The sequence below is a fragment of the Microchirus variegatus genome (genome assembly GCF_963457635.1).
Source record: "Microchirus variegatus genome assembly, chromosome: 9".
NCBI lineage: Eukaryota > Metazoa > Chordata > Actinopteri > Pleuronectiformes > Soleidae > Microchirus > Microchirus variegatus.
Genome location: NC_139810.1, coordinates 19,233,158 through 19,294,105, shown reverse-complemented (window position 1 = coordinate 19,294,105; position 60,948 = coordinate 19,233,158). Strand labels below are relative to the sequence as shown.

At 41.5% G+C, this 60,948-nt stretch overlaps 1 protein-coding gene across 1 annotated transcript; it reads left to right on the top strand.

Moving 5' to 3' along the window:
• Positions 1 to 400: 400 nt before the first annotated feature.
• On the top strand, positions 401 to 42,026 carry chl1a (cell adhesion molecule L1-like a; the record flags this gene model as incomplete). The annotated part of the gene is made up of 29 exons (XM_083895647.1): positions 401 to 482; positions 1,297 to 1,405; positions 1,543 to 1,730; positions 1,834 to 1,956; positions 3,344 to 3,514; positions 3,763 to 3,801; positions 3,948 to 4,059; positions 4,148 to 4,329; positions 4,469 to 4,603; positions 5,410 to 5,550; positions 6,651 to 6,762; positions 7,387 to 7,553; positions 7,743 to 7,908; positions 8,984 to 9,108; positions 9,207 to 9,311; positions 11,951 to 12,148; positions 16,667 to 16,737; positions 16,810 to 17,032; positions 18,255 to 18,370; positions 20,909 to 21,113; positions 21,492 to 21,614; positions 29,064 to 29,246; positions 33,393 to 33,431; positions 33,779 to 33,841; positions 34,309 to 34,422; positions 35,355 to 35,516; positions 35,890 to 36,069; positions 37,890 to 37,962; positions 41,641 to 42,026. The coding sequence occupies 29 exons, from the start codon at positions 401 to 403 to the stop codon at positions 41,852 to 41,854; spliced, it is 3,921 nt and encodes a 1,306-aa protein (XP_083751773.1). The 3' UTR covers positions 41,855 to 42,026.
• Between the last annotated feature and the right edge of the window lie 18,922 nt (positions 42,027 to 60,948).

Sequence of the window (60,948 nt, the reverse complement as noted above, 5' to 3'; positions counted from 1 at the left end):
ACACAGCATATTTGAGTGGAACAGAAAGACATGTGAAGATTTGTCTATATTTGGTTTAGTAGAGAAAAACACTGCTATACATTTTAAGAGGGGGTTTTGTGCTGTCAGATCTTTGCCTCCTGGTTGTCCTAAGTTTTCCCTCGCAAGTGTTTGAAACATTTACAACACTTAATGTGACAAACTGCAGCCCATTTAGAGTCAAGCAACTGCCATCCTGAGAATTCTATGAGGTCCTACATCAAACAACTGGATTGTAAGTGAATTTATTGAAACTATAAATAACCCATTTCAAACTCTGTCTGACTCCTCCAGGTCCTCTGTGCCGTAGCAGTTCAAAGTGACGCCAGCTGATCATCTCGTTTTGCTGATCTCGTCTGTCTCCAGTAACCAGTGGAGGGGAATGAGTTTGGTCGGGAGACTGCAGCTTGCTCTGCTTATGGCCTTGACCTCCAGAGCGGCAGGCCTCAGTATCCCCCTAGAAGGTCGGGAGTTCTTGTTATGTATTAAGGCTTAATAACTACGAAAAATCCAATGTATGATTTACATGGAAGTTATAGTTTGATGTTGCTAGAGTACAAGGACACACAGTGTGAGAACCTGTACTCATCGCACTTTCAAGGACCTAAACTTGCACAAATGAATGAAAGAGGTTTTTTCAAAAGGAATTGCTTGGTCATATATATAGTATATATTTTCTTTTTACTTTGTGCTTCATAAAATGACCTTTTTTGATATTCTTAAGTGTCCATCCTATCGTTAAACGGTTTTAAAATAATGGAAATAGTTTAAGTCAGAGGTTTTTTTGTTTAATAAGAATGCTTTGCCTTTCAGTACAGGTCTACTTTTTAACTTCACTGTTGATCTAAGGCACCTTTTTGCTGACTTTGTGTCTTCATACACGCTTAGAAATAAGGGTTCCAAAAGTGTTCTTCTACAAGGGCTGAGGTTCTACCTGGAACCATTTGTTTTTCAAGGGTTCTTGGTAACACAAATGGTTCCAGTAAGAACCGTTTTGATCCAGAGAACCCTTTAAAAGCCCTTTCCTGAATAAAGGGTTTTAAAAGGGTTCTTGGTAACAATAAGGGTGGAACCTTTATAAAAGGTTCTACCTGGAACCAAAAAGGGTTCTCCTATGCGGACAAGCCAAAGAGCCTTATATCATTCTACTTAGCACTTTTATTTATAAGTGTACATGGCGGCAAGAATCAAAGGAAAAAAGTAAAATTTTCCAAGTGTTTGTTCAACATGATTTTGTAAGAAATTGTAATTTTGTGTGTTTGTTTTTTCATATTACAGTGGAGCAGCCTCCGACAATAATAACTTACACATCAGGTCCCATCATTGTCCTTCCTTTTGACAACTTGGTCACCATCAGATGTGAAGCTAAGGGCAACCCACCACCAGAGTAAGTGGCATAACAACCCCAGCATTTAAAGGAGAAGAAGGGGAAGTGAAAAGTGACAACAAAATCATCGTTAAGCAGGTGCCCAACATTTGATCACTTAACTGAATAGAAACTGATGACACGTTTTGCTTCAACAGATACAGATGGACAAAAGATGGCAAAGACTTTACCCCACTACACATCACAACCAGCAAGTCAGACAACACAGGTGGAAATTTGGTGCTTCAAAATAAGAACCTGAACCTGTTTCAGGGTAAATACAGATGCTACGCCTCTAATAAGCTGGGCACTGCTATAACGGAAGAAATTGAATTAATGGTTCCCAGTAAGTAACATTTAATACATGCAAAAAATGATCACTTATGTGATGTTTTTCTGACTAATTATTCAGATCTTTAAATTTACTCTGATGCCTGTATTTTCATTAGGTCTCCCTAAATTTCCAAAGGAGGAAATCGAGCCTCTTGTTGTTAAAGAGGGAGATCCAATTGTCCTCAAGTGTAACCCTCCAAAGGGTGTGGCACCACGGCAGATCTACTGGATGTCTATAGGTAAGACAAGAAGCAACTGTTTGTATAGGATTGATATGACTGGTTGGTTCAGTCTCTGTTCAAACACATACACACAGGGTTTTATACGGACCATTAGATAACAGTTTGAAATCACAGCTTCCTTCCTTCTCTGCAAACATCACAGCACAAAGTGGGTTTGATTGGCAGTTTCGGAAAAATCCCTAAAGCTGCGTCAGACCTGGTATCAACATCCGTCCTCCGTGATCCAATCACACGCAGAGAGCATTTTTGTAGGACTGTTCACACCTTGCATTTAAAAACCTCCTGGATGCATCTCCTGTGACCACATATTGTGATTAGATCTCGTGTCCCTGCGATGTATTCAGATGAATACACTTAATACTAGGTCTGAACAGAGTGGTACAAACTCGTAAGATTAACTCAAGGAGGCTTTCCCCCCCCCCCACCACTGCCAAAACCAGAGATTTAGGGTCAGTGACCTTCCCTCTGTCTGAAGAGAGGCTTCAGTTTTCTGTTGAGCTCTGCTTCAAACAAACCTGGGTTAAGACAAAAAAATATGATGGAATTCAGTTCATCCTCATTCTCAGCAGAACACTTGTGCTCTTTGTAGCCAGTCCATGTGCGTGACTTGACAAAATATTATCTTTGCGTTAATGGTTAATCTTTCCCTTAACCCATTTAATCCCACCAGTACCATGTGGCATAGTGACAGCTGTGTTAGATCAAAATATTACCTTGGCCTAAAAGGTGTGCGCTCACGGAACATTTTTTTTTTGTTTTTGTTTTGCCTGAGTAACTTGTGACCTACAGAACACCTAAAAAATCTTTATAGATGAAGTGGTGAGAGTTTGGTGGTCAACTTTACTTTATGCTCATATTGACATCACACCCTTCAAGTTAAACGTGAGCTGCACTGTGATGTGGTTGATGGAGGCCTACAACCTTAAAGTGGAAAATCTAGTTTATGAGTTTGCTTTGAACATTGACGTAATTACTATGTGTCTTGTCTTTAGGCAACGTCTTAAATTTCACTGCTAAATACTGTCAGACAGAGGAGTGAAAGAGAGCGTCACTGACCCATAACTTCAAATAAAAGCTCCGTGTAAACCATAATATGCTGCTGTCACACAGTGAAGTGCACTCCACCGTGCCGCACATGAATACGCTGGCTCGATACAAGGACACAAGGAAACTCTTTAGGGCATTTCCATTATTGTCTTGTCTGTACAGTGTGCAGCTAGGCTGTAGTAGTTTATGATCACATGACCTTTAGTGTGAGGTCAGTTATTTTGTTTCTCTAGAGCAGCCAATAAAAGGATTCGCGTGTCAGACTTGTGCGTTATTCTTACCAGATTATTACCAGACTGAGAGCATTATTATTGATGTGAAAATGTTATATCTGCAGGTCTCCAGCACATTGAGAAAGACGACAGGGTTTCCATGGACATTGACGGCAACCTGTACTTCTCATATGCCTTAAGGAACGACAGTCGTCAGGATTACTGTTGCTTTGTTGCCTTCTCCAGAATACGCACCATTGTCCAGAAAACCCCTATGGCTGTTGTGGTCAAGAGCTGTAAGTTGTTTAAAATTATAGACTAACTGCTCAATTACACCTCACTAGTTATCAGCATGACATAAAAAAAAAAAACTCCAGGTAATTGTATAGATATATTTAAGATATTCATGTACTGCATACCAAGAAGCAGGGCTTGCCCTGTCATGTTTATTCCAGGAATCTATGGCTTGAGAACTGTCAATGAGGACCTGCCCTGCCGTTATCACTCTCACGACATTTTTGTTTTGTGTCGGTTTTTTTTCTAGTGAAACCCAACAATGAATCTGCTGACAGCAGCGATGTCGGTGAGTGATAATCCCACATCAAAGCGGCATTTGAACGACAACACTTTCATACAACGCTGTTGTTTTGCTTGATGCAAATAGCTGCAAATGAGTTGTGATGAAAATGATGCATGTGAGTGACGAAGACTGCTCTCTCTGTGGTGCAGTTGAAGCCCCCCCAGTGAGAAAACCTGGCCTGCTGCTGCCCTCTGGTGTTCAGACAGAGAAGGTGCTGTTGAAGGGAGAGGACCTGCACCTTGAATGTATACCAGAGGGCTTGTATGTACATATAATTACAAACTATCATCATTTTTTTTTTAACATTTATCTATCATTGTGGCTCATAATATCTCGCTTCATGTTTTAGTCCCAACCCAACGGTAAATTGGATGAAATTAGGAGCCAAGCTGCCTCCACGGAAGATATTGAACACATTTGGAAAGCAGTTGACCATCCCCGCTGTGGAGGAAAGTGATGAGGGGAAATATATGTGTACGGTCAAAAACCCAGCCGGAGAGGCTGTACACTACTTTGATGTAATAGTGGAAGGTAAATCCACACCAGGGCCTAATTACACACTGAATGCGTTTGTGAGTACAAATGTTTGTGCTTCAAAGGGAAAGCTGCTGACACGAGGATGGCAGTTGTTTTGACTCAGATCAACACAGCTCTCTTTAATGTCTCCCAGAGCCTCCGAAGTGGCTGACAGAGCCTCCTCAGAGCCAGCTGACTGTGATTGGGACTGATGTTCACATCAAGTGCTCAGTCAGTGGAAAACCACCGCCAGACATAACGTGGAGACGGAATGGAGACATTTTCCAAGGTGACGAGGAGTAATTCTAGCTGCGGTTTTAAACATATTTTAGCCTCTGGGCAGGAGGACAGTGCAATCATCCTCAAGTTGACAAGAAGCTGTTTTTCTTAATTGTTCTGAAAAACCCAAGAGACAAGCTTGACAAGGAAGGACTGCGCGGACTGATTTGTGTTCCAACACAATTAAAAAGTCTTTACTCACTATGTTACAATTATAACACTTCTCATATTCATCACTTGAGGATTGAGGAAACATATATGCAATAGCAATATAGTACAATAGCAACCTTTAGCATTTAACATGGTTACTGTAACCACAATTCAAATTATTCCATGCCAAACTTTACTAAATTTCCCAGTGTTGCATCCCTATCTGGCAGAAAAGTAGATCCACTCTGGTTTATCTGGCTTATCTGCAGCAGTCTGTCGTCAGCTTCCTCTCCTCTTTCAGCGTTGTATACTTTCATTTTGCTTCTCCTTTGGTTGAGATATTTTTTTGGGATGTGTTGTGAGGCTTTATATGTCCAGTATTGCTCAGAATTTCCAATGCATTGCATCTACTCTCGCTGCTCTCTGCTCGCTCCCCTTGCATCCCTCTGTGTATCAGACTAATACAGGTGGTGGTGTTGTTGGGTGGAATATGGTGGGTGGCACAACGGACCAAAGCACCCCAAAAAAATAAAACATAAAGCTTCTATTTCAATTCAACAAATTCACAATTATTTTAAGCTGAAGTCAATATTTCCAAATGTCTTCTTATCTCTTCAAAGCATTCTTCTCATATCCTAATTATTATTTTATTTTTTTTACTGTTAGATGACCCAGTGAGCAACACACGAGTGCTCGATGACACTGTGGTGATTCACGACGCCAGACCAGAGGACAGTGGCGTCTACCAGTGTGAAGCCTCCAACACTCATGGCGGTGTTCTCGCCAACGTCAACATCATGATCATGAGTGAGTTTTCCAGCACAGACTTAAAGGCCTGCACAGCCAGCGAGGATACAGTTGTGTACATTATGGCTCGATGGTTCATCCGCTCATTAATTATTGTTAAATCTGACCTTAAACCTACGGAGCCCCCGAAGTGACATGAGAAAAAAAAAAAATATTGAAATCTCGAGTTTCAAAGTCGAGATCTCGAGTTTCCCCAAAAAATCAGATATTGTATTTATTTATTTTTTTTTTTTCACGAAAAATTCAATTTTTTTTTTTGGAAACTCGAGATGTTTGATTTCGAGTTTCAAAGTCTCGAGTTTCCCAAAAAAATGAAAAAAAAAAAAAAAAAAATCAGATTTTTTTGGGAAACTCAAGATCTCGACTTTGAAACTCGAGATCTCGACTTTCAAACTCGAGATGTCAAATATTTTTTTTTTTTTCAATGTCACTTCGGGGGCTCCGTATAAGCCCCATTATTCTCCTGGAAGCATTCACCTCATGGTTGATTGTAACCACAACACATCGAGTCTGGTCAGCTACAGTCTTACAGTAATAGAATGTATATAGGCTGCATTTATAAATATAGGTGAACCATTTACTTTCTCTTTCTAATTGTGCCATGCCATGCAAACATGCCATACAATACCATATCATGCCATGCCATGCCATGCCATGCCATATCATACCAAACCATACCATACCATGCCATGCCATGCCATGCCATGCCATACCATACCATACCATACCATACCATACCATACCATACCATGCGATGCCATGCCATGCCATGCCATGCCATACCCTACCATACCATGCCATGCCATGCCACCAGGCAAAGCAATGAACAAAGAATCATCATTTAAATTAATTTTCAAGGTTGCTTAAATCACATATTTCCAGTCTAACGCTCATTAGACTGATTAAGGGTGAACAAACATCCTGTCATACTGTACTGTGCCTGTACTGTTGTACACTCCCTCCAATATCTGCTAAATCAAAATATGTTTTCATTGATTTTGTAGTGATTCTTGTGCCTGGAAGTGAATTGTGTCTGTTTTTATTTGATTTTCTGCCTTTAGTTCTTCAACATCTCCCCTCTGACTGCCTCTCTCCTTTAGATACAGCTCCTGTGATACTGACAAGGGACTTCCAAACGTACGCTGTGATACTGGGTGATGACATCATCCTGAACTGCAGTGTTTTTAGCTCCCCACCACCGACTATCTCTTGGTAAGTGAACTATAGTCTTGTTGGCATTGTCAGAATTTGTTTGTTGATTTCCATTTATGTTGTTGTTGCTTTCAGATTGATTTCATTGGTCAAATATCACAGCTGAGAATCATGCGTACTCTTCCACACCGTTTCAGGTGTTAGCCTTAAATACTCTGATGATGGCACTCGTGTGTGTGTGTGTAATGATATAATCCTCCTCCGCTCCCTGAAATTAATCTAATTCCAACTACCGGGTTGTCTCTGCTACAGTTACACGGAGAGTTAATCACATTTCTGAAGAGCCATGAAAAGAAAACAAGTTAAAAAACCTAAAATATTGGTATAGTACGTGTGCTTCTGTTAGGCAATGCTCCATTTCAATCTGATCAACAAGCCCTCGTCCTCTTTATAGGTTAAGCTTTACTCTACTAGTTCAAGATCTTTTTAAAAAAGTGAAAAAAAAGTGAATTAAACACAGGAGAATTTAATGTAATCATGTTTTACTGCGTGGAAGACAATAAGAACTATAATTGAATGGACATGGTCAGTTTGGTTTGGGAACACTTAATACTTAAAACACACACGACCCTGTATGATTTGTACTGTTCAGTAAGATATACATGCACTTTTTTTCCCCCTTAGGGCCAAAGATGATATTGCAAAATCTATAAAGGAAGAACGATTTTTCCCTCTCCAGAATGGATCTTTGCAAATCATCGGTGCAGATAAAGACGACAGCGGGGAATACGTGTGTGCCGCGTTCAATACAGAGGGGGAGTCAACCATCACTGCTGTGCTGGAGGTGAAAGGTATGTCGGTCAAAAATGATACAAAATAATGGCGCTTTCTTTGAGCAAGAGCAGCGCAAGTCATTGCATTGAATCCATCTTATGTTAGAATGTATTCAGCCACATTGAAAGAGGAAGCAAATTCATATTTGAATATTTAAGTCACTGTCACTATCTTACCCACTCATAATAAATCTACCTTTCCTATAGACCCTACGAAAATAATCATTCCACCTGAGGACATGGAGTTCATCAGTGGGACCACTGCACAGTTGGTGTGCCAGGCCGAGTATGATAAAAGTCTGCGGAGCGACTTTGAGGTGATATGGAGAAAGAACGGCGAGGAGATCCTGCTCTCCCTCGAGGAAAATTCCAGGTGTGTTGATTCTTGCGAATGAATTCCGAGCCAGAAATAGAGATAATTAAACGACTTAAGATGACTTCCTTATTCCGATGAGTAGACATAGACCCAAAAGGTCAAGTGCAAAGAAGTTAGTGTATGGATTTCGCTTTTGGTAACCTTTACACTCTTAGAAATAAAAGTGCTAAGTAGAACCATATAAAGTTCTTCGGCTTGTCCTTTTTTTTTTCATGCGGAACCTTTTATAAAGCTTCCACCTGGATCCAGAGAACCCTTTTAAAACCCTTTATTCAGGAAAGGGTTTTTCAGAAGCAAATGGTTCCAGGTAGAACCTCAGCCCTTGTGGAAGAACAATTTGGGAACCCTTAATTCTTAGAGTGTTCCAAATAATGTTTGTCTGGTTATTAGGTGGATAATTAGCCTTGCAATAAAAATGAAATAGCTTCAATGACTTGTACTGGACACTGAACTGACAGTAGATCATGATGTGTTTATTTTTATTTAATACGAGTATCAATGCCACACTGAAGAATATAAAAATGTAATCTTTCGAGATTAAACTAATATTATGAGAACAAAGTCGTAGTCTTAAAAAAGTTGTAATATTATTATTTTTTTCTCAACTTGACGCAGGTCGCAGCTTATCGGCTGAGATTTTGCTTGAATGATAATTACGACTTTATTCTCGTGATATTATGACTTAATTCTGAAAGGATTTAAAAAAAAAAATATATATATAGTTCTTAAATTTTTTGGCCCCAATACCATATTGTAATCTAAGCATCTTCTCTTGTGAAAAATAATAAATGATCTGTATTTAAATTGTCTGTATTTATGATAAACAGTGGACTATATCAATATTTTCATTCAGCATTCATACATTCATGCTGTATCACAGCTGATAAAATTTTGCATCATCATTAATATCGACGTGCCACTAATGATTATCACTAATACGTTGTGCAAGTGAGAAGCAAAAGCTGAAAAAAAAAAAAAAAAAAAATCTACAAAGATTATTAGGCCGTTTCATTTCAAACTGTGATTCACTCAGCGGGGAGTAAAAACTCTTCTGCATATATCATGTTTTCAGATACTTTGTGGACGACAGCATGCTGCAGATCGTGAACGTCAACCTTGGAGATCAAGGAACGTACATGTGCACTGCAAGAACCAGTTTGGATGAAGACAGTGCCAGTGCACGAGTCACAGTGCTGGGTGAGATCATAATTCATATTGATTACACATGTTTAGAATTCATCTATTACTATTCTCACTTGTTACTGAATGTTTGTTGTTTGACTTTTATATCACAGATGTTCCTGATGCTCCAGAGAACTTAAATATATCCAAAATCGAGAGTCCGCGGAACGTTTGTCTGACTTGGGAACCTGGGAGCGATCACAACAGCTCAGTGACAGGTAGACGTCGTCAATGTAGAGGAAGCATCAAATCTGAATTTTTTAATCATCGACAGCTGCTTCGGGAATCAATTGTGACACAGTTTACAGCCACATAATGATATCATTATCGAGACATTCTAATTACAAACTAATTAAAGTGTAACTCAGTGTAATTGGTCTATGAAAAGTGTGCCAACAATAACCATCCTTAAGAAACACTTCACCGCTGAGAGGATAGAATAGTATGATTGTCTATAGTCTCACAGCAAGAGACAATAGATTATAATAATAATAGTTCATGCACAAATACATAAACATGACATTTTTCACTGTGAGGAATTTAAAAAGAAACATTTAAAAACACGAGAATATGGTGCTCACTTCCCAGTTTGAGCTGGTTCCAGGAGCATGAAGGGACCACGGTTTGAATTTGTCTTATTGTGCCACCAAATAGTGGGGGAAAAATGCTTTAAAAAAAACAAACAAACAAAAGTAGACAAATAAAAAAATAAGAATAGCTCTAAATTGAAGAACAAATATTGACTGTTTTTAGGTCAGCGTGGTAATTTTTGGATATTAACTCCTTGATATCAAAAATCGGATTTTCCTGCATTGAATCGTTACCGCTCTTTTTTCACCTGTTGTCAGTTTAAAAAAAAAAGTGATTCAAAACGAGCTTTGACATTGTTAATTTAGCAATAGTACAGAGTGACTATATGGCACATTTCCACTGTTGTTGGGGTGAAATGGAGTTGTTACCAAACTGTGCTGCTCTGACCACTATATCAACTCTGTCTCCTCTCTGAAGATTGTCTCCTGTTACTGCTGCAAAAAGTGGACATATTTAAATGTGGGACTGAGTAACAATTAGCTGCAGCTTAATGTACTGATTTATCATTATATCACAAAATACAAGCAGACAAGCAGTGTCCTGTTTATTCATCTGTGTTCTGTCTACACTTATATTCTAAATGAGAATGAGAGAATTATGTGTGACTGGAGTTGAAGTTGCCGTTTCCAAATTCAAAAATCTGTTACTTACAGTTTGCCTCTGTCAGAGTGAGTGACAGCGTTAGTTTTCCTTGGACGAGCTGTCCATCATCGGGCTTTTTGAGGACTTTTCAGAGGAGTTTTTCTGTTTTTTTAGCGAGCATCAGAGCTAATGTCTGTTTCAGTCACAGGCTCAAATAAGAGTCTGCATGACTGGCAGCTTAAAATAAATAGGGACTTATTTTTAAACTGTGTGAGTCATGTAAAGCAGATTTAGTGGAGTCCTGAAGTAAAAATGTGGAACTGGAAAAGAGCAAAAAACCTCTCATTAACAAATAGATGGCGGATGTGTGCGTAAATGCTGCTTTAATTTAAAGGTCCCATATCATACAAAATTAATGTTTTAATCATTTTAATGCTTATATTTGGCACTCTCTTATCAGCCGCCAAAGTGTGAAAAAAGATGACTCACTCATGTTCACTTCCACGCTCCTTAGGACGTCACAATGCTCCGCTTTGTCCATACACGTGAGAGTACTGGTGAGGGCAACAGTATCCGAAAATCAAAAGTCAGCGAAAAAGTTCTATTCTTGGCTCCTCAGTGCAGCACAGAGTTCTACACAAACTTCCAGCCTCAGAGGATTTATCTGTCCAGTGGATACATGTTATATATGACAGCAATGTGCCTGCTAGAGCCTGCAAATGATCACTTTTCCAAATGCTAACTGCTGTTAGCTCTCAGTAGCCTCTGTGGCTGATGTCATTTCCTGTCCCTTAAGTTTCGTTTTACTTTTTTTTTAAGGTGGACCTAAAGAGATACAACTAAACCGAGCGTTCTGAACAGGGCTGTTTTGGCAGGGTGATTGAACTGATGTGGTGCTTCATCCTTATGGTATTTTGACCAAAGCATGTCACAGACATGTTTATTAGGACACCAGGGAACTAGGTTAACTTGGAGAAATAGGGTATAATATGGGACCTTTAATGAATTTGCTGCAGAAATTATGTAAAAGCTACAAGCACATCACTCCTTTGTTTTGCTCACTTATTTTTCCCTATGAGACGTGGACATTTATGAATCCTCATCCTAATTTTTTAACACACTTATAGCTGTTAATATAATAACACTTTATAATTTACTGGGTAATTACCCATGATTTTTGGCCATTGTTCTTACCTTCTAATTACAGGCTAATATCAAGTAACACATTTCTGTTACCATATATTTACTGGGTAAATAGCTAGTAATTGGGGGCTGTAGGTACCTGCTTATTACCAGCTTATTACCCAATAATACACTAAAATTCACCATATAGAAACCAGGTGTATACCCAGAATTTTTGTTTACACTTATTGGTCTGTACCCTTTAATGTCCAATAAACATTTAACAAACTTAATAGCTTGTGGATTAAAACTATCAACTGTAATTCATTGCGGGCTGCCAGAAATGTTTCTGTGGGCCGCCATTGGCCCCCGGGCCGCACTTTGAGAACCAATGCTCTAAGATGATCGCCTCATATGTTACCCACAGATGTGAGAGATGACGTTGATGTTTATTGATCTTATTCATTGACCGTGTTTATTTTCTCTTCCGTTCATGTCGAGGAGGCAAATGCATCATGTAAATCACTGCTCATGTGCTGTTCTGTCTCTTTTATGAGCTCAGAATTCATAGTGGAGTACGAGGAGAGCCAATGGGAGCCCGGCAGGTGGAAAGAGCTACAGAAAGTCTCTGGTAACCAGGCAACAGCCGAGTTGGCTCTGCACGGACACCTCGAATACCAGTTCAGAGTGTATGCTGTTAATTCTGTTGGACCTGGACCTCCTAGTGAGCCCACTGAGAAATACAAAACACCCCCTGCTGGTAAGACCCACACCTTCAATTAACATTTAATTAAAGATTCTGACTGTTGCAATGAAGACGTGGCTTGAGATAAATAAGCAAATGCTTAGGTGTGTGTGGGGTGTAAATGTCTTCCTGCTTTGCTGTCAGCATAGACAAGGCAACTTTATTTGTATAGAACATTTCATAGACAAGATTAACTACTTTACAAAAACAACAACAACAAATGAAAACCCAATTATAACAAATAAATGTACAGCGTAATAAAAAGAAAGAAAGGAAACAAAAAGTTTGACAAAAATGGAGCATAAAATTTGATCATATATCATGTCATATATGACCATATACAATAAAAGTTGAAGTATCAAACGAATTTGAAGTGCAGAAATGTACATATTCACAGTAAGTAGACTATGCAGACACAACAACAAAAGCATTACTTTTATTCCAACAGCGTGGTTTAATTAACCCTTTAACACACCTAGACACCTTTTTGTGTTTTTGACTTTTTCTTTTTAGCATATCTTTTTCATTTTTTCATGCATATTGTTCAAAATTTGCTAGGTTGTGTATTTTTGGGTGCTTTAAAAAATTTTCATGTGAATTTTTTTTTTAGTCTATTCTAAACAACTGTGACAAATTTACTCACGTTAACACACCTTTGCACCAAAGTGTGCTCATTGAAACCCATTCAAATCACTATTTTTCATCCTGCTCAAATGTAAAGTAAAAAACATGAATCATCTAATTTTTTCACATCATTTGAAGCAAAAGGCTTTAAATGTGTGCTCTGACACATTTCCATCAAGATTACGTCATTTTTCTTTTTTTGGCACATGGAGAAAAAAACTGCTTTTTCTGATCGAGGGCACTCCCACTAAACCCCGCCCCCCTCTCTCCACATAAGGTCTGAGGCAGAAATTTTGTATGGGTGTGTGAGTACATGTGTGTGGGCATGTGTGCATGTGAGTGTGCGCGTGTGCACATGCACGTGCGCGCGTGCACGTGCCTTTAACGTGCACAGTGCATTTACAGTGTGACACAATGCGTAAAAGCGCAGGTGGCTTTCAAGTGGCACCTTTTCCATGCCCTCCTTTCATGTAAACATTTTTTTTAAAACTTTCAAAGCACCAAAACTTCAAAGTACAGTCTCCAAAGCACCCCGACATCTAAATTGTGGGGTCCCCACAGCTTTTGAAATATCCATAATGCAGGCGATTTCCCAGCACATGAAATGTACAGCAAAAATTAGAGCCAAAACAAACCCCGATCTGTGCACCTGTGCACTGCGCTGCAATGATCACAGGTATACAGGTGATGAGGTGTCTGTGCAGAGCTAAGGAGCATAGCTGGACTTTGCATGTCAAACCACACACAATGAAGCATCACAGCGGCACCACGGAGGCGCTAAACATGGTCATTGAAGACGAGCGCACGGAGCGCAATGCGTTCCATCAGCTTTGGACACCGACACAGCCGATGAAGAGTACTTCCCGGGGGCTTTCCAGTGTCCCACCCACTCCACTGACTCTTCTGACTTTGGGGAAGATGTGACACTAGCGGACCTTTTATGGAAATCCAAAAACGGAGCGATCTGGGCACCCACAAACACCCTGATGCTCCAGTTCAAGCCTCCAGACTCAGGACTAACTCCAGAACCTCCCCGCTATGCCGTGGCCATTGTTAGTGAGCTTATTGACACTTTTTATTTATTTTTCACCACGGAGATCACAAAACTTATCATGGAATGAACCAAACTGCATGGGAGAAGGACAGTGCCCGAGTGGAAGGACCTCGATAACCACCACCGTGCGGGCTTAGTTTGGACTCCTTCTGTTGGCGTCTATTGGGCAGCTGTTGCGCTGCAGAAACAAAACCAAGGACAGAGAGGGTCGTGTTGGACATGACGGAGGGGCTGGGAGGGTGACTGTGACTATTGATCATTTATTTTCCTCATTTGGGCTGGCAGAGGAGCTGCTGCGACGAAAGATCACCATTTTTGGCACAATGCGTAAAAACTGACCAGAGCTTCCCCCTCAGCTCCCGAGGCTCCTCCATCTCTTCATTTACTCACACCCTGCTGTCCTACACTCCGAAGCAGGACAAAAATGTCCTCCTGCTCAGCAACAAACACCGGGAGCCGGAGATCAGCAACGGGAAAAAAAAAGAGGCCCAGAAGCCCCAGATCATTCTGATTATAACCTCTGCAAAGGAGAGGATACCAATAGTGGAAGTTCTTCATTACAGCACAAAACATTTTTTTTTTAATTTTATTTGGTATCTATAATGAGGTCTAATGTTGGTCTAAGAAATAAGAAAATAAAAAAACAAAAATACATATGTACACAATTTGTATAGCTTGTATTTGTATGAGCACACGTTGGTGCTATAGGTGTGTTAACTGAATATTTTATGAAATCTAACATTATAAAATAATAATAATGCAATTTTTTTTCTGCTAATCTTTCACATATACTAGGCTGCAATAATCCCAAAGAAAAAAAATCCAGTTTGCATGAATTATATTGAAAATATTGAATTTTTTGTCTTTTTTTTTTCATAAAATTAGGTGCATCATGACTAAACATGGCAATTTAAGGGTAAAAAATATAAAATATATATTAATATTTGATATGTATAGAAAGAACAGATGTTGGTCTAAAATCTAAAAGAAAAAATAAAAAAAAATACAAATGTATGCATTTGATATAGCTGTGTACTTTATGAGCCCCATTTGGTGCTCTGGGTGTGTTAACATGATTTTATGAGACAATCTGACATTACAAAGAAAATAATAATGCAAAAAAAAAATTGTTTCTGCTAATCTTTCACATATCCCAGGCTGCAATAATCCAAACAAAAAAAATCCAGTTTGCATGAATTATATTGAAAATATTTCATTTTTTGTCTTTTTTAGATCATAAAATGAGGTGCATCATGACTAAACCTGGCAATTTAAGGGTTAAAAATATAAAAAATATATTAATATTTGATATGTATGGAAAGAAGAGATGTTGGTCTAAAATCTAAAAAAAAAAAAAAAGGCAAAAATACAGATGTATACTATTTTTATAGATGTGTACTTTATGAGCACCATTTGGTGTGCTGGGTGTGTTAACGTGAGTGTTTTAGGCCATCTGACAATCCAAAAAAAATAATAATGCAAAAAAAAAATGTTTCTGCTAATCTTTCACATATACCAGGCTGCAATAATCCAAACAAAAAAATTCCAGTTTCCATGAAGTATATTGAAAATAATTAATTTTTTGTGTTTTTTAGATCTTAAAATAAGGTGCATCATGACTAAACCTAGCAATTTGAGGGTTAAAAATAAAAAATATATATTAATATTTGATATGGATGGAAAGATGAGATGTTGGTCTAAAACCTAAAAAAAAAAAAAAAGGCAAAAATACAGATGTATACTATTTTTATAGCTGTGTACTTTATGAGCACCATTTGGTGTGCTGGGTGTGTTAACGTGAGTGTTTTAGGCCATCTGACATTACAAAAAAAATAATAATGCAAAAAAAAAAATGATTCTGCTAATCTTTCACATATACCAGGCTGCAATAATCCAAACAAAAAAATTCCAGTTTCCAAGAAGTATATTGAAAATAATTCATTTTTTGTGTTTTTTAGATCATAAAATCAAGGTGCATCATGAATAAACCTGGAAATTTAAGGGTTAAAAATAAAAAATATATATTAATATTTGATATGGATGGAAAGATGAGATGTTGGTCTAAAACCTAAAAAAAAAAAAAGGCAAAAATACAGATGTATACTATTTTTATAGCTGTGTACTTTCATGCGCACCATTTGGTGTGCTGGGTGTGTTAACGTGATTTTTTTGAAGGCGCGTTTAAGGGTTAAAATCAAGTTCATTACTGCCTTGCGAAAACATGTCCTGCTACTTATAAAACAAAACAAAACATTGTTTATTACCTGGATTTATTGTTGATTAATTAATTAATGAAACAGATAGGTAAATACAAGATGAAAACATTTGAAATTTGAAGTAACTGTATAAATAATAATTGAATCCGATGTCTCTCAGTGCCCGACTTTCTTACTGATTCTCTTTTAATGTCACTGTCTGTGTCGTTTGGGATCCAAGGGTGTTATAGTACAAGGGGAAATGTGAGTAAAGTGTGCAAAGGATGCATTATAGGAAAATTTGTAGCAAAAAAAACCACATTAATTTATGACAAGTTCTTGGCTAAACAAAACCAGTGTGAAGACAAAATGTGTGCAGTTTCAAGCTGTCTTTGCAATGTATGTATCTTTAGCTGTATGTATTTTTGCATGTTATTATCACAGTGACAATAGATTCTTTTTTAATAAATGCTGTGCAGCCCCAGTGAGAAGAAGCCCAGAACATCCCCGAGTATTAACTCCAGGACAAGCTGCCGCTTTGAATGTCATGTACATAGTCTTTGCGTGTGATTAGAAATGTGCCGTGTGAATTCATTTAACGAAACGAAACGACACTTTATTTAATTGTAAAATTAAACAAATGCTTAACGAATCCCAAAGCTCCTTCTAGAAACCCAGACAACGTCAAGATTCAAGGCCATCTTCCTCATCAAATGGACATCAGCTGGGAGGTAAGGAACAATTTTATGATGACAAAATTCTTAATCATTGATAATTCATTAGTACATTGTCCCCCGTTACAGCCGCTGTTGCCTATCGAACACAACGGCCCAGGCCTTGAGTACAAGGTGAGCTACAGGAGAGTGGGCGTGGGGGATCTGTGGAAGGATCACCTGGTTAAGAGACACTCCTTTGTTGTGAGAAACACAACCACATTTGTGCCCTACGAGGTCAAAGTTCAGAGCAGGAACAGCCATGGCTGGGGACCTAAACCGAAACTTGTTACGGGTTACTCAGGAGAAGATGGTGAGTTAAAAAATATAATGATTCTTCTGTGTCGTCATCATAATTTCAGTTCTGTTTGTCTCAAATCTGCTTTTCTTTCGATCTTCCTGTGAACTTCCTTCGTTACTGTATTTCCTTCCTCTTGCCCTCAGTTTTTTTTTGGCATTGTCTTCAGGAAAGTGTGTCAGGTTAGGTTTTTTTCTTTTCTTTTCTCCCTGTCTTCATGTTAGTTAGATTTCACCATGTGCAGATTGTGCTGTAGTAACGTTCTTCCCTTTGTTAAAAAAAAAAACAAAAAAAACACCTCTTTTCAAATCGAACAGATGGTAGTTGACCTTTGTAGAGCAAAGGTATGTCAAATTTTCACTTCTTGTCTCAGGGGCCACACATTCACACATTTGACAGATCATGACACACTTTGCACCTTTAGCCTCCTGAGGCGCAATGGGTGCTTCCCTCTCGAGTGTCCGCTGTGCTTCTATCCTTTCGTGTTACAAGCCCAATCACATGTAGAGAAGAAAAAGACACTACGATACCATATTTTCATGCTAATCCACAAAAAGTTTAATGTTCATGCAAAAAAAAGCAATATAATATCACCACATAACAAATAAATATTGTGGACATGCAAAAGTAAAAGTCTTAGGCTACCATTACATGTCTTGTTTAAGCAATGTTATAATGTCCATACAGAATAATTATTTCACTCGTCCACAAAGTGCAGTAAACATGCAGTTTTAAAATAATCCATTGTTCAGGTGGGAAAAAAAAACCCAGCTTCTACTGGTAAAGTGTTAAGTATTTAGCGTGACCTGCTTTCACACTTGAACAATAACACAATCCTGGAGTGGAACGATAATTAATGTCATTAGTAAAACCTGTGTTTGTTCTACTAATTCATGTTGAGAGAAATGTATTCAAGGTTTATTCAAGGCACACTTGAGCATTACATTACACACAGCGTGTGAGCTAAACTCATTGACCTGCTAATATGTAAGACCAACTTTCAGTCATGTTTTTCCAAGAGCGTTTCTGAACCAAATTCAAGCAGCAGCAAATCCTAAAACAAAAGAAAAACTGCTCAGGTCATCTTTGATCTACAGTCCACATTTTTTTTTTTCTGTGAGCATTGACAAACACTTTATTTATGCCAGCGTTAAAAGTATCTCCGCTAAGACGTCGTCTAGTTGTTGGCAGGCTGTCTGAGTTCTTGACCTTTTTTTTTTCTTCATGTTTGCTTCAGTCCCGACTGCAGCACCTCAGGATGTAGCAGTGGAGGTGATCAACAGCACTGTTCTAAGAGTTAGCTGGACCGCAGTTCCACCCGCCACAGTGAGAGGTCATCTAGGGGGCTACAGCGTAAGTCTCCCATCATCATGAAGCATGCTTTTGGGTGGAAATAGCAGTGATTTTTCTTCTTTTTGATGGAGCAGCACAGTTAATTGCATCCATCCATCCATTAACTACCGATTTATCCTCCACCGGAGGGTCGTGGGGGGTGCTGTGCCTATCTCAGGTGACATAGGGCGATAGGCGGGGTACAACCTGGATAGTTCGCCAGTCCATCGCAGGGCCACATATAGAGACAAACAACCATTCACTCACACTCTCACACCTACAGTCAATTAAGAGTGACCAATTTACCCAATCCCCAAATCTGCATGTTTTTGGACTGTGGGAGGAAGCCATAGAACCCGGAAAAAAACCCACACACACACACACACACAGGGAGAACATGCAAACCAGTTAATTGCAAAACTAATCAGAGGATACTGCACTAATGAATGCAGTATCCAAAAAAAAAATCTTTGGAGCAAGGTCAAGATTATGATAAAACAGTGTTATGTTTCATCAAGGGTAGTTGTTATGCATATGCATTTGCATTTTAATGAGCTATGTCATTTCAGCATGTAGTTCTGTGTTTTAGTGGAGTTTTAACGTGTTCGATCATGTATGCTCGTTGCAAACTAGCAATAGTTTAAACTCTACATAAAGTACATCGGTTGCATTATTGTTTTGCAACAACTGTATTGTCCCTATCCATCCATCCATTATCCACCGCTTTATCCTCCACTGGAGGGTCGCGGGGGGTGCTGTGCCTATCTCAGCTGACATAGGGCGATAGGCGGGGTACACCCCTGGATAGCTCGCTAGTCCATCGCAGGGCCTGTATTGTCCCTATTTAAATACAATTCTATTCTATTCTATCTTTTGAAATAACCACTGACCATATCATGCACTTCCTATTTTACAGTCAGCAACTGCTTGGTGTTTTCATAAGATCATTATGTGTAATATCGTCCACATACAGTAGCTGCCATTAGTCATGCGATACAACTAATCAGGCTGCAGACAGCTGCTTACTTTGATTTGGAAAGTTTGTTCACAATCCTTTGCCTGATTTACATAGTGCTATTATTATAATAGCATATTCTCCCAGCTTCCATAATGTAGAGATTCTGTCAACATGCCGCAGATTCCCGAGGAAAGAGACACCACTCATTTGCACTGCTGTTGTTTTCCATAGGTTCCCTTTTTCAACCAGTACTGCAAGTGCAAATGAAGATTTTAATGAAGCAGAATAGAGCCTAGACAGGGAGACAAAGATGTAAATCTTATTTTTTTTTCTGATGCTATATACTGTGGGAGAAATATTGTTACAGCACTGCTTGCATTGTAATGTGGCCATGCAGTATAATGCTGATAGGCTGTGTCGGTTGAACAGGACATTGTGAGCGGCATGTTGAGTGGCACGCTGTAAAGCACGAAGCTCGTGTTTTCTGAGAATAAAAAGGGAAAACTACAGTTTATAGTATAGTCATTTAACACTTGAACAAACTTGCACGTTTTTTACTGTAAGTGCCACACAAATACAGATTTGTTTTGTGTTCCATGTTGGGATGAGTTTGTCAATAGTTAACTAAGAAACTTCTTGAATCTGATTATGTAATTTCTGCACGTCCACCCACAGACGCAGCTCGGTTTTCAGATCAGTGTTCATTTTCCTCTCCTAACCTTTCCTTTGATGTATAATTCAATCTACATTGAATATAATCACTTAAAGGGAACATTTTAGGCAAAATCTACTTTTTAATCATTTAAATCCTCATATTTGGGACTCTGGAGGCCCTATCAGTCAGCAAAGTGTGAAAAAAGATGACTCACTCATGTTTTTGTGGTCCTCCTCAGTCTAAGTACAGGAGACAAAACACGCGATGTTGACTTCCGCACTAATTGGGACGTCACAATGCGCTAAATGCCTGGAATTGTTGTCTCGCGGAGCTCCGCTTTGTCTGTAAAACACGCGAGAGTGCTGACGGGGGCAGAAGTCCGTGAAAAGTTCTATTCTTGGCTCCACAGTGCAGCAGTGAGTTCTACACAAACTTCCAGCCTCAGAGGATTTATCAGTCCAATGGATACATGTTATATATGACGGCAATGTGCCTGCTAGAGTCTGCCAATGATAATTTTTCCAAATGCTAACTGCTGTTAACTTCCAGTAGCCTCTGTGGCTAATGTCATTTCCTGTCCATTAAGTATTGTTTTACTTTTTTTTTTAAGGTGGACCTTTAAGTTGGACCTAAAGAGATACTAGTAAACAGAGCATTCTGAACAGAGCTGTTTTGGCAGGGTGATTGAACTGCTGTGGTGCTTCATCACTTATGGTATTCTGACCATGTCACAGACATGTTCATTAGGACACCAGGGAACTAGTTTAACTTTGAGACATAGGGTATATTATCCCCAACCCCCCCCCAACGTAAAGTATATGTCATGAAAAAGCATTTTACCTGTAACTTGCATATTCATTAGCAGAGGTAAAATAAAAAGCTACATTACAGATATAATATTCATAGTTAATAAGGGAAGATTTCTGTTGTCCATTCCCTCAAACAGGTTCAGTGGTCAAGGAGGCGAAGTCTGCTGGACCCCAGCAAGATTGTAGAAAACAGCCAGTCCCTGTCCTTCCCAGGGGAAAGGAGTCATGCCTTCGTGCCGGGACTGACTCCTTTCTCTGAGTACAGACTCACTGTCAACGTCTTCAACAAGAAGGGCAACGGGCCCAGGAGTGACCCGGTCTCCTTCAACACTTCAGAGGGAGGTGAGGTGTCGAGAACAACACTGACTTCACAGCAATAATGCTTTAATGATTAGGTTGACATTCAATTATAGCTTCTGTACTGTTTCATTCACAGATTTATTCATCAAAGTTTGTTTTTTCTTTCATTGATATACGAGTTAACGTTTACTTAGTTCTGCACAGTGACAAATCAAAGAAAAGCATGACTAAATCTGTCAATTAGTGGCGTTATTCTGCACACGGGAAAAAAAAACAGGAAATGACATTTGAGAAATTTTTTGTTTGTATAACGCTGATGTAACAATTATTTCCCTCCAATAAAACAGCAACAACAACCTGTAAGATAATCTTGTCTGCAGTGCAGATTAATTAAAAGAACTGTCTCTTTTTTTTTCATAGTTCCTGAACAAGTGCCTGTTCTCACGGCCTCCAATGCCCAGAAAGACTCAATCCTGCTGGTGTGGGGACCGCCTCCCCAGGCAAACGGCATCCTCAGTGGTTATCTCCTGCAGTACTTTCTCAGTATGTACACGCAATGTTGTTTGACTAATTATTCAGTGAAGATTGAGTCATAGATGTATTTGTTTTGTGCTGGAGATTTCACAGTTTACCTTTAATTATATAGACGTTTTTAATTCCCAAGTGAGACCCTGAAAACATGCAGCTCTTTTCACACCCGACACTAGGTGGCAGTGTTTAACACTGAACGCTCCACAATGAGCCTGTTGTGAGTTGTGCAGATTCCTTTGACACTTTCTAGAGAGTGTTTCTTATCACATGTCCTCATGGGACTACAGGTTCTCTAACACAAAAATGATTATTTAAGTTAGTGCCTCTTCTGCAAAATCCTTTACCATTTATTATTCGTGAGGATATCCTCGAGGAAAAAAAAAACAACCTGGGAAGGGAAGAACCCCTCACATGACAGTTAGAGTGAATAAGTGAGTGCGAGCTTTTCATTACAGTTTCTCTGTTTTCAAAGCCTGCACTCGCTGAATCGCTGACATTTCTGAAATCTTTTGTGAGAGACGGCCCTTTGGTGTCTCCATCAACACCCACTGTGTCTGGTCAGCTCATTAATACACTCTCTATCCCTCTCACATCTTCTCAGATAGATTTGTTTTTGTTTTTTTGTTTTTTTTAAACGATGATTCATTATGTGGCACATAAACATATTTCAATAGTTTTGTCCTCTGTTAACTGTAATGAGCGTGCATCTGTCCCAGTCATTAAAACTGTGGTGTGTGAGTAGTCAATGAAAAAAAAAAAAATATCTGACAGTGTTCAAAAAAAAAACACATGAAATGTGCTGGGAAAAGAACATCCATTAGATTTCTGAAGCGGTACAACAGAGTCGGCACACTTTCAGCTCTCACCTGCTTTTCAACATGGGCCCTGACACCGATGAAGGGGATTTCAGGAGAAGTGTGTCTGCACACATACTGTACTTTGATCTATTATACATGTTCGGTGATACGTTATGCTGCTTGTGATTGCTACTCACCTCATTTCCTTTTCCTGCCTCCTTCTTATATTTTCTGTTTGCCTTTGCCATTTACCTCTTCTCATAAATTCCCTCTTAAATGCTATAGGTTTCTTTTTTTTTTTAAAGTCCTTTTTCAGTATACAACCATTCTGGGCGCCCCTCTTTTTATTCCCTCTTTAGGTGTTTACGATTAAAACAACGTGTCTGCAATATGTAACATGAGTGAGACTTGTGTTGTGTTAATATCTCTGTAGTAATCCATACTGCGTCAAACACAGGTAATAACAATCTTGTTACGATTCCACCTGCACCTTCTCCTCAATTTTATTATTAGTGTTGTTTTTGTGGCTGCTGCTCTTTCCCCTCTCCTCTGACTCTGCAGGGGGCGTGGCTGACCCAGTTCCCAGACACCGGTGATCGTTTGCACCTGCGCGGCTCCTCCTCACCTGCACCAGATGTGTAATCAGCGGGGCTTAAAGGCGGAGCCATTTCTCCTCACCGGTGTCAGATCGTTTTCGAACGTACATGGGTAAAGTCATGCTGCCAGCTCTCTCGCTGTACTTACCTCACAAGAATACTTACCCGTTCGTCTCCGCTCCAGGTCGTCACGTCTCCTGCTGGTCTTCAACTCCCTGGCTGTTCCGGTCTCCCTATTCTCCTGGGATCTCCTGTGCCACGTTCGTGAGTTGTCTCCACTCTGGATTTCCGCCGACCTGCCGAGTCACCCCCGCAGTAGCTGCAAGGACAATTTTCCTCCTTTCTCTCCACCTATCCCCTATCGCTTCCCACTTTTGGGAAGTCGTTTTTTGTTATACATTTTCGTAATAAATTTATATTGTTTTGAAATAGCCACCTCCGTCTCCGTCTGCTTTCGGGTCCACGCCACTAATCATTACATAACGATCTGACCAACATGGACCCGGCGGACTTTGACGCGTGTAAGCAGGCTATTTCCGCCCAGGGCGTACTCATCGGGCGCCATAGTCAGATACTTTCTAAGATCTCTCTTTCACTCCGCGAACTCATGGCTAATGCTGCTAGGTCGGCTAACCCTCCCGTAGCCCCCGCCACTTCCGTTTCCGCTAGCGCGGAGCGGGTAGTTGCGGCTAATAGCGCTAACTTAGCCACTTCCGCTAGTTCGCCGCGGGAACCTTTTGTCCCCATCCCCGAACGATTCTCCGGGGAGATTGGTAAATGCACAAGCTTCCTTTTTCAATGCTCGCTTGTCTTTAGCCTTCAACCACGCACCTACCCCGATGACAATGCCAAAATTGCTTTCGTTGTAAACTTGTTGTCGGGGCGAGCCGCTCAGTGGGCAACGGCCACGCTATCCCACGCAGCCCCCGCTTCAGTTAGCTACTCGTCGTTCACCATCCAGTTGTGCAAAGCTTTCGATCACTCTCCTCAGGAGTCCGACATTTCCTCCAGATTAATCAACACCGAACAGGGTAATTCGTCGGTGGCCGATTTTTCAATTCAGTTCCGCATTCACGCTGCGGAGAGTACATGGAACGACGCGGCGCTGCGCGCTATGTTCATTAGGAATCTGAAAAGAGAAATACGCGATGAACTAGCGACACGGAACGACGCCCACGATTTAGATTCACTCATTGCCTTATGTATCATGCTTGATAATCGCATCCAGGAGAGAGATCGAGAAAGAACGGCGAGTAGCCGGCGCGTCTCTAGCTACTCACGTCCTCACAATCCGGCTCCCATTTCTCTGCCTCCTTTTCCTACCTTTCCTGGTTCACCTGAACCGATGCAGCTGGGGCGTACTCGACTCACCTCCGCGGAGCGGACGGTGAGGGTGAGAGGCGGGGCCTGTCTCTACTGCGGCGAACTGGACCATCAACGGGCGAACTGTCCAGTACGCCCAAAAGGACTAAGCTCTCCAACACACGCCGGAGTGTTGGCAGGCGGTGCCGCTTCCTGTGCCACAAAGAAACGTGTGATCCTCCCAGGTCAACTCCGGTGGGACCAGAAGTCGGTCACGCTCCCCTGTCTGGTCGATTCTGGCGCAGACGACTGTTTCCTGGACTTGGACACTGCCCTCCAGGCCGGGATCCCCACGATCCCGCTCGAGACACCGAAGGAGATCCACGACCTCGACGGCAAGATCTTGGCCACAGTCACTCATCGCACCAGACCCATCGCCCTGGTCCTGTCCGGCAACCACCACGAGCTGCTTCAATTATTCCTGATTCCGTCGTCTTCCTCCCCGATCGTGCTGGGCCTGCCCTGGCTGGCGCTCCACAATCCCCGGTTCGACTGGTCGTCTGGGCAACTCTCCAGCTGGAGCGTTCCCTGCCACTCCCGCTGCCTCCGCTCAGCACTGCCCGCTCCTTCGACCACTCCGGTTCCGGTTCCCAAGCCTCCAGATCTTTCCACGATTCCGGCGGCGTACCACGACCTCGGGGAGGTGTTCTCAAAGGACTTGGCTCTCTCCCTTCCTCCCCATCGACCATACGACTGCGGCATTGACCTGCTTCCGGGGTCCACATTACCTTCCCGACGGCTGTATAATCTATGCCAGACCGAACGCTCATGCATGGAAGAATACGTCAACCAGTCTCTGGCCGCTGGTCTCATTCGTCCCTCTTCATCCCCTGTCGGAGCCGGTTTCTTCTTTGTCCAGAAGAAGGATGGTACCCTGCGCCCTTGTATCGACTATCGTGGTCTCAATGAGATCACGGTCCACAACAAATATGCTCTGCCGCTTATGGACGCTGCCTTCAGCCCTCTGTGCAAGGCTAAGGTTTTCTCCAAACTCGACCTTCGCAACGCGTACCATCTGGTTCGTATCAGGGAGGGAGACGAGTGGAAGACCGCCTTCAACACGCCAATGGGACATTTTGAATACCTGGTCATGCCGTTTGGATTAACGAACGCTCCAGCAGTCTTTCAGCACCTAGTCAACGACATTCTGCGTGACATGCTGGACAAATTCCTGTTCGTGTATTTGGATGACATCCTCATCTTCTCGGAGTCCGAGCAGGAACACGTCCAGCATGTCCGCATGGTGCTGCAAAGACTGCTGGAGAACAAACTATATGCCAAGGCAGAGAAGTGCGTCTTCCACGCATCATCAGTTCCTTTCCTTGGTTTTATTATCGACCAGGGTAAGCTGTCTCCAGACCCGGCCAAGATCAGCGCGGTGAGGGACTGGCCGACCCCCTCCAACCGGAAGCAGCTGCAGCGGTTCCTAGGTTTCGCGAACTTCTACCGGCGATTCATCCGGGACTACAGCAAGGTGGCTGGACCCCTCACTCGACTCACCTCTCCGCTGCAACCATTCTGCTGGTCCGATGACGCCGAGAATTCCTTCCAGAGACTCAAGGTACTGTTCACGTCTGCACCAATCCTCTCCCACCCTGACTCTTCCCTACAGTTTGTCGTCGAGGTCGACGCCTCCGACACTGGAGTTGGAGCCGTTCTGTCGCAACGCTCGCCTGCCGACCAAAAACTGCACCCATGCGCTTTCTTCAGCCGACGCCTTTCCCCTGCCGAGGCGAACTACGACGTGGGGAACAGGGAGCTGTTGGCGGTCGTGCTGGCGCTTCAAGAATGGCGACATTGGTTGGAAGGTGCGTCTTTTCCGTTTATCGTTTGGACAGACCATAAAAATCTATCATATTTACGAGACGCTAAACGTCTCAACTCCAGACAGGCACGTTGGGCCCTGTTCCTGGGGAGATTTGTGTTTACCCTCACCTTCCGACCTGGGTCAAGGAACGTTAAACCAGACGCATTATCTCGACTATTCTCACCTGATCCACCTTCTCTGTCTCCCGAGCCAATCATTCCCCCAGCCTGCATCGTGGGGGCTGCTTCCTGGCCGGTGGAGGAGAGGGTCCGTCTGGCCCAACGAGAGGAACCAGACCCAGGAAACGGTCCTCCCAACCGGCTCTTCGTCCCGGGCGCGGCACGATCTGAGGTATTACAATGGGCACATGGCTCTAAGCTCACATGTCATCCCGGCCACAATCGCACTCTCCGGTTCCTCCGCCAGCGATTTTGGTGGTCCTCCATGCCTCAGGACACTGCCGAGTTCATCCGAGCCTGTCCCGTCTGTGCCCGAGGGAAGACCTCGAACCGCCCTCCAGCTGGTCTCCTGCAGCCGCTCTCCATCCCACGTCGTCCCTGGTCCCACATTGCGGTGGACTTCGTTACCGGTCTACCACCGTCTCGCCTAAACACCACGGTCCTGACGGTGGTGGACCGGTTTTCGAAGTCCGTCCACTATATACCGCTCACCAAGCTCCCAACTGCCATCGAGACGGGGGACCTCCTAGTCGAACACGTCTTCAGACTCCACGGGTTCCCGCAGGACATCGTATCAGACAGAGGGCCTCAGTTCGCTTCCCAGGTCTGGAAGGCGTTCTGCTCGGCGTTGGGGGCGTCCACCAGCCTCACGTCCGGGTATCACCCCCAGTCTAACGGCCAAACAGAGCGGGCCAACCAAAGTATGGAGAGTGCCCTCCGTTGTGTCGCCGCCCGCCACCCCGCCTCCTGGAGTTCCATGCTTCCATGGGTGGAATACGCGCACAATTCCCTGGTCTCCGCATCTACCGGCATCTCCCCATTCATGGCGACCCTGGGCTACCAACCACCCCTCTTCGACTTCCAGGAGGAGGAGGTCGCCGTCCCTTCTGTCCAGACCTACCTTCGCCGGTGCCACGCGGTGTGGAGACAGGTCCGGTCATCCCTTCAACGATCTTCCATCCAGAGCCAGAGGCAGGCCAATCGCCACCGCATCCCGGCTCCAGACTATCGTCCGGGACAAAAGGTATGGCTGTCATCTAAAGACCTTCCCCTGCAGGTCGAGTCCCGGAAGTTGGCACCCCGTTTCATTGGGCCGTTCATCATCGAGCGGATGGTCAACAGGTCCGCCGCCCGCCTGAAGCTTCCTAGAGCTTTACGAATCCACCCGACCTTCCACGTCTCACTCCTAAAACCAGTGGAGGAGTCGGACCTGGTCCCACCCTCCAACCCTCCTCCTCCACCCAGGTTTATCGACGGGGGGAGGCCTACACAGCCAGGCGTATCCTGGACAGCCGACGCAGGGGCCGGGGTCACCAGTACCTCGTCGACTGGAAGGGGTACGGCCCGGAGGAGAGATCTTGGGTTCCACGCCATTTCATCCTGGACAAAGACTTGCTGAGGGACTTCCATCGGACCCACCCGGATAAGCCTGGCCTAGCGCCAGGAGGCGCTCTTTGAGGGGGAGGTACTGTTACGATTCCACCTGCACCTTCTCCTCAATTTTATTATTAGTGTTGTTTTTGTGGCTGCTGCTCTTTCCCCTCTCCTCTGACTCTGCAGGGGGCGTGGCTGACCCAGTTCCCAGACACCGGTGATCGTTTGCACCTGCGCGGCTCCTCCTCACCTGCACCAGATGTGTAATCAGCGGGGCTTAAAGGCGGAGCCATTTCTCCTCACCGGTGTCAGATCGTTTTCGAACGTACATGGGTAAAGTCATGCTGCCAGCTCTCTCGCTGTACTTACCTCACAAGAATACTTACCCGTTCGTCTCCGCTCCAGGTCGTCACGTCTCCTGCTGGTCTTCAACTCCCTGGCTGTTCCGGTCTCCCTATTCTCCTGGGATCTCCTGTGCCACGTTCGTGAGTTGTCTCCACTCTGGATTTCCGCCGACCTGCCGAGTCACCCCCGCAGTAGCTGCAAGGACAATTTTCCTCCTTTCTCTCCACCTATCCCCTATCGCTTCCCACTTTTGGGAAGTCGTTTTTTGTTATACATTTTCGTAATAAATTTATATTGTTTTGAAATAGCCACCTCCGTCTCCGTCTGCTTTCGGGTCCACGCCACTAATCATTACAAATCTGACAAAAACAACCACTAAAGTGCCTTTTCTATGATTAAAAAACAAAGGTAATTGACAGTATTATGTAATAAAATGTGGGCATTTATTTTACTGCAATCGTTTTATTAGATTACAACCCATTTGTGGTTTCCTGTTATAGTCTTCTTGCTCAATATTACCCATTCTAAATATTATTGTTCTTGTTATTCATTACCCCCCCCTCCTCACACCCGTAAAAAATAAGACTGAGGTCTGAAAATACAGTCATTATCTTTTAACTCTCCTCCCTCTTTTCATGTTCCCTCTCTCTCTCATCTGCCTCCTCTTTTTCCTCCATTGCTACTTGTTTACACCCCCTCCCTCCTCCTCCCCTGAGCTCCCTATCTGCTCCTTTCATCTCCTCTCGCTTTTCTTCATAACGTATTCCTCCTCAGCTCACCTGTCAGGACATGAATCTACTACATTCACTTTCCGCATGAGCCGGCATGACATTCGCTTGTCTTTCTCCTCCCCTCGGCCATTGATCCTCATTGTAGTTGTTGTTCCGTAAACATACAACACACCAAAACAGTGGCAACATTTTCTTTTTTCTTTTTTTTTTCTGCGTAGGCTCACTTATGTCACGTGAACTGACCCTGACATCTGTCTCCTTTATCTATAGTTAATGAGACCACACTTGAGGTGGTTGCCTCCCAGGAGATGAACATCACTGGGCCTGACACCACACAGTGGCAGCTTCGGGGCTTGGAGGAGGGCAGCCTCTATCACTTCCACCTCAGCGCCTGCACTCGAGCAGGTTGTGGACCTCCACTGGCCCAGGAGAGCAACACAATCATATCAGGACGTAAGTAGATGAAATCAGCGTATACCTGAGCTGGACAGCGTGGCTGATAAAATTTGCATTGGTATTAATTTGAAAGCCCCTCTAGTGTCAGAAGCATAATGTACCACAGACACGGTAGTGGCAGTTTAATAATTCATACAAAGTGGAGATATTTATGCTAATGATTTATTGTACTGTGGTCAAAATGAAACCACTTTTTATGATTATAGGGAGACCCTATAAATATTTGAAAACATTTTGTTACAACCCATGATGATGCCATTAGGGCTATTTTGGCCTGGAGACAACTTTTTCTATGTAAAGCTCGTCGTTGCTGCAAACTTAATCCATTTGAGTTTTAAAACAGTGGGTGTTTCAAGGCTTGGATGATCTAATACAAAGGCTTTCAATTCTGTTTTTGGAGACTCACACTGAGTAGAAGTCAGGATGTCTTATCATCAGCTCTCTGTTGCATATTCCTGCCTCCCTGGGTTTTTTTTTTTTTTTTTTTATGAATAAAACCCACTCAGTCAACTTTATTTCATTTGTGTCTTCCACCCAAATAAAACATAAAGTGACCGAGGGAGGAGCGGGGGAAAAACAATGAACAGGAAGAGAAATTAGGGGAAAAAAGGGAAGAGACTAATAAATACTGAATAATGTCTTAAACTGCTGCTTTGAATTGCTGGGAAATTGAATACTTTATATAAAAGGAAGAAAATAACTTGTCTAAAGGATATAGAAAGCCAGTATAGGTCATTTAAAACTGGATTGTCTGGCTTTCTATTTCTTATGTTTGATTTTAAGTGTAGCAGCAGCAACATTATGACTTATTTCATCATCCAGATTCACTTTAAAAGCAGACAGTGAGAATGTCCAGTATTTTGGTGTGAGATTAAAGCGTGAATTAGCTTTCTGGCAGGTTGCGAGCTTCGGACGGTCTATTTCTAACACCATCTGAGATGTTGGCCTACACACAAACTTCACTGGATAAAAGAAGACTATTTTTTGGTCATTCTGCCCATGTGCAGTTTAAAGCTTAGCTTGGATTTGAACGATACAGAGTTATAGTGTAACACCTGATTTTATGTGGGAAAACAGAAATCCAAAATTTTGGGATTTTGAGACTCTTTGGCTTTAAAACCCTAGATTTTTATTTTGTGTGTGTGTGTGTGTGAGCTGCAGAGCTGTGTGAACATGAGTGTTTCAGGGGTATTTTGGTCAGTTGGCTCTACAGAAATGTATAATAATGTGTCTGTAAAGTGACATAATGGCGCATGGGATTAAAGCACATGCTTAACAACAAACAACAGATAGCTCATCAATCAATTAAAGCAACATCTCAAATATTATTTCTCTGATGTTTGAAATGAAACAACATGAGTTACGATAAACAGCATCTGGCTCAGCATGTATGTTTTTGCTGAGGTTCAGGTTGAAAATTTTAAAGGTCTCATATTATGCAAAATCTAGTCTTAAATCATTTAAATGCTTATATTTGGGACTCTGGAGGTCCTATCGGTCGTCAAAGTGTGAAAAAAAAAATGACTCACTCATGTTTTTGTGGTCCTCCTCAGTCTAAGTACAGGAGATACAACACAAGATGTTGACTTCCGCACTCATTGGGACGTCACAATGTGCTAAATTGGTGAAATTGGAACAGGCGAGAGTGCTGGCCAGGGCAAAGGTATCTGAAAACCGGATGTTCGCAAAGTCCGCGAAAAGTTGGCTCCACAGTGCAGCACAGAGTGCTACACAAACTTCCAGCCTCAGAGGATTTATCTGTCCAGTCGATACATGTCATATATGACGACGGCAATGTACCTGCTAGAGCCTGCAAATGATCACTTCCAAATGCCAACTGCTGTTAGCTCCTAGTAGCCTTTGTGGTTGTTACTACGTACTTTTTTTTTTAACATGGACCTTTTAGGTGGACCTAAAGAGATACTACTAAACAGAGAGCGTTCTGGGCTGATTGAACTGCTGTGGTGCTTCATGCTTATGATATTTTGACCAAAGCATGTCGCAGACATGTTCATTAGGACATCAGGGAACTAGGTTAACTTGGACAAATAGGGTATAATATGTCCCCTGTAAACAATCAACAAAAGAGCATGATGAGGTCCATCATTGTTTTGCTGATGTGGTCTGTTCAGCTCCCTGCCTTGCCATGGCGCAGGCGTAGCTGTGTGTAATTTCAGCCTTGAAAATACATCAGTCACCCTGGAAATGTGTTCTGGAATTTTGCAACACGCTTTCACAAAAAAGCCTCACTATCACTAAAAATGATTGCATGACAAAATGTTGCTAAACAATCTTCGAATGTTTTAATAAAAGTTATTAATTCCTCTCTGATGTTTATGCTTCCTCGGAGAGCCTCCACACCTTGTAGGTGGATGTCCAGCCAGAGACCCATTAGACGCACTGTTTGTAAATATGGTTGAGCCAGGACTCAGAGGGGAGATAAAATAGTAGTTTTGAAGCACTGTCCTGGAGGCATGTTGGACACAATGCAGCAGAGTGGATTTATGGATGCCAGTAGCACAGAGCTGAGGCATCATGAATTTACAGACATTAATGTGGAGGGCTGGAGTGACAGTGAACAAAAAAATATGAACACATGGGAGTTATTAAGCCGCAGTAAGTGTGCTCTTCAGTGTTCCTTTTCGAGTTAACCTTTGACTGAATGAGCCTTTAATGTTTGTCACCGTGTAGTTACCGTGAATCATTTTCTGGTTCGAAGAAAAAAAAAGTTGGGAAAAATTACAGACTGTCATGTGTGTGTGTGTGTGTGAGAGAGAGAGAGAGAGGGTGTATGTGTGTTATAAAGGCTTGCAATGTAAATAGTGCAGGTGGAGTTAAAGATATTGGCAGCAGAAGGATGTGGTGGACCATCTGTGAGAAATCGCGAGGAGAGCTAACACCTACAGCTCACGATTGTGGCAACAAAAAAAATTACAAAAAATAAATCATGTTTTTTTTCTTCTAATCGAATGAGATAAAGCAGAAAAGATCAATTGGGTTACAAACGAGAATAGGTTTAAAAAGCATATACCTCTCTAACACACAACAACAACAACAAAAGACCCAGCTCCTTCAATGATTTGCTCTCTGGCACAGTTTTTGAATATTATCACCAACAAATTTGCTAATGGCTTGAACTTCATATCTGAAAAAGCTTAGCAGGAAACATGATAATCTAGGACCGGCTTTATGTTCACTCCAGAATTCAGCAACCAGAGCAGAACAGGCCTTCAGGTTTACAGCCGTATTCATTTTCTTTTCCAGTATACTGTGGATTCATGCACGTATCCACAGCAGATGACTGAACATTATGTGCACACACTATGCTCTTTATCTTTATTCTACTTGGAAATCAATGTGAGATTTAAACCTCTTCAATTGAGACTTCAGACAAGGTCAGTTGGCAGCATTACATCCATCCATTCATCTTCAACCGCTTTATCCTCCACATGAGGGTCACCGAGGGCTCTGGTGCCGATCCCAGCTCACATAGGAGGTTGAGAAGTGGGGGAACACCCGGGACAGGATGATACGTAACATGTTTTTGATTTGGACAACCACACCAACAACAGTATATCAAATCATAATGTATTACAGTATTATCTCCATACACAAAGCCTTACAATTGTTAAATCATTGAAAAACACAGAAAAAAATGATCACATCTCATATTGAGTTTCCTCAAGGAATTGCAATTAGCAGCGTGATAAAGCACTGATCACATTAAAGATGGTTCAGTTCAGTTCGTGTAAGTTCGGGAGAGTGTGACTGTGAACTAACATGCACCCTGAAAAGAGAGGGAGCGAAATGGAACTCAGCCACCTTGAATGTGATTATTTACGAGTGTCAAAAAACACTGTGATGTGTAAACATTGGCCTGCGAGCATTCGATTAAATAATGTAAGAATTATTCAATGTCTGAACCACTGGATATCAGTTACACTAGTTTTTAGACATTCTTTTTTGACACTGCATTGCTCAAGAATGCTCATACAATACATACTCATATCCACAGCTCTGTGAGTGTGTGCACTCCTGTTCTATAAACCTCAGTGCCAGCTTTTCCATATATTTCTAATCCTCTGCTGTTGTTCCATTTTTTTTATTTACTTATTTATTTATTTATTTTTTATCCCTCTGAAGATTTGTCCCTGACTCCAGCTGTGGCCCCTGTTCAGAGCAGTATGTATCACCCGCCTTTAGCTGCTGCAACCCAGTAGTAGTGGTGGTAGAGATAGAGAAGGCTGCAGGTGTGTGTCGGTGTAGAAAACGTAGCAACGGCAATTGCCTTCCCGCAAAAAATGTCTGTGTCCTTTACAGTTGTACAAATATAGTTTGGGTTAAAAAAGCAGATCAAGAAAAACAACACATACCTTTGTTTCCTTTTATATAGAAAAGACTCCTGCTGTTGCTCTAACAATCCTTCCCTCATGTAGTCTAACAGAGCTCACTTGTTTCACAATATGGAGCATTAGACCTGACAGCGTTGTAGCAAGAATCTAACATCTGAGACTTCTCTTTGATTTCAGGCCACAACTGCTCTCTCTCCTCTCCAATCTCTTTGCCAGGAAATTCTCCTCATCTTTCTTTAGGTATATAGCTCTCACTCGCACATGCCAATAATATCCCTGTGATCTCATCTTTAAGTATCTGAACTTTCAACTAACAACGGGATTTGAGACCCGTCTGATGTTTGCTTACGGGAGGGGGGGGGGGGGGGGGTTGGAGTTTTTGTGGAGAGGCATGAGGAAATGCCAGCTTTGCTTAAAGGAGGAAGTCAAGACTAGATGTCATTCCCGCCCACGATCTCTGTATCAACCCAAAAATCCAGCTCCTCTCAATTAAGTCTGCTGCCCCAGTATTGCTTTTTTGAACTGTCGTCTTGAAACGTCTTTGCACGCCGCGCAGTTCTCACTGTGGAGGGAGGGGGGGGGATCCTATTTGCCTCTGCTAATCCTCTTTTCTTGACTTCTTTCTCCTAACCTCTGTGGCTTTCTGTGTTTTCCTTTTCTTCTTGGTTTTCCTGCTATTGTGTCTTCTCTCTCTCTCTTTTTATCAGTTCCCGTCCTGTTGAACATAAGCTCTCATGTGAGTGACACTTTTGCCAAAATCAGCTGGACTGCCAGAGAAGAGCAGCAGGACACACAGCTTTACGTGGCTCATATGAATAACCGTAAGCTACATTTCCCCATCCCCACCTTGCTCACAGGAAACTTTAGATGGCACCGTGTTTAATTGCAACTGGGAATGTTCTCTAGAATATATAGAAATAAACGTTAAAAGCCTTTAGACCTGGTATTAATATCCGCGATATCCGGAGGGTTGCCGATCACGAATGAACAATGCTAAATCCTAAATCAAATTCAGAGGTTTGGTGATGAGCGCGGCTCCATTTCTGAGCATGCATGAACGCAGTCTGTCCTCAGGAGGCATTAGATCCCACCTACTTAGCTGACATCCTCTGACCTGCTGCAGTTTCACTTTATTTTTACACTCCTCAGTGTCCATACAGTATGCTGATTTATTTGTAGCCACTGCTGCAATATTGCAGCAATATATATTCAGATTGCCACATGATTTTTATTTTGTTATTTCTTGTTACAGTTGAAGGAGTAGTGCTTGAATTCAGCTCCTCCATTCTCTCTCTTTCTCTCTCTCTCTTTTTCTGTTTCTCATGTTGATGTACAGACTCACACACACACACACACACGCACACATTGACAACAGACACCAACAGTAGTGTTGTGTATTGGCAAAAATCTGGGGATACGATTCAAATCAAATACAAAACACAAAACCACTGTCAACAATATTTATACAACATTTCAAAGAATCAGTGCAGTTTTTATGCCCGTGAAATATTTTGATTTTCGTGAACTGTGTGTATTTCCATGTTGAACAATGCCAACATGTGGTTACAGCAGGAGACGCATCCAGGATGTATGTTAATACCAGGTCTTAATAACCTTACACATATTAAGATACATGAACTATAGTACTAACAAACATTTATGACCATGCAACAGCTAATCCTATCTTCTTGTGTAGTGGCCCGAGTAATATAAAACTTGCTGCTTGTTGCACCTGTTGTGCTTGGCTGTGTAGGTGATGGTAACTGGAGGATTTCAGAGGCTGTAAACGCTTCTCAAAGTTTCCACGTTATCGACGGGCTCACGCCGGGGACGATGTACACTGTGCGCCTCGTGGCCAAGAGTCTGCTCGATAATGCTAGCATTTTCGAGGACGTTTTCCACACTCAAGTCAAAGGTGAGATGAGAGAAAAAGGTGTCGTAGTCGAGAGCGATTAGCGTCCTGCCGTAGTGGTTCAAACAAAACAGCGAAGAACTGATATTTACTCGGGTGAATTCGTTTTTTGCATTCCCCATGCATTCCTGCTTTTTTTCTCCCCCTACCGATCTCATATTTTTCAGAAGAGATAGAGTGTTATAGCTGAAGGGAATGTAAGTGAAATACGATTTATGAACATCCTCTCAAATTTGAATTCATCGTGTTCTTCTGTTTTTACTGAGAGATGAAGTTGTTTGAGGGGTGCTTGAGGGGATTTTTTTTATTTTTTCAATATACACAGGTGTGTTGAGTTGATGGTTGAACTCTGCTCATGTGATGTTTCTCTTCTCAGGTGTGGGAGCGCAGCAGAGGAACTCCTCAACCCAGGGATGGATTATCGGGACCATGTGCGCCGTGGCTCTGCTCACCCTCGTCACTCTCATGGTCTGCTTTGTGCGGCGAAACAGAGGTGGCAAGTATGCAGGTACGCCACCGCCGCGCCATCGACAAGACATGTTCTCCATGGAAAAAGGTCAGTTAGTCTTTGAGTCTTTCAGCCCATGGGTTGGGCTGCCTTATCACTTTGCTTTGGGAGGTAAAACAAACAAAAATATCAGGACACTGATTGCATATACATTAGAACGATATCAGATTTTTAAACATCTTTAGGACGATGCCTCTATCTGACTCTTGATGTTATTTTTGTTGACTTTCTGAAGCAAAGTGGAGTGAGCCTCAACCTTGACCCCCGACCCTGTGTGGAAATTAATTATGCATGCGTGTGAGACACCGATGCATGCCAACCATGCCAAGCCCATTCATTACCCTAAATGAGCTGTTATTGATATGCTTGCAGCAACTATGTGTGTGCGTGTGTGTGTGTCTTTGTTACTTTCGCTTTGTACCTGTATTTATAAACCTGGTCATGCGAGATGTGTTTTACTCCTCCCCGCCTGTCACCCTGTACACACTCTCCTGGCTTTGCCTTTGTGTTGCCTTGTATCACTCCCAAATTCATTGGTGCCGGCAAAGAGTCAGCTCGATCAGTTTCTCTCCTCCCCGACTACTCTACCGTCCTCACCCCTACAATTCCACTCCTTTGCCTGCAGTAGATTTTGACACGAATCACTGAATATTTCATCTGCCCCTTTGGATCTCCCCTCTGCCCATCCAGCTCTGTTCATGAAAGCCCTTCTTTGTCTTTCTCAAATGCATGGTATTTTTGAAAAGCGTATTTACACAAAAAAAGCTGATGTGTATAGTCTTTGTGTGTGGACACAAAAAGAAGTTTTGCACCAACCATTCATTCGGTGCACCAACTTGATATGACGACATCAAGTTTTTTTGTGTGTCTGTTTTATGCCTCCACACCTGTGACAGTCATGGCTGGAGGCATTGTGTGTGTGTTTTTTTCGCGTTGTCCATCTGTCTGTGCCATTCTCTCTCGTTGTCTCAGAAAATCTAGTCAGAGAAATGTGTCACATTTGGCACAGACATCTATTTGGTCTCAAGGATGAAGGGATTCAATTGTGCAGGTCAAAAGTCAAGGTCGCTTTGACCTTGTGTTTTTGTTGACAGGATATATCAGTGAGGCTGCAGGGAGGGTGATTATATCTGACATTAAAGTCAAAATCAATTCATCATTATATGTTTGCTACAAAAGTACATTTCACGCCTGTTTAAAACCCAATAATATCGAAAGTGTCATTTCTCTGCTATTCCCATTGGATTGTAGCGGTTTCTATGCCGTCAAATCTGCTTTGAGATTTTTCCATGACTCATTTTGTACTCGGGGGACGAGTATACCGAGTTACATTCAGTTGTTGCTGTACCTGTACAAGTCTGGTGATGCCAGCGTACCATTCACCACGCATCAACTCCATTGAGGGGATGAGTCTGCTCGTCTCCAGTCTTGGTTTAGAAATAGAAATTTCTCTTTGGTCAGGAAACATCACTCTTGGGTTCCTGTCCCTTCAACACCACAGATATAGGGCAAAGGTTGCGGCGTCAGCTTTCTTCCATGTTTAGCTGTGTGTCATCATGTTGGCTAAGACCCTCCTTCGCAGCTCATTTTAACCGGAAATAACGAACATATGTTGGAATATATATGGAGGAATATATAATGTGGAGGAATTCACTTTCACTTTAATTAATAAGAATGTGGGGGATAAAGGGCAAAAGAGCACAGTGATGGTGACCACACAAAACACTCAGAGATGCCTCTAATGAGGTGATAACATGTTATATAAAGCACAATGGTCAACTTTGTCATAATATTTCTGGCTGTTTTTTAACTCTATGAATGCTCTTTTACAAATGTGCTAAAATGTCTGTCTTCCCCCCCCCCTGCAGTGAAAGAGAAGGAGGACCGCCACCCTGACTTTGAGTCACATGGAATGAATGATGACACCTTCTGTGAATACAGGTGAGCTCGACTCCTATACTCCTATACAGAGCAAAGCTGCAGTGCAAATCTGTGCTGGGGAAATTACTTTTTTTTTTTTTATCTCTTTGAAATGCATTGTGTTGCAGCAATATTAATCTAACAAGCATATGTGGAATATTTCTGTTTGAGAAACTCATTTGTCATTTGTCACAGTAACGTTTTTCTCTCCCATCCCAAAAGCAAACCTTGCATTCATGAGCAGGACCAAGCGAGAAGCCCATGTTCTCGCCATTTAATGGGCTAGGTAATCACACGGATCAGTTAAGAGTAGTTGGTGACACTCGATTTAAGCTTTGTTCCCCTGTAGATGAAATGGTAATCTGTGTGTTTGTTAATTGTTTGATTTTGGCTGTGTGCATGCGTGCACTCTACAGAGCGTGAGAGAGTCGGGATCAGCTAGTTATTTTGTGTTGCTCCGTGTGTTTGTGCATACTTGTAGGCTGCTCGTTTCTTGTCGTATGTTTGTTTAATGGAGAAGTGTTTCTTGAGTTGAACTAAAACGGTCGCTGTACACTTGCTGTCTCTCTGTCTAACACAAATGACGCGTTGTGTCGGTTCACGAAGGACATTGTTGTCGTATATAAATCAGCTGTATTCAGTCGATCACAATGTGTGAGTCACAATCCCAGCCACTTTCACACCAAGGCAATCCATTTAAATAACACCCCCTCATTTCTTGACACACCAATGCTGCCTCGCACCGATGCAGGTGAAGATTTACCTCCACCTTTCTGGATCAAAGTATAACTTTCATATTCAAATAGCCCGGGGGTTTGGTCAGTAGGGGTCAAAAATGTTATATTTCATATAATTTTAAAATAAAACAGTTTGTTTTGACATTGAACGATAAGTTGTTCACAATATTCAAAAAATATTGGGGACCCGCCTGTGGCCCACAGACGGCAATTTTGAAATCTCTGATTTAAAGAATGGAGCCATCAAGTCAAAAACATTTGTCCATTAATTGCAATAAATTGTTATGAAGGTTGTAAGTAACGCTCAAAAACAAAATGACATTCATTCATTCATACACCCAATTATATCAGAGTCAAGGTAATGTAATAATCATACATATAATTACCATGTTTTTCCTCTTATATTCAGGTCAGTGCATTTGCAACTGAGGGTAACTGACAACCACACACACAGGTTCATATTCATAACTAATTTAATGAATGGCGAATGCTCTGCAGACGCACTGTACAGTGTTCATATTTATTGAATGGTGGCCGGACAATTGTAGCTCTCAGATTTGACCGAGAATTGCTTTAATCGCAATAGATAAAGCTTCCACTGCAGACATATTGATTTTATATGTACAGCATTGTAGATTGGAATATATCCTATATTCACTGACGCATGCGGAGAGGTGCAAAAGCAGTGGACTGGGAAGACAGTGGTTGTGTAATATTTATTAATAAAAGCTGTTAAGTGTCTATGGTTTTCATTGTTAAGCTGCCATTTTGACAGTTGAATCCATTTTTGACACTTTGTGACAGTGGTGTGTTTTGTTTGTGCACGTACCTAAACTAGCTACAGCAACATGATCACTCACAATTGCGATCCTTTGATTCTTACTAACACTAATTATATTAATAGAGAAAATATATTGCCATGTGTCAAAGTAAAAACGTCATAAGGAAGTGTTTTAATCCCCTGAAGTTCTTAATGACTGTTATGTGGATGGATAGCAGCTTATTGTGTACTCTACACTTGGCTGGTACAGTGTTGGTATTGTTTTCTGTGATCACAAGATTACCTTGAAGCTCATATGAATATATACTGTACGTATGAGTAGGTTCCAGCTGTGCTGTTTGTTAAAAATGCCTCCCATGGTCGTGCTCATGATGTTCCTCTGACTACTGTCCCCCCAGAGTGCCTTTAGCGTTACTATGATGTTTTTTGTGTGGCTTTTAGTGTTAGATTTAAAGCTCTCATGGTGCCCTTTGAATCACCGAGGGCAATGGATCACCCACTGGTGTTCTATGTGTCTGGGGAGCTGAGAAGTGGTAATTATGATTCGGTAGATTTCTCTTTTGAGACAGGCCTCTGCTGCTTTGTCTCTAGAAACAGCAGGTGTCATATAGCGGAATTTGCCTATTAACCAACTGTGTGATGCAGTTTTTTCCTCAAATAGTTTGTTGTTTTTCCCGTTTTTTTTCTTTTTTTTTTAAAACCCTTCATCTTCTCACATTTTTAATGTGCGATTCAGGAGGTAGCAACAGATGTGGGGGAACTTTGTTTCCCAACTCACCTTTAAAGTTGAAATAAACACTACGACAGTTGCAATGGGCCTGAAAAATCTATCGTGCACCTGAAGTGTCTCATGCTGCCCCCAAAACCAAGTCAGCATGGGTCAGTGGCAAGACAAATTTAATTACCTTCTGCTCCTTCTGTGATGCACCTCCATTTCTCACCTGTTTGTCAGACTGAAGCGAAGCCTTTTCACGGCAACAGCTGAGACTGAGCTGGATCCCGACCAAGGTCTTGAATGAGCTGCGGCTCAGAGGCACAGAGTCCCCGTTTTATCACCGTATTCAAAGTCACTGCGGGGGGGCCGGCGCGGCTGTGGCATTCCGCTGCTGTTAGATAACAGCCACTTATCTTCAGCACTCTGGAGTCGTCAGAGAAAGACGGTTTGATAAGAGTTGAAATGCGGACCTTACGTGGCTTGCATGGTAAACGGACTCATGAAAAACGGTAGATAAGATTAGTTATTAAAAATCCACGTGAAGGAGACCCCGATTTGCAATCTTAGCTTGAACCACATTTTTTTTGCCCCAAAAATGCTGCTCAAAATGTCATGCTTGTAGTCAACACAGGTGTCAAAGACAGCGTCTCATATTACATACACCAGCCACCTGAGGACTGTGTCTGAGCACAGACGCTCTGTGACGTGAATACTAAACCAAAGAAGAGGCGTTAGCGAACGTGGACGGTTCAGGGAATTAGAAAAGAGGACATGGAGGGAAAAATATCCTCAGTGTTTTGAGGTGACCCCACGTCTCGTCGTGACACACCTGCGACTTGGCCAGCTGCCCGGCCGTAAATTGGCATCTAATCTCCTCAGCCTGCGTGTGAGCCCTTCGGGAATACCAGGAATGACAGGCTGTTTGTCTGGGATTGCATATGCCCCACCTCTCCCCCTTATTCCCCCTCCTTGTCTCAATCTCAGCCTTCAACCCCCACCCCTTCTTTACACACACACACGCACGCACGCATCTCCCACCCATCTTCTTTCCTATACTGCACACTAGCAATTTCCATCCTTGGCTCTAAAGAGATTTGAAATTGCCTTTGGTCCTGAAGCCTTGGCAATTAGCAATTAGTGAAGTGATTGTAGCAAGGTCTCCCCACCTCCCCTGTGCTCCTTTTCCTGCAAGTCCTCCCATAAGAACTTGCTTTTTGAGTGGGAGCCTGTGTGTCTGTTCATGCAGCCAAGCATTTAATAGTCTATACCCATTGCACATGCACTATAGTGTTTCTGTGAGTTTGTGTTGCTTTTGATTCTGTGTGATTCTATAGCGATCGAAAGGCCACACGTGTAGCTTTGAAACATCTGCTGCTTTATGTGCTTTACAACATGTTTGTTTACGCACTGCACCGCTGACCACAGTCAACCTTCTCTGTTGTTGTTGTTGTTGTTGTTGATGGCAGTGACAGTGACGAGAAACCACTGAAGGGCAGTAGCTTGTGTTCCCTCAATGGCAACGACACAGTCGGGGACGGTGTCAGCAGAGACAGCTTGGTTGACTACGCAGATGGCGGACGGGAATTCGACGAGGATGGTTCATTTATCGGAGAATATTCGGGGCGCAAGCACGGAGGTTCCGTCAGCGAGCCCAGTGGACTCAACCCGGTCACTGCTTAAAGCCAGGCTCCCGTTCAAAGAGACTTACTTCAAATCCTCTCAAGATACTTTTTGAAATTCATCTTCCTTGGCAATAAAATGGCTTGAATAGCCAAACACGGAGGAATTAAAATGGCTCGAATGTGCTGACAAGTTTTTTTTTGAAGACTGGAAAGTAAAGAGAACAACCACCATACACATCAGTGTAAAAACCCATGTGAGTCTTGACTTGACTGTAAATACTGTAAGAGAACTGTATCATTTGAATGTTTTTATTGTGATAATAAAATGTATTTGTACCTAATTATCATGCATAACACCATTGCTGTCTGTTGCTGTATGTTTCCTTTTTTTTCCAATGAAAACTGATCATGTTTATATATAAAATGTATAATGTTCTTTTATGTCTTTTTATCGATACAAACGTTTATTTAACCAGCCCCCTGGACAGTTAATCAGAGAGAGGATGTGGTTTTTGTGGGGGTTTATATTACATATACAAAATTAAAATATTATAAATTATTTTTTATAAAGAAAAGTATATATTCTTAATAATTCAATTATTAAAGAAGAAAAACTGTAATAGTATAATATGTAAATTAGTGTAAAGCATTTACACTGACTCACCAGTTCTGAGGTGGAAGTTTTTAAGCTGAAGCAAATTGGTTTAAAAACTTTTGTAATCATGTGCTTTTATTCGGCCAGAAATCTCAGAATGAAATCAGTCTACTTGTGTTTTTTAATCATCAGGAAACTGGGCTATTATTCATGATTATCTTGAAATTCTTTTCCCCCACATTTTTGCTTTGTGCACTCATGAGTTTCTGTTTGCTTGTTGTAAATCTAAAACACCCACTTACTGTATGGTAAGCTCACTTTCAGTTGAACAGCATGGAATTGAAAACAAAAACCCTGATAGCTTTCATTAGTGTGTAATATAGGTCATTTTGTTCACAAATGGCGCTACTGAAAGAATACAAAAAAAAAAACCCTTAAACATCATAGCATAAAACATGGCACATTTAAGCTCAATTTTCTCAAAGGTCAAAGACATTTTCAATTTTGGAAATTATTTTGCCCGTTATCTCAGCAATGAACGGAGTGAATCCTCGCATGAATAATACATGTTGCTGAAATATTCATCAAGGATAGAACTCAAATAAAGTCAAGAATTGACCTATTCAACAGTCTCATTGAAACAGTGGTAATAAAACAGGATATAGAGGCAGTAAACAGCAACCAGCACTAAATGTTTCATTAGCGTCACGTGTATGTTTACCACGGTGTTTTAAGATGTAAATTCCACTTTTAAACTCAGAGAGAATTCTTTTTTTTTTGTTTTTTTTCTAATTTTGAAGAAAGAAAGAAAATGTGGTCCATAGAAATGCAAACCAAAGAAACGGCTTCAGCTAAGTGTTTGTTTGAAGATGTTTCGGAGAAAAGTAACAAAAGTGTCCGTTCTCACATCAGAACATTAAGAACAAAAGTGGTCATAAAATGTTGAGCTGTGAAATACATTCTACACTGTGGCCAATCTCTTTCCTATTACTGTACCAGGTCCCATGGCTCCAATTATCTGAGCCAAAGGAGTGCTCGCTCTCCCCTCTCTCCAGTTTCTGAGGGGAAAGGATAGCATTTTTGATGAGGTGGAAGATCCAACTAACAAAGATGGGACATGATTGATTCGTTCTTTGTTCGGTGGGAACCGCTTTACGTCTTCCTTGTGTCTTACTTAACCATGTTTGTGTGCTGTGATTGTTGTGCATTCAAGGACGTGAAGATATGCATCATTACAGAATATCCATAGTCACGGTCTGCATTCATCAAAGGACAAGCTGCAACAAAAACGTTGATTTTGCTTTGTAATGTTCCCTTTGTTTGAATCCTCCCACTGCTGATGCACGACGTCTACTTGCTGCTCGTCTGTCTGTGGCCTGATGATTCTAAGGTATTCTAGCCATAATCAAACCAAACTTGGGATGACACGGTTGCAAAGCAGCCCATGTCTCATGGAAAAGTAAAGGTCATTTAAAGAGATAATCCCTGTGTTGTCAGGGATTACACCTTCATCCGTTATAAAATTGCTTTCTCCGTAAATAATAAACCCCCCTTCAAAAAAAAAACCACAACGTAAGATTACTCTGGTCAAAGCCTCCCTGAGTGTCCGTGCGTGAGAGTCCCTCGGTTTTGTTTTTGCGAGGTACGCGGGTCAGGGTGACTTTTAACATCAGTCAAATACGTGCCTTGTTTGGTTTGGCCCGTGTTTAGCTCGTGTTTTCACGGGCAGATGCTACACACTCGCGCGCAAGCTCAAAGGTCCCGAGTTCAAAGCAGAGCACTCCCTTTCAGGCAAGTTGATCGGAGCTGATATTTAGACTAAGTGCCCTGGAAATTACACGGTGGGAGGAGATCAATAGCGCGCTGTGATTTCAGCCCAGTAACTGCAGGCTGTAACTGCTCAGCATTGTATCAACTTTAACTAACCAAAGGCATGGCAAGGACAGGAAAAACAAAAAAAAAAGGTAGCATATGGGGGAAGAGTTGCAGATGTGCGAGATGTTGAGTTTGCGCTGCAGCTAAGACGGTAGCATGGTGGTCACGAAGATCTCATTAATAATGAACACTGTCAGGTTCACTGAAAGGGGAGCTGTGACAGGTGTTTCCATAGATGCTCTTAAGGAAGACCGTCTTCCCTTTGGTGGCTGTTGAAGGAACGCACTTGCAGAAGCGTCAGTATCAAGATTTCAAACATCACAACTTCTTAATCAGATCGTGAGTTGGGCCTATTGGGAGCAATATGCACTAATACTCTCAAGGACAATCAGTGGGCACTGTCCCAAACATCTTAAAGGTGACATATTATGCAAAATCAACTTTTTAATCATTTAAATCCTCACATTTGTCCCTATCAGTCGGCAAAGTGTGAAAAAAAGATGACTCAGACATGTTTTTGTGGTCCAATTCCTGTAATTGTTGTCTCGAGGAGCTCCGCTTTGTCCGTAAAAAACACACGTTTTAACAGTGCTGGCGAGGGCAACAGTATCCGAAAACCGGATGTCCGCGAAACATGCTATTCTTGGCTCCACAGTGCAGCACAGAGTTCTACACAAACTTCCAGCCTCAGAGGATTTATCAGTCTGTATTCTCCATGTTCTCTCAGTGAACTTCACTCCGAGGTTGGCATCTCTTTTGAAGGCAAGAAGTGGATGCACGAACAATGCTTATAATCATTTATTGAAACCCACAGCAGACTAATAAGATCAAACTGACATCTGCCAATTGAGACGTCAGTGTCTAGACACACATTCAAAAGGCTGTGTGTCATTAAGACGTCCTCACCCCCAAAGCTTCAAACTGATTCTCGTGTTTGACATAAACCAAACCTAAATGCATCAATGTCTTAAATAAAAGCTGTCACAGTAACACCCACAATACCTAATTTAGGTTCCAGATGTCATTCTTTTTTGCCATCTCTACATGGTGCAGTACTCACCTTCTGCTAAAATTTAATTTGTCTCACTAGAATGCAAATGGAATGGGATGATTCTGCATACAGAGAATCCTTTTAGGGGGCTATTATTTCCGTAGCAAACTGCTTTAGATGCAAGCCCAGACACTCGCAAATGCCAGCCAGGAATTGAGTGGATATTGTGTGTGTGTGTGTGTGTGTTTGTGTGTATATGTGGGAGAGGATATGAGTAGAGAAGGGGGGAGACAGGGACACTCAGCCATGGCAGAAACTAATGAGACATGCATTGGTAATATGATTACAAAGTCAGCCTGGCTATGTCACAGAACGAGGGGTGGAGTGGGCTTTTGGTGGCAACATCTGCTCAGGACAAAGTGGACGCTCTGATGTTCAGTTGCACCTTGTCTGCATTACATTAGCCTGAAAGTGAGTAGCAGGGGGAGTGCAGGAGGTGAAAATGAGGCCCAGACTCACTGTCATTTAGATAATGACGACCAACTAAAAGGAACTTGATGAATGTCCCGGTGTGTGTGCATCTTTGAAGACTGCAGTCCAGGCTCCTTTTAGTTTAAACACGTCACCGAGTTTGATCCAGAAAAAGGATTTAATCTCGACTCCTGCTGGAGGATTAGATAATAGACATGTAAGTGCTGTGTGGGAGGTGAATAATTCTCACTTTCCTTTCTTAGCCTGGGGTTGTGAAAGCAACAACTTGGCATAATTTATACACAAAAAATGTAAGTCTGCCTCAAAACCTGTGCGACAGAGCGCATGTGGAAAATGGCATCGTAACGTGCACAGGTAAGTCGAAAAATTATTTTATTTGTTCATGTTTGAACAGAGTTTTAAATGTTATCTTTAGTGCACTTAATAGGGATTCAATTGTTATAACACAGTGCAGCAGTGTGTTATTTTTCTACCTTTTTCGCTGAAGGCATTAATCACACTCTGATATTGTACAAGAAGAACTCTCAAAGACAGAAACCATGCACTGATATTACATATTTGGATTATTAAAGGCTCCGACAGCAACGAGTCAAAAGTTGAGTGAACACAGAGCGAATGCATGTCCCCGCACTTTACAAACTAATTAAATGGGTCATTTCATTATGTTTGCTTGTTAATACGCAAGTGATGAGCAGAGCGAGAGAGATACTTCAGTGTCATTTTTCTTTTTCTCCAAAGCAATTCTGTGTTTTCTGTGATTTTGTGTCTGTGGTGCGTTTCTTGTGGAACACCGCTCCTGAATTATTCATGACGTCTTCATTAAAACACCTCCATTTGCATAACACACAGAGGCCGCATAAGATGCATTAGAGCTTTTGATGGTGGTGTACGTGTCAACTCATTTAAACAAAGTCGGACTGCCAGAGAGCCCAGCAACATGTTTTAAAATGTCTCAAAATAAACAGTTTGATAAACCTTAAAAATTTCAAATGAGAAATTGTCATGCAGAGGCGCACTGTAAAGTGGGTCAGATTGGACCCCTTTGGAGCAATAACCCACTTGTAGAAGTAAATAAAGTATGATAAAGGAGTTGCGGTTCTTGGGGAAGTTTAGTGCTTGTCTCTGAAGAAAATCCAGCATTGTGATTTATTGTAAGAATTATTTTGATGCTAGCGTCGACAGTTGTTTGCTTGATGTGTTTTTCCACTTCCGCAATTTTCAAAATACGACACCTGACGGCCAATAACGTCCCACAGCGTGAAACTTAATGACATTACAGCATTAATCTCAATACTATAACATATTAACCCTATTATGACACTCAACTTAATTTAGATTTAGGAAAAATATAGGCACTAAACAAATGTTATGTTGTAATTTTAATCTGTAAAAAACAATGCTATGATCTTGGAAATGTGTTCAATTTACAATGTAAACTGCAAAGCCATACAGATCTATGGCAGGTGCATTTGTTTTCTCTCATATTTACATTATACTTATTGTTATATTATTATTATTATTATTATTATTATTACCCTTATTATTAATTATTTGACCATGTTTGGTTTCACAGCAACCTTTCATACACAGCCAGGTAGCGTGTTTGCACAAGTATAAATGCATAAATGCAGAGTCGTTCTTGTCCTTGGACCAAGATCAAGGTAGATTTTCCAGCGCCAATAAACAGAGGTGAGAGTCATGAATTTGTTTGTCAACCAAGTGAACGATTTGATTTACAGTTAGTTGGAAACAGCGTGATGAACATGAGCTTTTTATAAAGCGCTATGATTATCGTACACAGGTTTTGTTGCAGTAGTCAAAACCTTATTACGTGAGCAAAGGTTAAAAAATCTTCTTTCCAAATGAAGTCAAATAAAAAACCCATGTCATCAACTATCTTCCTTTTTCAGGATTTTTTAAATATTTTAACACTTTTTTCCCTCCACTTTCCAGAGAGTGATCTTTCTTGCTCAATTCCTGTAAATGTGCAGACGAGCTACAGCAAAAACTTCCGCATGAAGACAGATGGCCACTTTTTTTCCCTGGAAATCTGACACACAGTAGTACTTTGTGGAGGAGTTATATTAATGTCCCAATAGTGAGGCACATGAGGTCATTGACTTGTCTTTATTGTGCACTTCTTTTTCCCCTCTGGGCATCAGTCATCATGTCCTCTTATAGTGATTCCCTCTATTTTCCATGTGGAAAGCAGTGAAGGTTACCATACATTTCTACTTTCTTGATGGCTCTATCTATATGGCAGGGACCAATCTCTTTGGTTTTGAACCAAAGAAGATGGACTTTTGTAAATATTGGGACCCGTTTGCCCCGACATTGTCTGTGTCACACCACCTTGAAATAGAAATCGTGTTTCCACTTATAAGGATTTGGTTGGGCTTAATGTCAAAGTGACTCGGACTCAAATGCAGGCTCTGAAACTTAAGGTTTGGATCATGAGAATCAGTCCACACAGCAAAGGTAATACTTTCAAATAGTAGAGGGGAAAAACCTGCAACACTTGCAGAAGAGTACCAAATGAACTGGCTCAGACAAAGGAAAGGACAGAGACTAAATAGACTGGGGAGGAGGAGGAGGAGAAAACGAGTTTCAGGTGCGACATATCAGGGCAGGTGCAGGTAATCAAAGAGGAGGGAAACACAGGAGAGCAGGGAGTGAAGATACTCAATATAAGACACGGTGGAAGTATCCAAATAAAACAGGAAACACTTGACACCCCATATATAACAGAATAACATTTGCCAACTGATAATTTATGCCATCGCACGGTCGACACACTTTGTTTCTGATTTTTTTTTGCTCTAAGAATTCTACATGATGCATTTACCCCCCAGTATCCATCTGTATGGGCTCGAAGTATCAGCGAACTGATTTAATTGATACGAGGCAATACATTATTTTAATGACTGGCCGTCTAGACTGAGATGATGAGGAAGGAAGCGTACCGCATCTCTTTAAATCCCCGTCTTGGGATTTAATTATAGTTAATAGTGGCTAATATGTCAAGGGTAGAAGAAGAGACAAAGAACCCAATGACTTACATTTCTGAACAACAGGAATACTAAAAGTTGTTGACTATGCACTTGAGTCACACGTGTGGCATTCATGGTAATTAGGTTATTGCCTTACTTTTAAAATTCCACCTTGGCCCTGGTTTTATTTGTGTAAGGACTTTGTGTATAACTGACATCTATATGACTGCACAATTAAAACTTCTTGTGAGTGAAGTGTTTTATTGAAATCCACAGGCGGCAATAGGTGTCTTCGTTGAATTGAAATTGTGTGATATTTCCATCACCGTTCTCACCTCAATGTTTGACGAAGTTTCGCGGGATCATTTCCTGCGACTCATTATCCCGGTAGGGGATGGCCACTTTTTTTAAAGGTGGCTTTAATTCCATGAAAGTGCAGTTACAATCAAGGTGAAACAGCGTGTGCAGTGACAGTGCGGGGTAATAGTCAGCAAGGGCGTCCACGTGGGCCCAACTTTAATGAGACTGTGTGCTGAGATGTGGGGCGTCAACACCAAGACCCAAGGACAACACAACTTTTGTTCAAGACAAAATGAGTGTGATACCACCAGGCGCATAACCTCTATCATTAACAGTGAGAAACACAGCCATTCCTTTCCAATATGCAGTAACAGTCTGTGTGAGTGTTTTTGTTACCGAGTTTCCTCACCTCTTATAGAATTTAAAAAAAAAAAACACTGTAATTGTGGCATCGTTTCCAATGCAGTTGTTTTCTAGTGTTTAGTGTCACAGAGACAGAGGTGGCACTTTAATATCTCTCCTCGACACTGAACATCCGTCACATTTTAAACACTTTCTTGCTTGTTCCCTCCCGGTTTCAGCAATCAGACTAATGAACACGGATTGAATGACACAAACGCTGCAGTGGAGAGACAGGTGTAGCACCAGCCTCGTGTCCAAAGCAGTTACAGCTGAACTTCATTAATACTCCTCGCTTTAATTGGGAGGATGCCACCTGCTCGCCACACACACACACACACACACACACACACACACACACACACACACACACACACACACACACACACACACACACACACACACACACACACACACACACACACACACACACACACACACACACACATACACGTTTACCAGGCTAACAGGGGAATGTCTTTCTCCACCAGCCTACAGTGGACTTCTGTTTCTGGTTATTTTTTAATTAATGCAATAGAATAGAACATTTTCTTTTAAGGTATTTAATCAAAGTTTTACTTCAAACATGTTTTTTAAACCTTTTTTTCCAAGAGGGGACCTAAGGCCTTGGACGACCTCTACCTGTCAAAGAGAGGACCTCCAAATAACAACATTACAGTGAAACTGTCTGCCGCCAGTCTTTCACCTATTGAGTGTCTGATGAGTTAAACTTAAATTTGATCAGCATTTAGACCTTTCATAATGATAAATATATTACAAAAATAATCCTTGCCATTTGAATTGTGAATATTTCACACACACAGCATTCTTGCTGAGGACAACTCATAGACACAATGCATTCCCTAGCCCCTTAATCCAACCTTAACATCACAACTAAACGCCTAAGCCTAAACCTTAAAGGCGCCAAATATAAGAATGTGGCCAAAAACGGTTACTACACTCAAATTCAAAAATACTGAGGTCTTTTAGGTTTCGTTTTCTCCACCGCTCAGACGTTACTGGCAACCCGTGGTTTCTCGGCAGCTGAGACTCTGATGACTGCAATGATTGGTAGACGGCGGTAGGTGGCGCCACATGCCAAAACATGATTTTGCGGTCCGCAAAATATTTTGGCTGCACTGTTGTTGTTGGTGAGTTCAGTTTGTTATATGAACATTATTCCTGGGTCTCTGTGACATATTAGGAGGATTTTATGGCCAGTTGCTTTAGATCTATTAAATAATGCATCTTTAACCTAAACCCAAATCTAACCCTCACCCTAAAACCAGGCCTTAACCTCCAAGAAGCTCTTTAAAGTTGTGAGGACCAGACAAAAATGTCCTCACTTTCCCAAAATGTCCGCACTCCCTATGGTTTATATGTTTCTTTGGTCAAGAGAAAACAAGAGAAAATACCTTGTTAATGCCAGAGATCAGATGAAAATGACCCGACTGTTTCAAAAATGATAGCAACAGTAACTAGGAAAACAAGTTTGAATGGACAACAAGTCAAACCTTGATTCACTCACTCAGGTGCCACTTTATTAGATGTGCCTTATAAAATGGCCAGTTATAGTATAATGATATTGGAACTCGACGTAGTATAGCTACAGGAAACTGTAAACTGTGGGCTATACAAATAAAGCAAAAATACAGTTGTCAGAGCAAGAACTGAATTATCAAATTCCATGTCCACAACACAACATATTTGCTTGTTAATCATTGTCCACCTCTGGCTTCTCATAACCTCAGAAATGTTATCAGATATATGGAATGAATAAGGCAAGTTGGACTCATGCAAAAAGGCATCGGTTGGCCAGAGATTATTACACCATTGACTGTTAAATCCTTGTGGAGCACATGACATAACATAATAACCTGCAAACTGTATTTATTTGTTTTGGTTTGATTTCTCTCAACATAGACTGATTACTGTAATGGATTTGTCCTGTGCTGCGCCAGGAAAACGCTTGATCCTTTTCCATGCTGTGTGCCATTACTACTGAGAGTGTTCTCACACACACACACACACGAACGCACGCACACACACAGGGACAATGAGCACAGATGGGTATGTGTTTAGTCTGTCTTTCTTTATTACAATCTTTATTATAATCATGTGTTTCCCCCTCAAGGCCCAGCTCAAACACTTCAATCTGGTAAAAGCAGCAGCAAACAGTGTTTTGATGTGGTGAAAACATTTCTTTCGACTGCCTTTTTTCGTTTGTTTTTCTTTGATGCCTCTGCAAATTGCTGCACTGCTGCTACTTGTGGATAATAATTTTGTTTGGGGACGATTAACTAAATTCTCAAACCAAATGGCAGCAACTGGCAACAGTTGACTGGGAGTCAGAACACACACACCATCTGATGTCTCCAGTGATTCCGAGAGGATTTATTGTTCAGCATGTCATTTTGGGATGTGGCTTCAAAAAGGTTTTTGTTCTAGTTATCCCAAAATCGTAAAAAGTGTGAATTTAACTTGCAAAAACAGGTTACCATGTTAGTTCCTGGATCCAGTTAAAGAAATCCCTCTCATTTGCGACTATTTTATAATGCAATTATAGATGCTTTTGTCGTTTGCATTTTCAATTCATTTTTTTTTTTCCATGAAAAATTAATTGAAAAAAGCATTTTAATCTCGGGCTGAGGTGTACAAGTTATTGTTTTGATTAAAACAAAATGTGCTAAAAGGAAAATGAAAAAAGGACTGTCATCCATTAAAGATCTGGCTCCATTAGGGAGATAAATAAAAGAAACGTAGCAGACAAAAACATTACATCTGTGAAGAGGAGACAGATAATTGTGTTAATGAAAGATAAAAAAAAAAAGCCACATTTTTTATTTCTTTGATGGTTGACGGCTGCTTTTTTAATGATATCGTATTGTTTCACGGTCTTTCCAACTGGAGAATAAGTGCGACCAACTGTTTATCTCAATGAGCCCAATTCCTAATATTCACAGAACAGCAGTGCATGAAAAGTCACAAAGTGGTTCACAGACACATAAAAATGAGCAGTCGCAACTCGTCTTTCATTGGACTTAAAACTGAACTGTGTGGAACAATTATTCCAGTTCTGAGTTATTGTTGTCTTGGCATTATTTCCTAATGGTTACAATCATCTCTATATAAGTCTATCGATAAAAATGTCTTATTTCTCTCCTTATTCCAGTAGCAGAGGAAGTTTCTGCCTTTGAATTTAGGTCAGGATCTATTTCCCTGTTGCACCTGCAAGCCCTGCAGTGAGACACAACATAAAATAAATAAACATGACTCGAGTGACTGAACAATGACATGTTCAGCGCTCCCTCACATGTAGAAGCTTCTGTGTCATCACTCACGTTGGATTGAATACATCGCTGCTGTCCATGATAAGAAGTTAGGGACGCAAAGTTTGACTCGCCCGAGCTCATAATGCCACGTTCTTATAACTTCTCATGCTCCGGTGGCTGCAAGCTCCCCCTAAGGAGCTGTGTCCTCTGCGTCGTTCAGTCTAAATCACCTCATTTCATTAGCCTATTACACTCCATCACACCTTACACTGCACCTCCTCGATGACTTCGGGAAAACCGAGCGACATGCGGCGAGACACAACAGGGATGCCACTTCCTCAATTAGTGGTCAGTCATCCTCCTCTGGAATCCATCAAATCCTGCCTATACCTCATTTATTCTCGCTTCATCCTTTTTTCTTAACTCCGCACTTTCTGCCTGAGAGAAATCTCCCCTGACATGCACGATTACTAGAAAGCCCCTTACTGTCCTTTCCCATCAAACTCATTCAGCTGCGATGGAGCCTAATTCTGCTCTATAGAAGGCAGACTATGAAATTCAGCCTTTTCTATATCGTTTGCCCACGGTGGCCATTTTCATTCATTCATTCATTCATTTGTCCCAGTTTTTTTCTTTTATTCATTGATGCAGAGAGAGAGAGCCTGAGGTAGACGGTGTATAAACATTTGAGGAACATGATGTTCTGCCGGCTCTGCATTGGTTACAACACACACACACACACTGGGCCAGTAGACCTTGGTACTATGACACTGCAGCATTAATATGAAGGAACAGTCATAAGGGAGCTCTTCTTGCAGCAGCTGTAAACAGCTCCACTTCACAACGTGTAATTAATTTGCGACGATTCCTGAATGGATGCGCAACATGTTCAGACAGCATTCATAGCTCCAGGAAAAGGCCCCCACTTCATGTGGCAGATGCTGCTATAGCACCTCTGTGAGGTCATTTTTCACTGTACTGTGTTGTTCTGTTTAAAAGTTACAGTACTTTCAAGCCTCCTTTGTCCTGGTAGACCAATTTGCTCTGCTGCTGCTGCTGCTGCTGCTGCTGAGTGCTGTAGAAAAGTAGAAGGACTATAAGATGGTGGCATTGCTCTGCTGCACCACACGCGGAGATAAAATAAGTTCAGTTTGAAAGTTACATGGAAGTACTGCACCTTCACTTGTTTTCTTGGATCAGGATTGTGATGACATGACTGATGTTTGCTGGGGCCTCTACTTACAAAGATCACTTATGCACTTTATGGACAATTACTAAATTATAAATATGACCTCTTTTTTATAAATCCATCCATCCATTTTCAACCACTTTAGCCTCCACAGGAGGGTTGAGGGCTGCACCCTGGACAGTTCGCCAGTCCATCACAGGGCCACATAACGGAGACAAACAACCACTCACGGTCAATTTAGAGTGTCCAATTTACCTAATATTGCATGTTTTTGGACTGTAGGAGGAAACCGGGAGAACCCGAAGAAAACCCAGAGAACATGCAAACTCCATGCAGAAAGGCCCTTGTTCCGACTAGGTCGTGAACCTGGGTATCCTTGCTGCAAAGGCAAGAGTGCTCCGCCCTTCTTTCAAATCATGATTTTGCACTTGGGTTAAATTATCTCGGATTGGAATTTTCTGAATATGCACTTTATAGATATGGGCATTCTTGCACTTGCACTTCAAAGACAAAATGTTTTAAAGCGGACCTAGACCGGAAGTTCCAAGCGAGATCTCCCTTCTGCTCACTTAAACAGCAGTTCTCCTGAACAGCAGATCCTTCAGGTCCGGGCACTAGTCCGGGCACATCCGGTTGCGTACATTGAACCGCAGAAGAAGAAGAACGTCCGTTGTGGAGGTGTTTCATGAGTGACAGTGTCTTCTGACTCTGGGTCAAAGTTATAAAAGGGACTGCGGCGGGGAGTCGTGACGAAACCATTTTTAAACACTGTTCAAAACAATGTTTTGATAATGAGTAGCAGTGCATCCACTGTTCCAGAGGGGGGAGCTGCGCTTCTGAGAGCTGGTGTGCTAATTATATCACTTCTGGGTATTGGCCAATCACAAGACAGTTGGGAAGGCTCTACGCTGGCTGGCCAATCACAACACACTCTGTCTTTTGGGTGTGAGATTTCAGTCTGAAACACAGCGTCAGTAAGGAGAGATTTCTATCGGCTCATTCATAGCAACTAGGAGGTTTTTGACCATAAAAACAAGTTAATGTATCTAAGTAGACCTCCATAACTCATATATGTGCAACAGGACCACTCTATGTGAGCTTTAAAGCGTGACTTGCTATAGGCCTATTCATGTTGGGTGGCTATTGATTCAAACAAATGTTGGTTTCTTCCATGTAAAAGTATGTTATGGAAGATGACAATAAAGGCTTCTTGAATGGATCCATTAGATACATATTCCAACAGGTTCATTTGTTACAGAACCCTAATGAGCAGCACAGTATCCCATTAAATGTAATGAATTACCAGCTGTCTTTCATAACCAGTATTCAAATGCACCTGGTTAGACAGTGAGTCCTGTGCATCGGCTCATTCCCAGTACAATGAAGATGTAGCGGATGAGATGAATGAATAAAGAAGATCTTATTGTCTTTATATATATATTTATATATTTATATATATATATATATATATATATATATATATATATATCATGTTTTATTGATGAACCTTGTGTTTCCTTCTTCCCAGACAGTCATGGTATACTGTGCTTGGAGAGCGTCCATGCCGCCGAGCAGAGTATAATTAGCAAACAACACAGTGACAGTCGGTAAAATAAAACCACGTTGCTCACACGGAGATTTGTTTGTCTGCACCGTGTAGCTGCTCCTCAGAGGAGAGGAGAGCGGAGTGTTACCCATCTGCAGAGGAGATGGGTAACATTTCAGTGCCTTCAAGACAATTGCAAAATGCCATCGCTATTTCGGTCACACAAGAATCATATATTACGCAGCAGAGCATCATCACATGAATGAGAATATTATTTGCGATGCATTGTTCTAGAAGAGTTATTTATTTCTTTATTTAATTCAAACAAACAGTCGTAATAGCGAAGTAGTCAGTCAATGGCTCATGGTGTGTGTTGTTTTTTTGCACCACAGCAGGACACAGTGACACGTGTTACCTTGCTAAGGAGTTGGAAGTGTGCCGCCTGTGGCCTGTTGCTCTTCATCTAACAGCTCACTGGCTGCTCCTTCTTGTTCCATTACCTCCTGAAATGTTGAAAAAGGATCGGCTGTCAACTCGCTGAGTATGTGAGACCATTGTCTTGTTTTATAGATGCATTTTTGATTAATGAGTTCTTGTAGCAATAACCTCAATGACAGTGAAACTCACAATAGGCGCCCTTCACTATTTAGCAGCAGCAGCAGCAGCGGGACTTGTTTGCATCACTGCATATTATAGCTCAGTGTAATGCCATATATGATAGTTCCGATGTTTAAAAGTTCAATACTAGTTACAAAATGGTGTACATACACTGTTTTTTTTCTGAGGTGTGAAAAATGAAAACATACATTTGTTGTCTTAATAATCAGTGCTTCTTTCAAATGGGACATATTATGCAAAATCAACATTTTAATCATTTTAATCCTTATATTTGGGACTCTGGAGGCCCTATCAGTCGGCAAAGTGTGAAAAAAATGACTCACTCATGTCTTTGTGCTCCTCCTCAGTCTAAGTACAGGAGATGAAACATGCAATGTTGAGTTCCGCGCTCCTTGGGACGTCACAATGCGCTAATTCCTGGAATTGGTGTCTCGCGGAGCTCCACTTGTCAGTAAAAAATGCAAGAGTGCTGGCGAGGGCAACGGTATCTGAAATCCGGAAGTTTGCTAAGTCCGCGAAAAGTTCTATTCTTGGCTCCACAGTGAAGCACAGAGTTCTACACAAACTTCCAGCCTCAGAGGATTTATCTGTCCACTGGATACATGTAATATATGACGGCAATGTGCCTGCTAGAGCCTGCAAATGATCACTTTTCTAAATGCTAACTGCTGTTAGCTCCCAGTAGCCTCTGTGGCTGATGTCATTTCCTGTCCCTTAAGTTTTGTTTTTACTTTTTTTTAAGGTGGAACAGGGCTGTTTTGGCAGGGTGATTGAACTGCTGTGGTGCCTACTGTATAATTGCATTGTATGGGTTTGTTTATTGGCCACAGAATATCCTGCAGAAAGAATTAGTAGAAATTACCCGTAAATAAAAAGTCTCTTGAAGATCCAAGAAGGAAAAAAGGTCAGTTAAGTTAAGAGTAAATGGGGCCGCAAGCACCATGTGTATGTATTCAGACTTCTTTTTTTTCCCAAAAGGCATTATTTCCAAACCTCAGACTCTCGGATTGGCAGAGTGTGCAATTTCTGCTTGCACTACCACCACAGATAGAGGGACCTTTCTCAACGGGTGACAAAGCAGAATCTCTTATCAGAGTCTTCTCTATGACATCCCACTTTTCAGACATACAGAATTATAGGCTGTAATCAATCGGAGAGAGAGAGAGAGAGAGAGAGAGGGAGAGAGAAAGAGATAGGATGCCCTGACACAACGGAGGTGACTATCACAGCAACTGTAATTTCAAGCATGCATTATTCATCAGCGCCCGTAAGATCTGTGAAGCTTCAAGATTATTTACACTTTGAAAAGCATCGGCAGGGCAATTGCAAAGCATGTCCTTACGGAGCCCGGGGGGCAATATTTCACCATCTGAGACGAGATACAGGTTTTGTAAATTTCAGCAGACACAAATATATATTAAATGCGAGAGCTTTTTCAACGTTGTTGTTATGGCTGACCATGAATTACGCGTAATATGTGGCTAACATGACAGGAATAAATGCGGTGGTGTCTGTGTCTGGGCTTTTATGTTCATTATGGTAATCATCTATGCTGTGAGTCCACTGAGTGGGCATCGTACAAAGGCCACGCACTGTTGTCTGTATTAACGTGGACTGTGGTGACTGTGAGTGAACGCACCGGCCATTGTAAATCCATGCCACTCACACTCTCTGTCCTCTATATTTCGGAGTCTTGCTTTTGTTCTCTTTATCCTCTCTGCCTGTGTGTGTGTGTGTGTGTGTGGGGATGCTGGGTGTGATCCTACAGCTGCGTAGCTTTAAGCATAAACATCTCCACATCTCTACATGAAGACAAACAGGGCGGCATTATCAGGCAGAGAGGGATAGACCCTACATTCAATCTTTGATCATAAATAAACCCCGAACCACCTCCTCATTGACATTCATGAGGTGAAAAGGCAGCTTGGAAAAAAACAGGCGCCCTGTTTGCCGTCTTATTCATCTCATTTGTTTAATCAAACATCACAGCATTGAATTGATCACACGTTGTCCCTCTCCTTGTTCCTATACTCATAGGAGCTTATCCAACTCAAACAGCACCTTTTTATATATATATATATATATATACATAAATACCGATAACTTGGACAAAGACATTTGTCATTTTTGGGAAGCTCCAAAGTTTCCAAATCAGAATTCTGTTTTATCACGAATGGCTGCAAAAACATCTCCACTGCAAGGTCTTAACACCAGTATGAGACTGTTAAAATACATAAGGGCAACACACTTTGAGTTATTAACCACCTTGCATGCACACTCCCAGTACTTTTAATAAAGTAATTTTAAGCACCGGTGCATTTTATTACATTTGCGCATTGATGATTCACCAAATTAAACTATATAGTAATTAGTGAGATAATTTTCTAATTATTGTCTTGTTAAACACTGAGCACAAGGCATGAGGATGCACTTTGTCCTTCATCAATAATAATAATAACAATAACAATTTAAATGTATAATATACATTTATATTGTTATCTAGGTGTAGATACAGTAGATATATTATATCTACTGTATCTACACCTATACATTACATCAGGTAACATGTTTATATATATATATATATATATATATATATATATATATCAATTTTCTTTATACTTTATACTTCTTTATACATCATTCTTTATACTTGTCTTAATCTTCAACTGTTTCTTACATTTTTGACTAGCCTGAGGCCACAAATAACACAACCCTGATCACTCTTTCAAATACAATATGCTCAGATGTAGTTTGCAAATAGTTTAAAATGCTAAGAATATGGACCAACAGCAGAAAAAACGCAGTTTGATAATGTATATAATATGAAATATAGCCGGACAAAGATGGCTGTGGTTGAAAAGAGCAAAGGGAACTCTTGAGCATTTCGATGCTTTCGTTACTATATGTGACAGCTAACTATGGTTATTTTGTAAGTATGTATTCCTATAGTGGGAGCTGAAGAAGATTTTTCAGTTATGGTAATGCATAATAAGGAACGTATAGGCTAACATAATATAAACACTGTGCAACCTCATTAGGCACAACGCAAATGTTTTCATTTTCGATTAGCATACGCGTAGCTAGCTGTTTTGTGGCATGGCTGACAGTCACAACACCTAGCTACGCTAATGCCAATCGAAAATGAGAACATTTCCGTTGTGCCTAATGAGGTTGCACAGTGTTTGTATTATGTTAGCCCTACGCTAATGCTAATCGTAGCCTTGCTAGCTTACCTTTGGAAACAGGTTCGCCAAGTTAGCCGCAAAGTACTAGCATCCTAATGCAAAATAAATATGTGTTTGCGCATTGGTCAACGGCCTCCTCGTCGTTTCAGTATAACAACATGTTCTGCTGTGAACCGTGTGAAAATGTCTCCCTCCCACCTCCCTGCTCCACACAGCGCAGCTGCTGCTGATGAGCCGCTGCCTCCCTTGTGTAGCATGATAAATCAGCAAAAGTGCAGCATCATAAATCAGTGAAAAATAATCAAAATTCCTCCAAAAAATTTGAAAATCAAGGATGCACACCATCGGACCATGCTCTTCCCATATCCAGAGTCATAGGGCAATCTGACTAACGGTCAGCAAGATATGTCTGTCACAGACAGACAGACACACAGACGCAACTTGCCTTATAGATAGAAGATCAATAAGTTGCTTAAAATGGAATATAAAACTACTATAAAACTGAAAACCCACCTCACGTTAACTAGGGTCACTTTTTCTTTTTAATGTCCTTGACCCATACTCTGGTTGTTGTTGTTGTTGTTGTTATTGTTCTTCGTTGTTAGCTGTATGCACTTTCAAGGTGAAGTCAAGTAAATCTCGTTGTACAACTTGTATAATGACAATAAAGGCATTCTATTCTATTCTAGAATATAAAACTACTTTTTGTTAAGTTTAAAATGTCTATTGGAAAACTACATGGATAGGGATACAGAATTCTGTATGGTTTGCAGAAATATACATGCTATCCTGGTGTATTCTCAAACGATCATAGTTTCATTCTCATCCCTCCTGTTTATCCTCACACTCTCAATTCTCAGATGTCATTTCAAGGCGTGTCACTGGTGTTATCAGCTGGTTTTATGTGTCCCATTAGCGTTGCACCATGCCTGCCTAATTAGCCAATCATTTCATTTTTTGTCTTTTTTTTTTCCTCCAGATAATGTAGTCTCTTTCTGCCCTCCGCCTCCTCAGTGCCACCAAGTCTTCAAAGTCTAATCTAATCCGTCTTGCTTGGTTCTTCATCAGCCTCAGCGGGTCACCATCACCACCAGTGTCTGGATTTCAGGGCCCTTTCCAAGTTCCTGCTCAGAAGCAGAAGCCCTCCGTTTCATTCAATATCTCCCCCATCGTGTTCAAGTGCCAGACTCTTTAAAGACCGTCAGCACTCTATTCTGTTTAATCTGTAATACATTCATTTTTCATTCACTAGTCTCTCCTGATTGAAATTTAATTAGTTATGAGCTGTGGGTGAGGTGAAAATACAGACAGAGAGTGTTCCCTCCGTGCCTCAGAGTTACGCACATTTATAACAGTGTTGACAAGTCCACGGTTTAACACAAACAGTGGCATATCACCTCATTACCTGACATCACTCAGTGACAGTGAAGTGTTAATTGTCAAGAAAATAGGTAAAAGGTTTCCTGTCAAAAGCTGATGTTGGCAGCACATTAACGGTATCCACACACTGCGCGTGAAGAGCAGCTGTGCTGTGTGCGTTTTTGTTTGTTTGTTGGTTGGTTGGTTCTATGAGGCTACAGCAGTGAGCCAAAGGAAATAAGTTACACTTTTGAGTTTTAAAGGTGACATATTATACCCTATTTCTCCAAGTTAACCTAGTTCCCTGGTGTCCTAATGAACATGTCTGTGACATGCTT